The sequence below is a fragment of the Nycticebus coucang genome, chromosome 12 (genome assembly GCF_027406575.1).
Source record: "Nycticebus coucang isolate mNycCou1 chromosome 12, mNycCou1.pri, whole genome shotgun sequence".
Taxonomy (NCBI): Eukaryota; Metazoa; Chordata; class Mammalia; order Primates; family Lorisidae; genus Nycticebus; species Nycticebus coucang.
Genome location: NC_069791.1, coordinates 52,354,457 through 52,426,545, shown reverse-complemented (window position 1 = coordinate 52,426,545; position 72,089 = coordinate 52,354,457). Strand labels below are relative to the sequence as shown.

Here is a 72,089-nt window from a genome sequence, read left to right as displayed (position 1 = left end):
CACACATCCCCGACTTATTGGAAGTTGCACACACATACAGAAGAGACACAAATTAAAATCAAAGATAGACCTCAAACATGCCTAACTTAGAATTTGCTTTTCACCCCCCCTTTACTGACAGAGAACTGAAGCTTTACTGGTTCACTGAGTTTTAGCATAATATCTAAGCAATCATTGCCTGACCACTAACCTATGTACATAGAAGCATGGTCCCTATAAAATTACTTTTAAAAATAAAAACAAGAATAAAAATAAGCAGAGATATCAGTGGCTGCACAATATGAAAGAGTTAGATCTCACAGATGTAGTCCAGGCAAGTTAATAAACATATCAAAAAACAAACAGAAGAAACTGCAGCTTCTCTGGGGGAAAAATTGGAAACCAGAATTGGGACAGTATATTACCTAAAATGTACTATTTTATTTCATTTTTATTAAAATGCTGAGTTTATTTCACATGTACATTTTTGTCTCCCCATAATTTGCATGTCTGACCACAACTACTTCTATGTCCTATCATAACATTCCATACATACTTAAAATCAAATGAAGGATGGAGTTCCATCTATAAATATTAAACAGGCATTTTGGACAACACATTCTTTGCATTGGAACCTGGACAACACTTATCAAACACAGTACGGAATGTTCTCACTCTGCGCTATAAAGAGGACAGCCAGATATCAACAGTTACAGAAATACAATAAGACATAAAATTATACGTAAGACATAAACAGTTTAACAAACTGTTTAAACTGTTTTCTTAGACAGACTTCCTGCACTGTTAGACATCTTGAATAGCCTCCTGGTCAGTCATTTGGAAGTAATTCTTCACATAATTGATGAACTTAGCTTTCAAATGTACAATTTTAAATAAACAAAAAAGAAATACAAAGGAAATAGGAAAGTGATCTATACTAATGAAGAAAAACAAAAGCAATCAATGGAAACTAGCTCTGATGGGGCCTAGAAGGTAGATTGAATAAACAAAGTCTTTAAGGAAATTATATAAATAAGTTTGAAAATCTAAGAACATCACGTTTAAAGAATTAAAGGAAAATATAATGACAATTATTAACAAATAATAAGAGATAATAATCTTAAAAAATATATAACCAATAGAAATTCTGGAGGTGAAACAGAATAACCATAACGATAAATTTATAAAGAGGCTAAACAGAAGATTGTAATTACACAATTAAAAAATCAGTAAAACTACATTTTAATAGAAATTATCCATCTTAAGAACACAGGAAAAAATACAAAATTCAATAAACAGAGTAATTCAGAATGTTAGCACACATAGTAGAAGACAAAGAATAGAGAGAAAAAATAGAATAGAAAAATATTTGAAAAATGATCGTTGAAAACTTCCCAGATTTAATGGAAAATGCTAATTTTCCAAAAAGTTCAATGAACCCTAATGAAGACAAACAATGAAATTCTCACCCAGACATATCACAATCAAACTGTTGACAGACAAGGACAAAGAGAAAATCTTAAAAACAGTAAGAGAAAAATGACTTGTCACGAACAAGTAAATGACAATACAATTAATGCTGCACTTAATGAAAATTCAAAGAAAAATAATGTAGTAAGAATGAAGAATCTTTATTTTGGGCCAGGTTTAGTAGCTCACACCTGTGATCCTATCACTCTAAGAGGCTGAGGTGGGAGGATCCCTTGAACTCAGGAGTATGAGACCAGCTTGAGCAAAGTGAGACCCCCATCTCTACTAAAAATAGAAAAATTAGCTGGGTATCATGGTGGACAACTGTAGTCCCAGCTACTCAGGAAGCTGAAGCAGAAGGATCACTTGAATCCAGGAGTTTGAAGTCACTGTGGCCTAGGGCAATACAAATTAAAACCACAATATCATCTCACAGCTGTTAGAATGAATGCTAATATCAAAAAGATGACAGCAAGTATTGGTGAGGGTGTGGAGAGAAGGAATCTTTTATGCATTGTTTGTGAACATGTAAATTAATATAGCGTTCAGTGTAAGAAGCGTGGAGTTTCTTCAGAAAACTAAAAATAGAATTAGTTTCGAAGAAGAGAGATTGTGAATCATATTGCTGAGTATATGTCTAAAGAAGATAAAATCAGTATGGCAAAGATATCCACACCCTCATGTTCATTGCAATAGCTAAGATATATATATATATTTTTATTAAATCATAGCTGTGTACATTGATATAATCATGGGGCATCATTCACTAGCTTCACAGACCGTTTACCAAGTTTCATATATACCCTGCTAAGATATATTAATAGAAGCAACCTTAGTGTTTATCAATGTGACGAATGATTTAAGAAAATGGGTCATACACACACAATGTAATACTATTAAGCCTTAAAAGGGGAGAAATCCCATCACTTGTGATAAGATGCGTGAATTTAGAGCCCATAATGGTAAGTGAAAGGAATAAAAAGACAAATAGTACATTACCTGACTTATATATGGTATCTAAAAAATCAGACTCATAGAAGTAAAGAGTAAGGATCACGGGCTTCAAGATGGGAGACTAGAGATATCTCATCAGCTGCTCTTGGTAGGATGGAGAGAGGGGACTCTATCCACCTTTTACTGAACTGCCCCACCCAGAAACAGCATTGTATGGCTCAGCGAGATAGCAAGGGACTCCAGGAGCCAAAAAGGTTGGGAAGGGTGGAAAACCTGCATAGAAAGTGCAAGGGAGTGTGGCAACCCAGAAAAAGAGCCTATAGGTAAAATGCCGGAGAGATTAAATCTGCAGGAGATCCTCCCGGATACACATGGCATCCTGGTAAGTGGTGGATTGGGGACTGGACCCAATTCTGGGAGGATCTATCCCTCCAGGCATGAGGAGTGGTGCCTGGCAGGTCTCTGGTGATCTCAGAAGCCAACCCTTTGTGAAAGGGCTGTAGATAGCCTCATCTTCCTACTTTGAGAAGTTGCTGGGAAAGCTTTCAAGGGGTGTCCTGCAGGTGGGTTTGGAGTTGGAACCTGCTCAGCAGGTGCTCATTCAAGTAAGTCCAGGCCAGTTGATTCACACTTGAAGCCTTTTGGGCAGGAGGCTCAGCAGCAGAGGACCCACTTCTTGAGGGCCCCCAGGAGAGGAATGAAGAACAGCTGGACCCACGGGCATCCAATATGGCAGGGTGTCAGCCAGTCCTGGCTTTGACTCTGCCTGCTGGGCTTGGGCAGTCATCACTGGGCTGACTCCAACAGAGAGACAGGCAGAGTTGGGCAGACCCTGCCTCCCATGCAGACCCCTTTGTGAACTCAGGGAACTGTTTGGATAGTGTCCCTCATTGAATCTGCTGTAAGCTTCAAGACTTTGGCTCCAACTCCCCTACAGATTCAACGCTGACACAGCTACCACACCCAGATTAAAATCAAATAAAGCAGGGAAACAATACTTAGTCTCCAAGGGAACTACCTGGTAACTTCCTGTCCATACCATATGCAGAAGAGGAAGTAGTCTTTTCTTTCTTTCTTCTTTTTAAACCCAAGAGCACCACCTAGAGTCAGTGGAAAATTTTTTTTCTCTGATGCCTTTCTCTTTCTTTTTCTTTTTCTAACCCTGAAGCACTACCTGGTGTCCACTCAATATGTATATGTTTTTAATATTAAGGAACCAATAACAACAAAAATCTAGCAACATGAAAATCTGGCATTAAATCTGTACATGGCTTTGGGTAGTATAGCTATTTTAACAGTTGGGATGGTATGTTCGTCCATTTGTTATTGTCTTCTGTTATTTCTTTTCTCAGGGTTTCAACATTCTCTCTATAGATTGTTTGCATCCTTTGTTAGGTGTATTCCCAGAAATTTCACTTTCTTTGAAGCTATTATTAAGGGAATTTTGTCCTTGGTTTGATTCTAAGCTTGACTGCTATTGGTGTATATGAAGGCTACTGACTTGTGGACATTGACTTTATATCCTGAGATGTTACTGTATTTCTTGATCACTTCCAGGAGTCTCATGGCAATTCCCTGGGGTTTTCTTAGTATATGGTCATTATGTCAGGAAAGAGCGAGAGTTTGATCTCTTCTGTCCCAATTTGGATACCCTTAAAAACCTCTTATCTGATTGCGTTGCCTAGAATTTCCAGAACAATGTTGAATAGTGGAGGCAATAGTGGCATCCTTGTTTGATTACAGTTCTAATTGGAAAAGCTTTCAGCTCTACATAATTCATTATGATATTTGCTGTGGGTTTGTCACAAATAGCTTCAATCAATTTACAAAATATTACATGTATGCCTATATTCTTAAGCATTCTTTTTAGAAAAGGATGATGAATTTTGTCAAATGCTTTTTTTACATTTATTGAGAAAATTATATAGTCTTTGTTAGTACTTCTATTTATGTGGTGAATTGTATGTATGGATTTCCATATGTTAAACCAACCTAGCATCTCTAAGATCAAGCCTATTTGATCATGATGTATAAATTTTTTAATGTGTAGCTATAATCTATTTACTAGGATTTAATTGAATTGATATTTTATTGATATTTATTAGTGAAATTGGTCTGTAGTTCTCATTTTTAGTTGGGTCCTTTCCTGATTTAGGAATCGAGGTGATCTTTGCATCATATAACATGTTGGGAAAGGTTCCATCCTTCTCAATGTTCTGAGAGAAGTTCTGAAGTATAGGTATCAGTTCTACTTTGAAGGTGTGATAGAATTCTGATGTGAAGCCAATCTGGCCCAAGGCTTCTTTTGTTGTTGTTGTTGGGAGCGTTTTTACTGTTTCTTCAATTTTAGTGCTTGATATTGGGCTATTCAAGAGTTCTGTTTCTTCTTAAGTCTAGGGAGGTTGTGTGATTCTAGGTATTGGTCCATTTCTTCCACATAGTCAAATTTCTGGGTAGAGTTTCTTATAGTATTCAGAGATAATCTCATGTATCTCCTTTTCCATTACTGATTGTGGTTGTTAGAGATTTTACTTTTCTGTTTCTGGCTAATCTAGCCAATGTTTTATTGATTTTATTTATATTTTCTGAGAACCAACTTTTTATTTCCTTTAATTTTCTGAACACTTTCGTTTTCAATTTTATTAATTTCTGGCTTAATTTGGATGTTTCTTTACTACTGCTAGGCTTGAAGTTGAATTGCTCTTCCTTTTGAGTTCCTTGAGAGGATTCATTAGGTTTTTGATGTGCACTCTTTCTGGTTTTTGGATGTGGCATCTAATACAATAAATTTCCCTGTTAGGACAGCTTTGGGTGTATCCCACAGGTTTGGGTTGCCTGTGGCTTTATTATCATTATGTTTAAGGAATTTCATATTTTTATTCTTTATATCCTCCTTGACCCAATTGTCATTTAGCATGAAGTTGTTTAGTTTTCATGACTTTGTGTGGGTTAAAAATCTTTGCTGAAGTTTAGTTCCATCTTTACTCACTTGTAGTCAGAAAAGATACAAGGTACAATTTTAATGGTTTTAAATTTGTTGAGGTTTGATTTGTGCCCTAGGATATGATCAATTTTTGAGTATGATCCATGGGCTGGCAAGAATACATATTCATTAGCTTTGGGATGGTATGTTCTATATATGTCTATTAAACCAAATTGTTCTAGGGTCATATTTCAGTCCCTGTTTTTTTAAATTTAGTTTCTATTTAGAAGATCTGTCTAGTTCTATCACAGGGGCATTAAAGTCCCAAGCTAATGGTTTTGCGGGATATCATATTGTTCAGATTAATTAGGGTTTATTTTATAGATCTAGAAGCATTTAAATTGGGTGTACATATATTTAGACTTGAAATGTCCTCTCGTAGTGTTGTTCCCTTGACCAGTATATAGTGACCATCTTTGTCTTTCTTAAATTTTATTACTTTAAATCCACTTGTATCTGAAAATAAAATTGTAACCCCTCATTTCTTCTGATTTCCATTTGCCTAAAATATTGTTTTCCAACCCTTCACCTTGAATCTTATTTTGTTCCTTGAGGTTAGGTGTATTTCCTGCAGACAGCATATGGATAGCTTGTGCTTTTTTATCCAGTCAGCCAGCCTGTGCTTCTTCAGTGGATAATTTAAGCCATTCATATTTATTGAAAGAATTGATAAATACGGTGGAGTTCTATTCATCTTATTTTGTGAAGGTCAATTTGCTTAGTTTTATCATTGCACCATTGTGGAAGTTATGTTTTGTTCTTTAGTTTGTAGGTGTCTATTTTAGTGGAGGTCCATTGTGATGGGCAATGTGAATAACAGGTCTAAGAATTTCCTGTAGAACTGGTTTTGTAGTGGCAAATTTCCTCAATTTTTGCATGTTAGCAAAAGATTTGGTTTCTCCATCAAATCTGAAACTTAGATTAGCAGGATACAGAATTCTGGGCTGACATTTGTTTTGTTTAAGAAGGTTAAAGATAGATGAACACCCTCTTTTAGCTTGAAAAGTTTGGCTGAAAAATCTGCTGTCATCCTGATAGGTTTGCCCCTGTCAGTCAATTTATGCTTATTTCTGGATATTAGCAAAATTGTCTCTTTGATGTTTACCTTGGCCAGGTTCATTACAATGTGACTAGGAGATTCTCTGTTTGTGGTGAGATGAATCAGGGTTCAATATCCATGTAAAAGGAGTGTGGATCTTTATTAATGCTTGGAAAATTTTTATTTATGATATTCACCAGTAGTGCTTCCATTTATTTGCATCATCCTTCCTCTCCTTCAGCAATATCTATAATTTATATGTCTGAAAATTTCACGAAGTCCCATCATTCTCTCAGTGATTGCTCTTCTTCTACTCTCTTTTTTGCTGCCTCTTTAAATACCTGAGTTAAGTCAATATCCTTATCCTTTAACTTTGAGATTCTTCTCCATGGTCTAATCTGTTGATAGTTTATTCTGCATCTTTACATTCCCTGAGTGACTCCTTCAATTACTTAAGCTCCAAAATATCTTTTCTAATTTTATCTTGTCTTTCACTCATTTCTTGGGTCAATTTTTGAATTTCCTTTGGTGGTTTTCCACTTTCCTTTGTATTCCCTTCATTGTTTTGCCATGAATACTCTAAATTCCCTTTCTATCATTTCCATAATTTTTTATAGGTGAGCTCCTCTGTGGCATCAACCTCATGATTCCTCAGGGGGGTTGATCTGTTCTGGTTTTTCATTATGCCAGATTATTTTTTGTGTTTGTTCCTCCTCATGTGTGTTTTCTCCTTGTTCACATTTTTCTCTTGCTTCTGCCTTCTCCTTAAATTATCTTGTCTGTGAGCCTAAGTGCTGGAGTGGCCTTTGGTTTGGGGACCAAGGGAAGAGAAGAGTAAAGAATGAGAAGGGAAAGAAGAAAGAAATATAAAAAATGGGGAAAGGAATAAATGGGACAAAGGAGAGAAATCTGGAAAGAGAAAGATTAATAGTAATAGTGGTGTTCAGGAGGGCACATTGATCCTGACCTACAACTCCTTATCTCTGGTGGGCTGGGACTTGTGGGTCCCCTCAGGTCAGGAGCTCCTTACCAACCTGAGAAAAGATAAGACTCCACCTTTGCTAAATATAGAATCAAATCAGCCCTGTGTTATGGAGAGGACCTATCAATAAAGTCCTTTGAAAAGCCAAAGACAGAAGGATGTCCTAGACCAGGGACTCAAGGCCTTTTTGAGCCAGGCCCATGCTGTGGCTCCCCACTCCAGGCCTCAGAGAAAAGCTCTGTTCATAAATGAAATATAGAAGAAAACATACCAGAAAAAAGAAAATAATAATAATAATGAAGAAAATTAAAAAATAAAACGATAAAAAATGAAGAAAAAGAGGAATATCCTAGTTGTTCTTGAGAAATTTATGAGGGACAGATGAAAAATTAGAAAAGTAGAAAAAATATCTACAGAAAGAAAGAAAAGGGAGAAATGTAAAAGAAATAAAGGGGAAAGGGGCAGAAAAAATCATAACAAAATGTAATCCTTTCGTTTTGTTGTGTTTTTATTTTTTCATTTTTACTTTCTTCAATATCAAACATTCCATTTTGTGTATGTATATATAAAAAGATACATATATATGTATGTATCTTGCTATATAGAGATAGATAGATAGATACATATATATATATATATAGAGAGAGAGAGAGAGAGAGAGAAAGAGAGAGAGAGAGAGATAGTACACAATATATTGCCTGGACCCCAAGTGATACTCCAAGAACATCAGGGTGGAGGAAGATATATAATGTGTAATGTTGCCTGGAGACTTGGTGGCACTCTGAGATTATGAGACATAAAACAAGCACAGTGTTTTTACTGCGTAAGAAGGAGGCAGGAAGCCACTATCTAATTGCCAGAAAGATCTGTTACTATCTTCTTGATTTATTTGCTCTCTCAATCAGGGCATAGTTCCTTGCTAGTATTCAATCCCCACAGAGTTGTGAGCCTGCAGTTCTTGCCAGTCTTTTTAAGAGTCATGCCTTGACCTTCCAAATAGTACCCCTTGGCCACAAAGGCACTTTCCCATGGGCACAGGAGCTGCCCTACTCGCCCCAAAGGTAGCTTCTCAAGACCTAGCCACATGCTGGGACACTCCTCCATGGTGGCCCTCCCCAAATGGTGGCACCCTGTCTGCTGGCCACCAAGCTAATAGAAGTTCTACCCCTCACAGTAGTTCAATCCCAGCCACTGGGCACCATTCAAGTTTACTCACTTGCTTAAGTTCTCCCAAGGCAGCTCTAGCAAGCACCCAAGTCCAAAGAAACTTCAAGACAGGACTTCCCTATTTCCAGTCCTTCTCCAAAGCACTGGCCAGCCTCTGCACACACTCAGGCACCCACCTTCTGTGCCAGTCTTCCACTGATCTTGACCTCCTTCTTGGCTCCTACAGTTCCCCACTGTCTCACTGTGCCCCCAGAACAATGTTTCTAGGCAGGACGTTCCAGCCACCTCTCCCCACAATCTCACCAAGAGTGGCTGGTCCAGAGACGTCTCTAGACCACCATCTTTGACTCCAACAAGCTTTTCATTTTTAGAAGTGATTTTCACTGTGTGTGTGTGTATGCAGATGATATAATGATTCTATTAATTTTTTTGGTACATAATGATTTCAGTTACTAAAATATGAAATCTAAGGCTGATCTTAGAAAAAACACTAAAATGGACACCTTTGAACTCTGTCTTTCTTTTTATCTTCCACTTATTTTGTTTTCCTCTTTTATTTCTTTAAGCTCTGAATATTCTTTCTAATTTTATCATGTCTTTAATTCATATACTAGGTCAATTTTTGGATTCATTTGGTGGTTTTCCACCTTGCCTTCAATTTCCATCATTGTTTTAGTCATCCATACTCTATATTCCTTTTCTGTTAGCTCTGTAATTTCTTTGTAGGTAGGATCATTCCTGGTCACTGCCTTATGATCCTTTGGGAGTGTTGATCTGTTCCAGATTTTCATGTTCCCAGAATTTTTATGTTGGTTCCTCCTCATGTGTGTTTTATTCTACTTACAACTCTTGCTTCCTCCTTCCGCTTAGTCTCCAATGTCTGTGCTCTTCAATGTAAAAGTGGTCTTTTGGTATGGGGATGAAAGGTAAAGAGAACAAGATGGGAAATATTAAAAGAAAGGAATAAAAAAGAAGATAGATGGGAAGAGAAAAAATAATAATGATGGTAATAGGACAGGCAGGGTGACCTACACCAACAAGTCAGTACTCTGAAGGGTCGGGGCAGGAGAATCTGCCAAGATCAGCTAAGATTCCTGACCAGCTAAGGAAGAGCAAGACCCTGCCTCCACCAAATAGAGAAAAAATCAGCCATGTGTTGTGGTGGGGACCTACATTCACAATCCCTTGGGAAGCCAAAGCAGGAGGGATGCACAAATCCAGGGGTTCATGGCCACTGTGAGCCAGGCCAGTGGCACATTACCCCAGCCCAGTTCTCAGAGTGAGGTTATTTCCCAGAAACAAAAAACAGAACAAAGCAAAACAAAATAAATGAACAAAAACTGATATCTTGGTTTTTGTTTAATGAATTTGTGAGAGAAACATGAGAAAAGTAGGAAAATAGCCCCCAAAAAAGAAGAAATAAAAGAGAGAAAAAAGGACAAGAGAATTTTTTTAAAAGAAAAACTTTAATATTATATATATGTGTGTGTGTGTATATATATGTATATGGATGATAAAAATGATATAGATATAGATATAGATATAGATATAGATATAGATATAGATATAGATATATAGATCTCATACAAACACCAGGTGACACTCCAGGGTTAGGAAAAGAAAAGGAGGAAAAAAATAGTTGTTTTATGGACACTAGATGGCACTCCTGAGTTAAAAAAAACCTAAAAACTACTTTCTCTTTTGTGTTGTGGGGGCAGGAAGTTATTAGGTAGTTCCCACTAAGACCAAATTTTATATTCCTCATTTATTTGATTTTAATCTGGGCTGTTGTAGCTGAGCGAGAGTTAAATCCCTGTAAGGGTAGTAGAGCCAAAGTTCTAAAACTTACCCCAGAATTTATGGGGGCATGGCCACCAATATTCAGTTTCCTGAGACCACAAAGGGGTCGGTGCAGGAGGCAGGATCTGCCCAGTTCTGCCGCGTCTTCATGAGAATCAGCCCAGTGATGACTGCCCAAACCTAGCAAGTAGAGCTGGAGCCATTCCCACCCTGACATCTGTGAGGTTGCTCCAGACCTAGGCCCCTAGGTGCCAGTTGATGGAAGGATTTGGTGTTCTTCACTCTTCACTCGGGCTTTTACAAGATGTGGGTCACGCCCCTTTCCCGCTGATCCTTCTGCTGAGCAGGCTTCAAGTGCAAACCGGTCATTCTCCTCCAGCACTCTTCCAAAGAATGTACTCTTTCCAGCCCTTTGACATATGGTGGGCTTCTGTATCCCTGAGAGACCTTCAGGACCTCAATTTACACTACTCCTTTCATAGTACTCCTTGCACATGAAAGAACAGACCACCACTACAGGGTTCCATGGGGAAAAATCTCCTGTGGACGTAATCCCTCGGGAATTCCACATCTAAGCCCTGTTGCTGGGTCCTGCACACCTTTGCACTTGCTTTCTGTGCAGGATTTCCACGCTACCCAACCTCTTTGAATTTTGGAATCACTCATTGTCTCACTCATCGACCAATGAATGGATTAATAAACCGTAGTATATGTATACCACGGGATACTACTATTCAGCCACGAAAATAGATGGAAACTTCACATCTTTTGTATTAACCTGGATGGAGTTGAAGAACATTCTCCTTAGTAAAGAATTCACAGGAAACGAAAAGCAAGTATCCAATGTATTAAATATTAATATGAAAGCAATAGATGAACAATTACATGCGTATGTGAGAGAAAAATACAACTAGATTCAAGTGAAGGGTATGAGGAAGCAGGGCATCAGTGAGCTCTCACCTAACTGGCACAATGTAGGGGTATATGGCACATTTCCTGGGTAAGGGGCTGAGTTACAACTTGTACTTTACCTAACAGTGTAATCTAGTAGTTGAACCATCATATTAATCTGAAAAAAAAAAAAAAAAAAGTAGAGAGTAGAATGATAGTTACCTGATGTTGGGGTAGAGGAGAAAAGAATAATGGTTACCAGATGTTGGGGGGAGAGGAGTAAGTTGCAAAATGGAAAGTAGGGAGATATTGATCAAATGTTTCCAATTTGCAGCTATATAGGAGGAATAAGTTTTCCTGATCTATTGTACAGAATGGAGAACATAATAATAAAGCAGTGCATTTTTCAAAGTTACCAAAAGAGTAGATTTTAAATATTTCTCCCACAAAGTCTGATAAGCATTGGAGGTGATGAATTTTTTAATTAGCCTGATTTAATTATTCCACACTGTCAACATGTATCAAAAGCATCATATTGTACCCCATAAATATATACAATTATTACTTTTCTATTAAAAAAAAATCTAAAGAAATCCTCAGTAAATACCAGAAAATCAAATTCAACACTATATTAAAAGTATCTATTACCATGATCATCCAGGATTTATTCCTGCTATAGAAATATGCAAATCAATAAATGTGATTCAACACATTAAGAGAAAGAAGGATAAAACCTATATCATCTCAAGAGATGCATATAAGGCATTTGACAAAATTCAATATCCTTTTATGATAATAACTCTGAACAAATTAAATATATAAAGTACATATCTCAACAGAATAAAAGCCATATATGACAAGCACACAGCTAAAACCAGACTCAAAGTTAACAAAAAGTAAAAATTTTTCTTCAAAGATAAGAAAAAAGACAGGATGCCCACTTTTCACTTCTATTTGACACAGTACTACTAAAAGAAGTTCTAACCAGAGAATTTAGGCAAGAAAAAAAGTGAAAGACCTCTAAATTTGAAAGAAAAGTTAAATTGATCCTGTTTGCATATGGCATATGTATAATAGCATATATATAACATATATACACACATATACAATATGTATACATATATATATATACAGTAGAACTGCCAAAATTGACTATTTCCCTACATTGATCTTCTCTTTAGGTTGACTTAATTTCATAGACCAGACATACACCATATATATGTATCAATAGAGTAGACCTTGTTCCTTATGTTGACCACCTCCACATGTTGACTAGTTTGCTACAGTCCCTTGGGTGATCAACTTACAGAGGTTCTACTGTATATATATATGTGTGTATATATATATATATATATATATATATATATATATAAAACCCTAAAGATGCCACAAAATACTGCTGTAACTAATAAACAAATCCAGTAAAGTTGCATGATACAAAATCCACATACAGTAAATATTCCAAATAACAATGAATTTTCCAAAAAAAATAAATTAAAAAAAGTCCAAGTTACAATAACATCAAAAAAGACAATATACTAGCAATAAGTTTAACAAACTAGGTAAAATATCTATCTGTACACTGAAAGCTATAAAACATTAATGAAAGAAATTGAAGACATAAATAAATGGAAAAATACCCTGTTTTCATGGGTTCAAAGAATTAATATTGCTAAAATGCTCATGCTACTCAAAAAGATCTACAGATTCAATGTAATCCCCATCAAAATTCTAATAATGTTTTATTGCAATATAAAAATAATCATAAATTTATATGGAGCCAAAAAGATTCTCAATAGCCAAAGTAGTCTACAGCAAAAAGAAGAAAGTTGGAGGCGCTTTACCTTATTTCAAAATAGAGTAAGAACCTGTGTAAGTTAACCACCCTAGGGATTTTGACAAACTGGTGAATATATGAAGGTGGTCAACATAAGGAACTAGGCCTACTCCTCTGATGCCTACGTGTGGTGTATATCTGATCTATGAAAATTAGGTCAACTTAAGGAAGTGGTCAATGCAAGGAAGTGATCAACAATGCATGTTCTACTATATATTACAAAACTGTAGCAATCAAAACAGCATTGCCCTGGCATAACAATATATAGTGTGGAACAGAAAAGAAAGCACAGAAATAAGGACACACATTTATGGAAAATTGATTTCAAGGAAGGTGCCATTGTCATAGAATAGAGAAGGGGTATTCTCTTTAATTACTTTTTTTTTTTTTATTAAATCATAGCTGTGTACATTAATGCAATCATGGGATACAATGTGCTGGTTTTATATACAGTTTGAAATGTTTTCATCAAACTGGTTAACATAGCCTTCAGGGCATTTTCTTAGTTATTGTGTTAAGATATTTATATTCTACACCTAGTAAATTTCACATGTACCCTTGTAAGATGCACCGTAGGTGCGGTCCCACCAATTACTCTCCGTCCTCCCATCCTCCCCCCCTTTAATTATTAATTAAAGTTTAATAGATGGTGTTAAAGTTCTAGCTATTAAAGTTTAATAGATGGTGTTGAGAAAAACAGCATGTTGACATGCACAAAAATTAAAGTATACTCTTTTCTCACATCACATATGAAAATCAGCTCAAAAATAGATGAAAGACTTAAAAAAATAAAACTTAAAACCATAAAACTCCTATAAGAAAACATAGGGGAAAATTTCATGACAATAGTCTGGGCAATGTTTCTTTTTGAATATGAAACATAGGCAACAAAAATAAAAGTGAATAAATGTATTTACATCAAACTAAAGAGCTTTAACGAACAAAATAACACAGGGCAGATATAACTTACAGCACAGGAGAAAATGTTTGAAAACTATACATTTTATTGATAAGGTGTTAATATTCAGACTATATAAGTAACTCAAGAAACTCAATCTGATTAAAAAATGGGCAAAAGAACAGACATTTATCAAAAGAGACATACAAATGAATAACAATATATATTTTTAAACTCTCATCACTAATCATCTGAGGAAAACAAATTAAACAAATTAAAATGACAATGACATGTCTCCCCACCTGTTAGACTGGCTATAATCAAAAAGGCAAAAGATAAAAGAGTTGGTAAGGATTTGGGGGAAAGGGAACCCTCATAAAGTAGAGGTAAGAATATAAATTAGCATAACCATTGTGAAAAAAGGGACAAAGATTTCTTAAAAATTAAAAGTAGAACTACTATGTGATTGAACAATTCCACTTCTGGGTCTGTATCCCAAGGCCCAGATTGTATTCAAGAGAATTCAATCTCTTTGAATTCAGTATGTCAAAGAGATATCTGTACTTTTATGTATATTGTGATACTCCTCTCAATATTCAAGATATTGACCCACATAAGTACCCATAAATAGAAGAATGGGTAAAGAAAATGTGTTATGTGTACGTGGTGGAATACTGCTCAGCTTTCAAAAAGAAAGACATCTGTCATTTACAACAATAGAGAACATTATGTTAAGTGAAATGAGCCAGGCACAAAAAAACAAATGCCACATTATTTCACCTTATGTGTGGAACTCATAGAAGCAAAGAGAAGAATAGTGGTTACAAGTAGCTGGGGTGGGTGGGCGTTGGAATAATATGGGTCAAAAGATAAAAAACTTCAGTTGGATAGGAGAAGTTCAAGAGATTTCTCATGTAACATACTGACCATAGTTATAACAATGTATTATATTCTCTAAATCACTGAGAGAAGTTGATTTTTAAGTGTTCTCACCAAAAAAATATAATAAGCATGTGAGGCAAGGCCTGTTTTAGTTACCTTAATCTAGCCATTCCACGATGTAAATATGTATTTCAAAATATCATATTATACATAATAAATATATGCAAGTTTATTTGTCATTAAAAATAAATAAATTTAAAAAATTGATTGGCATAGAAGACATATTCAACAAGTTGGTAGTATTGAATTTTTAAAAATATTATCTTCTCTTTATGTTAATATGTATCATGGGGAAGTAATTTTTCATAATATATACACTTACTTTATACTACTATAGGTATGAAGTAATAACAATAAAAGTTATAATAGTTATATGTAAAAAATATATAATTGATGCATAGATTTTGGCTTTGGTTATACTGTCCTTAAGAATTAGCAACTAAACCACTGAGTCTCTGTGCATTTTATGTCACTGCAGTAACTAAAAAGCAGTTGAAGAACCAGTAAGAGTCATGCTTTGTATAGCTAAACATATGTAATTGACAGACCCCTCAACATCATATTTTCCTTCCTTAAAAAAAAGTAAAAATAAATTTATTTTGATTTGATAGGAAAATTATTATTTAAACCAAATTAGAAGAAATACATAGTACTTACATGCAAATTAAAACTCTGTCAAATAAAAGATACTGTGTTGTACTTATAGAAACCTGGAAAAAGTCAGAAATCACATTCAGAAATTTATAAAATCAAGAACGAGAAAACAAACTCAAATGAGCAATATTCTTTTTTATTTAATCTCCTTGAAAGTCCTATGTACACCATTAAGTAGTCACATTCACAAACTTAATTTTAAAAATGTATTTTATTTATTTATTTTGTGTGTGTGTGTGTGTGTGTGGTTTTTGGCCAGGGCTGGGTTTGAACCCGCCACCTCTGGCATATGGGACCGGCGCCCTACCCCTTGGAGCCACAGGCACCGCCCCCACAAACTTAATTTTTATAAATTCAGCAGCAGTCTTTCAAATATTGAGGAGTTTAGAATAAAAAACTTCACAGAAATGCAACTATAATCAGGAAGCAAGGTGGATTTCTGCTCCATTCAATCATCCAGGTCTTCATCAAGGTATCTTAAAGGCTGAAGTAAAGCAATTAATAAAAAAGTGTTATTTTCCTCTTCATGTGCAAATGCATAAAATAATGCATTATATTATATTATCCACAGACACAAACTTACTTGTATTATAAATCATACTACTTTTCTGAGCAGAAAACTTAAATGAAATATTTCTCAAACTTTGGCATGCATAAGAATTACCTTTATTATATGGAACTACAGTAGGATCAAGAAATAACTTTTTTTTTTTTTTTTTTTGAGACAGAGTCTCACTGTGTTGCTCTGGGTAGAGTGCCCTGGTGTGATAGCTGACAGCAACCTCAAACTCTTGGACTTAAGTGATTCTCTTCCCTCACCCTCCCAAGTAGTTGGGACTGCAGGCACCTGCCACAACACCCAGCTAAAATAACATTTTTTAAACATCACCCTCAAGTGATTCTTAAGTATTTATTCAGCAGTGATAATTCTTTTTTTTTTTTTATCGTGGGGATTCGTGGAGGGTACAAAGAACCAGGTTACATTGATTCCATTTGTTAGATAATATGCCTGTTATAATTGTGTCCCACCCCTAAAAGGTTTGTCGCACACCGTGACCCCCACCAACTCCTCCCTCCTTCCCTCTCTTTGCTTTCCCCTTCCCCCACTCCCACGATGTACTAGGTCATTAATTGTCCTCATATAAGAATTGAGTACATAGGATTCCTGCTTCTCCATTCTTGTGATGCTTTACTACGAATAATGTGTTCCAACTCCATCCAGGTTAATACAAAAAATGTAAAGTCTCTATCTTTTTTAATGGCTGAATAGCATTCCATGGTATACATATTCCACAGCTTGTTAATCCATTCCTGTGTTGGTGGTCACTTAGGCTGTTTCCACATTTTGGCGATTGTAAATTGAGCTGCAATAAATAGTCTAGTGCAAGTATCCTTATGATTAAAGGATTTTTTCCTTCTGGGTACATGCCCAATAATGGGATTGCAGGATCAAATGGGAGGTATAGGTTGAGTTCTTTGAGAATTCTCCATACTTCCTTCCAAAAAGGTTATATTAGTTTGCAGTCCCACCAGCAGTGTAAATTAAACAAGAACATACACTGGGAGGAAGAATCCCTATTCAATAAATGGTGCTGAGAGAACTGGATATCCACACGTAAAAGACTGAAACTGGACCCACATCTTTCTCCACTCACAAAAATTGATTCAAGATGGGTAAAAGACCTAAATTTAAGGTGTGAAATGATAAAAATTCTCAAAGAAAGCGTGGGAAAAACACTTGAAGATATTGGCCTGGGGAAAGACTTTATGAAGAAGACTTCTGTGGCAATTGCAACAACAAAAATAAACAAATGGGAGTTAATTAAACTGAAAAGTTTCTGTGCAGCTAAGAAGACAACAACCAAAGCAAAAAGACAGCCTACACAAAAGGAAAGGATATTTGAATATTTTAAATTGGACAAAAGCTTGATAACTAGGATCTACAGAGAACTCAATTTAATCAACAGGAAAAAAAACAAGAATCCCTTATGTCAATTGGCAAGGGAGGTAACTAGAATCTACTCTAAAGAAGACAGACGAATGGCTAACAAACGTGAAAAAATGCTCATAGTCTCTAATTATTAGAGAAATTCAAATCAAAACTACCCTGAGATATCATCTAACCCCAGTGAGAATGGCCCACATCACAAAATCTCAAAACTGCTGGTGTGGATATAGAGAGAAGTGATAACTCTTTAAAGAAAAAGTAGTTTAATCATTATTTATCACACCAGAAAATAATAATATGCTTGGTATTATAAAACAAAATTTATTCATGATCCTCCTCAGATTACTACAATGCTAGAATTTTTAATGTTTCTTTATATGCATGTATAATTTATAAGTATATGCGTTATTTTTCTTTTTTTTTTTTTTTTTTGTAGAGACAGAGTCTCACTTTATGGCCCTCGGTAGAGTGCCGTGGCCTCACACAGCTCACAGCAACCTCCAACTCATGGGCTTAAGCGATTCTCTTGCCTCAGCCTCCCGAGTAGCTGGGGCTACAGGCGCCCGCCACAACGCCCGGCTATTTTTTTGTTGCAATTTGGCCGGGGCTGGGTTTGAACCTTCCGCCCTCGGCGTATGGGGCCGGCGCCCTACTCACTGAGCCACAGGCGCTGCCCCGTTATTTTTAATTATAGTTAATAACATGATCACATAAGTGGAATCATATTATTATACTTTCATGAAGGATTTTCCCTTTGTGAGTTGGTCATACCATAATTTTTTTCAGCCACTAACCCATCAATTGGTATTCACTTTATTTCCAGTTTTTTGCCACTATTAACAACACTGCAAAAATAATCCTTGCATATTTGCTTTTATATACTAGTGACTATATTTTTATGGAAGAAATTCTTAGAGGTAGACTTGTTGGGTCAAAGGAACTGTGAAGTTTTTTATTATTATTATTGTAATAGAAATATCCAGATTATTTTCTCCAAAGGCTACCAAACATAAAAATTCCAAGAACATGGCTTGGCACCTATAGCACAGTGGTTATGGTGCCGGCCACATACACTGGGGCTGGTAGGTTTAAACTCAGTCTGGGTCAGCTAAACAACAATGACAACTGCAACAAAAACAGCAAAATGGCCTGGCATTGTGGTGGGCACCTGTAGTCCCAGCTACTTGGGAGACTGAAGCAAGAGAATCACTTAAGCCCAAGAGTTTGAGGTTTCTGTGAACTATGACACCACGACACTTCACCAAAGGTGACAAAGTGAGACTCTATCTCAAAAAAAAAAAAAAAAAATTCCAAGAACAATGTTTAAAATTTCCTTCCTTTTCCTCTGTATTCCCACCAGAAATAAATACTGATGTTCCTTTAGATTTTTGTTAGATTGATTTATATAAAGTGATACCTTGATGATAATTATAATTTCAGTTTTCTAGACCTACCGGTGAATTTTAGCATTTTAAAAATGGCAAGACTTTTTATGGAGAATCTGGAAGATGGTGGACAAGAAGCAGCCCATGAGCACTGCTCTCAAGGAGAGGATCAAAAGTTATAGGTGGATGCCTACCTATGAATAGCGCTTCTCAGAAAGAACATTGTAAATCACCAGAGATGTGATACTGGACATTTAGAGTGAAGGAGAAGGTGATGGGGTGATTCATTTGACAAGATTAAAGGGATCCATAGGTAGGCATCTACACATGTGGAAGACTAGCAGGAGGCCAGAACTCTGAGGTGCCATGCTTCCCCTTCAGACACTGAGTTGTGAGGGGGCTCCTTCCACTCCTGCAGACTTCTGGAGTGATCAGAGAGCTACTCAGAGTCTGTGCAGACACCGCACAAGAAAAAAGTGAACTAGACTAGCACTGCACTAGAAAGATCTAGTGTTGCTGATCCCAGATTTCTGCAGCTGATGCTATCCTGAGCTCTCAAGTTCATGACACCAGGTCTGTTTTGGACTTTGCTTTGCAGCAATAGCATTTGCATTGCCCCTGCCAGGCTAGGGAATGAATGGGCAGAGCAGACACTCACCTGTGCCATGCCCTGTGACTGGGAACTGAACCCTTCTCCCCCACAGTGTGGAATCTGAGCAAAGAAATTGCCTTAGCTGCTGCAGGTACCACCTAGGAAGCTTTGGACAACTGCTTCAGTGGGGCCTGATGGGGGAGGGGAAGAACTACTTAGTCCCTGGGCCACTGATACCAGCTCCTGCCTGCACAACTTAGGATCCATGTTCCCCACAGCTGCCTTCACAATGAGGACTCTGTGGTTCCCAGTTCTGGTTCTGAGGTCCTATGCCTGAGCCCAAGGCTCAGCCCTGTGGCTTCAGAGCTCCTGTCAGGCATGATGCACCATCTCCAATACTCCAGCATTGTTTTTGGACTTCCAGACCCCACCCTTAAGTCTCCACTGCTGCCACTGGGCTGGTGGAATTGTCCTGAGGTCTAACACTATGCCAGGGACCCCCTAGCTTCAAGCCACCATTACACTGGACCTAGTTCAAGCAAATGCACACAGCATAGTCACCCATGGCCACTACCAAGATAGCCTCATCCAGCTGCCACTGTCACCTCCGTGGGGAAACCATGAGCAAAGCAATCCCCCACAATACCCAGACTCTATGAGAGGGTCTCACCCAGCCACCAACTCAAATTTCCTACAATCATCTAAGGAACAACCTTCCATCCTGCACAAAGATCATCCACCATCAGCTTGAACTGTGGTAATCACAGGGCAAAAAAACTAAATAGAACAGCTGCACTACATACAATTAGTGTGCCCTCCTCTCCCCTACTGGACAATATACCAGAGTAGAAGAAAGAAGCACCATTTTGGTACCTCCCCTTTTTCTAACTAAGCAGGAGAAATCCTAGCAAAGGAGACCAGATGCCCTGGAAAGCTATTAGCCCTGAGCTGAGAGAAGAGGATTCAGATAGTTAACGAACTAGCAAAACAACCCTGACAACATGAAAGAACAAAACAGTTTAACACCCCTGAAGGATTACAATGAAGCTAAAGTGGTGGACTTCAACCACAAAGAAATTGCCAAAATGACAGAAATGGAATTCAGATTCTGGCCATTAAAATGAATGAAATTGAAATGAAAGTTGAAACCAACAAAAGGAAGCAAAAAAAAAAAAATTGGTAAATCAATGAAAAAATTAGTAAAGTGTTAGACAATATAAGAAAGAATATAATAGAACTTAAAGAAATTAAAGAGACATTGAAAGAATTTCAAAACAAAACAGAGAGATTTAAGAACAAACTAAATCAAGGAGATGAAAGAGTATTAAAGCTTGAAGACAAAGATGTAAAACTAACTCAGTCATTCAAAGAGGCAGAAAAAAGAATTAAAAAGACTGAGCAATTACTTAGATATATGATACTATGTGAACTAAACTAATGTACCAATTATAGGTATCCTTGAGAGAAAGAAGAAACAGCAAAGCATGGAAAATCTATTTGAGGGAATCATTGAGAACTTCCCTGGTATTGCCAGAGACTGAGACATCTAGATACAAGATGGTTTTTGAACACCAGGAGGATAACAAATAGGACATTTCCAAACACATAGTCATCAAATTGGCCAAAGTCAAAATGAAAAAGAAAATTATAACACAGCAAAATGAAAGTAACAACTAACTACAAAGTAAAACCTATCAAGCTAATTGCAGGCTTCTCAGCAGAGACTATAGAAGCAAGAAGGAATTAGGGCTTCATCATCAGTCTTCTTCAGCAGAACATATGCAAGTCTAGAATTTTATATCCTGAAAAACTAAGTTTCAGAACTGGCAGAGAACAGAAATATTTTCCAGACAAGCAAACACAGGGAATTTGTCATGACCAGACCTGTCCTACAGGAAACACTCAGAACTGTATTATACATGAATGATCACAATAGACACCCATCAGTAAATTCACCCAAAAAATTAAAGGTCACAGCTGATATGAAACAATAGCACAAGAAGGAAAACAAAGCAGTAAAATACTTCCCAATGCAATGAACATAACAACAATCCACACGTCAATTCTATCACTCAATGTTATCAAGCTCAATGTTCAACTCAAAAGACATAGGCTGGCTAAATGGGTAAAAAAACATAACCCAGATATCTTCTGTCCGCAGGAAACACACATAACACACATAGTATCACACACATAACCCACAAGAACACCCTCAAACTCATGGAAGAGAATAGTCCATGCAGACAGAAACCAAAAGAGAACAGATGTAGCCATTATCATATCAGATAAAATTGGCTTTAAGTCAACAATGATAAATAAAGGCAAAGAGAGTTATAACATAATAGTAAAGGGAGTAATTCAGAAAAAGACACAAAAAATCCTAAGTATCTAACATAGATGCTCCTTGATAGAAAAAGAAAATTCTACTAGACCTAAGCAAAGAGATAAGTAGTGGCATCAGAATTTGGGAGAATTTAATACCTCACTGTCAGATTGAGACAGGTTATCAAAGCAGAAAATGAATAAACACAAGAGCAAATTCATATTCTAAATCAAATGGAGCTAAAGATATTTACAGAATATTCTACCCCAAAACAGATGAATAAACATCCTTCTCATAATCACATTGGACATTCTTCAAGATTAATCAAATCCTAGGCCACACAACATATCTCAACAAATTCAAAATTATCAAATTTACAGCATGTATCATCTCAGACCATAGTGGTATAATACTAGAAGTAAATTCTAAGAGAAACACTCAAATTTACACAAGCATGGAAATTAAACATCCTGCTGCTGAACAATGCTTGGGTCAATAATGAAATAAAGATGGAAATCCAAAGATTCCTGTAAGTAAATGAATAAAGAGAGACAAACTATCAAAATCTATGGAACTCAGCAAAAGCATTCCTCAGGAGAAAATTCATAGCCTTAAATGACTATAAAAAAAGACAGAAAGATTAGAAATTAACAACCTAATGTCACATATTAATGAACTAGAAGAAGAAGAGCAAACCAAACCCAAGTCAGTAGAAGAAAGGAAATAATGAAGGTCAGAGCAGAACTAAATGAAATGGAAACAATCAAAAAAGAATACAAAGAATCAATGAAGGAAAACACTGGTTCTTTGAAAAGATAAAGTTGAGGCAAGATGGTGAAACAGAAGGATCATTCAGCTGAGCGCTCCTAGAATGAATGGGGAAAAGGAGAGAACCTAGCCATACCTGGTGTGGGGATCTTACCCGGAATCATAGCTCAAGGAGCATAGTGAGGAGGTGGTGAGGTACCCTGTTTCCCCAAAAATAAGACATCCTCAGAAAATAAGACCTACTTACAGGAAAGATAAGACATCCCCTGCATCTTTGGGAGCACACCTTAAAATAAGACACTGTCTTATTTTCAGGGAAACAGGGTAGATACAGCGTATGATCCAGAGCAGTGGAAATCTGATGAATTAAGCAAGTGATTGCTACCAGTGGGGATCAGCTGCCCTCCCCCATAGAGATCCAGGACAGGAGGAAGGCTTTCTGGAATTTTTAGTTGTTGTGGGAAGCTGAATCCTGAGTGGAAAACTTGGAAGAGAGGACGAACTCGAATAGTATATAGCAACCAGATTTGAATGCCGGTCGGAGGGGATTTGCCATAGGTTTGGTGGCTGTGAGGCAGCCATACTGAGAAGATATCTGCAGCTACTGGGAGGCCATTGAGGGAAGGTCATGAGAAGGTGTGACTTAGCAAGGGCCCAAAATACAGCTGTCTTAATTCTGCCTGCCAGGATCAGAACTCCACTCTTGGGACAGGTTGAGGTACTCCTGCCCCCCATGGAACCTGGCGTTCAGGGGAACTGTGAGACCTTCCCCTGAAGGATTCTTGCAAGCTTTAAGATCCCAACTCAAAAGGGTCTGAATGTTGAGGAAACAATCAGGCGATCACCAAAGGAGACCAAGTTTGGAATAAGGGCTGTAGAGGTTGCTGGCTGTGCTCTCCATCTCCAAAAAAAAAAAAAAAAAACAACCATAGCACCACCTGGTGTCCCAGCAACATATTGCAACATATTGTCATCAAGAGCAAGGACTTCTGTTGGAAGTAAAGGAGGTAGTGAGAAGGAAAAAGGAAGACAAAGAGGTGAACAAGAAGAAAGAACACATGAGAAGGAACCAACAGAAAAGTTCCGGGAACATGACAAACCAAAACAGAAGAAGTCCCCAAGGCACCACAAGGGAGCAATTGCATAGGACTCCAACTATAAAGAATTAATGGACTTGGAATAAAGGGAATTTAAAATGTAGATGATAAAGACAATAAAAGGAATAAATAAGAAAATGGAAAAGACAGAACCAAAAGTTGGACGAGAGAGGGTAGAATATAGAAAGAATATGGAGAAGTTTAAGGAAATGAAGGATACAATCAGGGAATGTAAAGATGCAGTAGAAAGTATCAAAAACAGGTTAGACCATGCAGAACAAAGAACCTCAGAGCTGGAGGATAAAGTTTTCAAGTTAACCCAAGTAGTTAAAGAGGCAGAAAAGAAGACAGAGAAAGCACAAGTGTCACTTAGAGAACTACAAGACTCCATGAAGCATTCAAACATATGAATAATAGGAAATCTTGAAAGGGAAGAAGATTGTCCCAAAGGAATGGAACCCTTAGGGGAGATTATCATAAATGAAAACTTTCCAAGTTTTACTAAAAATCCCAACACACTCCATTTAGATGAATATTGAACCCCAGATCATCTCAACTCAAATAGAACCTCTCCATGAAACATCATAATGAATCAGTCCAAAGTCAAGATGAAAGAAAAAATTCTGCAAGCAGCCAGAAGTAAGCACCTGCTGACATACAGAGGCAGAGCCATTAGGATGACAATAGACTTTTCAACAGAAACCTTCCAAGCCAGAAGAGACTGGTCATCCACTTTCAACATTCTTAAAACAATTTTCAGCCCAGAATTCTGTATCCCACTAAACTAAGCTTCAAAATTGATGGAGAAATCAAATCTTTGGCAGATATACAAGCGCTGAGGAAATTCACCACAAGACCAGCTCTACAAGAAATACTCAGACCTTTTCTTGACACTGACCACTACAAAGGACCAACAGCAAAGTAAACACTCAGAAGCTAAAGGTCAAAACTTAGCTTCCACAATGACACAAAGCATAAAACTACACAACAGACATTCACAAAATAAGAACACCACACTTATCAATTCTCTCAATAAATGTCAATGGACTGAATTCACCACTGAAGAAGCACAGGCTGGCTGATTGAATAAAAAAGCATAAGCCATCCATATGTTGTCTCTAGGAGACACAACTAGCCTGGAAGGACAAATCAAGACTCAGGGTTAAGGGATGGAAAACAGTATTTCAAGCAAATCTTCATTAAAATACCATCATCATAACTTCAAGATTTGGAAAAAATAATTCTCATTTTGTATGGAACCAAAAGAAATTCTGTATTACCAAGGCAATTCTTAGTAATAAAAATGAAGCTGGGAGTATTAGCCTACCAGACTTTCAGCTATACTACAAGGCCATATTGATCAAAACAGCATAGTATGGGCACAAAAATAGAGACACAGACATTTGGAATTGAATTGAAAACTATGAGATGAAACTAACATACTACAGCCACCTGATCTTTGATAATCCAAACAAGGACATACACTGGGGAAAAGAATCCCTATTCAATAAATGGTGTAGGGAGAAATGGATAACCGCATGTAAAAGACTAAAACTGAACTGCATCTCTCACCACTTAAAAAAATTGATTCATGATGGATAAAAGATTTAAATCTAAGACATGAAACAATAAAAATCTTCAAAGAAAGTCTGGGGAAAACACTTGAAGATAGCCTGGGGAAAGACTTTATGAAGAAGTCTTCCATGACAACCGCAAATGGGACTTAATTAAACTGAAAACCTGTATAGCTAAGGAAACAACAACCAAAGCAAACAGACAACCTTCAGAATGGGAAAAGATATTTGCATATTATGAATTGGACAAAAGCTTGATAACTAGGATCTCAAGAACTGAAATTAATCAACAAAAAGAGACCTAGCAATCCCATATATCACTCAGCTAGAGACATGAATAGAAACTTCTCTAAAGAAGACAGATGAACAGCTAACAAACATATGAAAAAATGTTCATTGCCCCTAATCATCAGAGAACTGCAAATCAAAATCACCCTGAGAGATAACCTAACCCTAGTGAGAATGGCCCACATCACAAAATCTCAAAACTGCAGATGCTGGCATGGATGTGGAGAGAAGGGAACACTTTTACACTGCTGGTGGGACTACAAACTGATACAAACTTTTTGGAAGGAAGGCTAGAGAATCCTCAAAAAACTCAAATTAGACCTCCCTTTTCATCCTGCAATCCCATTACTGGGCATGTCCCAGAAGAAAAAAAGAATCCTTTTATCATAGGATTTTTGAGATATGCTCCTTCTATACCTAGGTTGTTGAGGGTTTTTTTTTTCTTTACTTGTACTAGACTGTTTATCACAGCTGAATTTACAATTGACAAATTGTGGAAACAATATAAATGCCCACCAACACAGGAATAGATTAACAAGCTGTTGTATACATATACCATGGAATACCAATCAGCCACTAAAAAAGATGGAGACTTTACATATTTTATATTAACCTGGATGGAGGTGGAACACATTCTTCTTAGTAAAGCATCACAAGAATGGAGAACTCCGCTGGTGCACACGTGACCCTGTGCCCGTGCAAGTCAGCGACCCACACCCGCCACGACCAGGGGACTCTGCCAGCACCCACAAGAGCCAGCGATCCACTCCTGTCCTGGCCAGGGGACACTGCCAGCACCCATGCAAGCCAGTGACCCACGCCTGCCTGAGCCCAGGGATTCCACTGGCACCCATGGGAGCCAGTAACCTGTGCCCATGCCTGGCACCCACTGGGCCTCTGCCTGACCTGGCCAGGGACTCCGGGAGCCACGCAACCATGACCTCCCTCTGTTCCCATCCTGCCTCTGCACCGGCCTGCCCATCTAGCCATGGACTCTGGTAGCTGCGAAAGACTTGCCCTCCATCTGGAGCCCTCCCTGCCTATGCGCAGATCCCTCCTCCTGGCCAGAGACTGCTGGAATCTTGGGCTCTCAAAGTCACTGGCACCAGACACTCCCAGAACCATGTGCACCATCTTGTGCCCTGTTGCTGGATCTGGGTGTGCCACACTCCGGAGCTGCTCAGACAGCTGGAACTCTCTGGCTTGGGCAGTCCCAGAGACGCTACACATGGTCACTCCCTACAAAGATCCAGCAATAATACAGTGATCCCACTGGAGTCTAATCTCGGAGAGACACCACCCCAAATCTGAGGACAGCCAGAGGCAACAGTGAAAAACAATCATGAGGTGGAAACGATGGAAAACTCTGGCAATATGAATAATCAGAGTAGATAAACTCCCCCAAGGAGTTCCTCCCCCAAGGAACAACAAGGCAGACACAGTACAAGATCCAATGCATAAACAATTGGCTGAGATGTCAGAAACCGAATTCAGAATCTGGATAGCAAATAAGATTGAATTAGAATTCCAAGCAGTAACACAAAAGATATCTCAAGAATTCAACGAATTCAAAGACTAAATGACCAAAGATTTTCACACATTGAGACAAGAAGTTGCAACCCTCAAAGATCTGAGAAATATAGTAGATTCCCTCAGTAACAGAATGGAGCAAGTAGAAGAAAGGATTTCTGACATTGAAGACAAAGCTTTCAAATGTTCCCAAACTCTCGAAGAGGAAGAGAAGTGGCGGGCAAAAACAGATCATTCTCTCAGAGAGCTCTGGGATAAGTTGAAGAAAATCAATATACGCATTATAGGGATGCTCAAAAACGATGAAGTAGCTTCACAAGGCAGAGTCTCTTCTTCATGAGATTATGAAAGGGAACTTTCCAGACCTGCCAAAAGATTCTGAAATTCAGATAGTAGACAGTTTCAGAACTCCAGCATGACTCAACCCAAATAAGACATCCCCTGACACATCATAATCAATTTCACTAAAGTTAATATGAAGGAGAAAAATCTGAAAGCAGCCAGACATAAGAAAATCGTAACTTACAAGGGGAAGAATATTAGAATAACTGCAGATCTTTCTGCTGAAACTTTTCAAGCTAGAAGAGGATAGTCATCGACTTTTAACCTCCTAAAACAAAATAACTTTCAAGCCAGGATCCTGTATCCAGCTAAACTGAGTTTCATTTATGATGGAGAAATTAAATACTTTAATGAAATTCACATGTTGAAGAAATTTGACATAACTAAACCAGCTCTCTAGGATATTCTCAGACCTATCCTCCATAAAGACCAGCATAATCCTCCACCACAAAAGTAAACTCACCCACAAACTTTTGATCAAATTCCAACTTCCACACTCGCAAAATGATTAAAAATGTCCACCGGACTTTCAAAAGGCTTATCAATATTCTCAATTAATGTGAATTGTTTAAATTGTCCTCTAAAGAGGCACAGGTTGGCTGACTGGATACAAAACCTCAGGCCATCTATATGCTGCATACAAGTGTCTCATCTTACCTTAAAAGATAAATATAGACTCAAGGTGAAGGGATGGTCATCTATATTCCAGGCAAATGGAAAGCAGAAAAAAGCAGGCGTTGCAATCTTATTCACAGATAAAATAGGCTCTAAACCAACCAAAATAAGGAAGAATAAGGATGGATACTTCATATTTGTCAAAGGTAATACTCAATATGATGAGATTTCAATTATTAATATTTATGCACCCAACCAGAATGCGCCTCAATTTATAACTTATAACAGACATGAGCAATTTGATTTCCTCCAGTTCCATAGTAGTCGAAGATTTTAACACACCTTTAGCAGTATTGGATAGATACTCCAAAAAGAAGCTAAGCAAAGAAATTTTAGATTTAAACACAACCATTCAACAATTAGATTTAACAGACATCTACAGAACATTTCATCCCAAAAAAAATGAATACACATTCTTCTCATCAGCCCACGAAACATACTCCAAAATCGATCACATCCTAGGTCACAAGTCTAACCTCAGCAAATTTAAAAATATATAAATTATTCCTTGCATCTTCTCAGACCACCCTGGAATAAAAGTTGAACTCAATAACAACAGGAATCTGCATACTCATACAAAACATGGGAGCTAAATAACCTTGTGCTGAAGGATAGATCGGTGATAGATGAGATTAAAAAGGAAATTACCAAATTTCTGGAACAAAATGACAATGAAGACATGAATTATCAGAACCTCTGGGATACTGCAAAGGCAGTCCTAAGAGGGAAATTTATAGCACTGCAAGCCTTCCTCAAGAAAACGGGAAGAGAGGAAGTTTAACAACTTAATGGGACATCTCAAACAACTGGAGAAGGAAGAACATTCCAACCCCAAACCCAGCAGAAGAAAAGAAATAACCAAAATCAGAGCAGAATTAAATGAAATTGAAAACAAAAGAATTATACAACAGATAAATAAATCAAAAAGTTGGTTTTTTGAAAAGATCAATAAAATAGATAAATCTTTGGCTAACCTAACCAGGAAAAAAATAATAAAATCTCTAATTTCATCAATCAGAAATGGTAACGATGAAATAACAACAGACCTCTCAGAAATTCAAAAAATCCTTAACGAATACTACAAGAAACTCTACTCTCAGAAATATGAAAATCTGAAAGAAATCGACCAATACCTGGAAGTACACCACCTACCAAGACTTAGGCAGACTGAAGTGGAAATGTTGAACAGGCCTATGTCAAGTTCTGAAATAGCATCAACTATACAAAATCTCCCTAAAAAGAAAAGCCTGGGACCAGATGGTTTCACGCCAGAATTCTACCAAACCTTTAAAAAATAACTAGTACCTATATTACTAAACTTCTTCCAAAATATAGAAATAGAAGGAATACTGCCCAACACATTCTATGAAGCAAACATCACCTTGATCCCTAAACCAGGGAAAGACCCAACAAGAAAAGAAAATTATTGAAAAATATCACTATTTTTTAATGAATATTGATGCAAAAATACTCAATAAGATCCTAACAAACAGAATCCAACAACACATCAAAAAAAAATTATACACCATGACCAAGTGGGATTTATACCAGGGTCTCAAGGCTGGTTCAATATATGTAAATCTATAAATGTAATTCAGCACATAAACTAATTAAAAAATAAAGATCATACGATTCTCTCAATTGATGCAGAAAAAGCTTTTGATAATATCCAGCATCCCTTTATGATCAGAACACTTAAGAAAATTGGCATAGAAGGGACATTTCTTAAACTCATAGAGGCCATCTACAGCAAACCCATAGCCAATATCATATTGAGTGGAGTTAAAGTGAAATAATTTCCACTTATATCAGGAACCAGGCAAGGTTGCCCATTGCTCCATTGCTCTTTAACATTGAAATGGAAGTTTTAGCCATTGCAATTAGGGAAGAAAAGGCAATCAAGGGCATCCACATATGGTCAGAAGAGATCAAACTTTCACTCTTCACAGATGATATGATCATACATCTGGAAAACACTAGGGATTCTACTACAAAACTTTTAGAAGTGATCAAGGAATACAGCAATGTCTCAGGCTACAAAATCAACACCCATAAATCTGTAGATTTATATATACCAATAATAACCAAGCTGAAAAAATAGTCAAGGACTCTATTCCTTTCACAGTAGTGCCAAAGAAGATGAAATATTTGGGGGTATACCTAACAAAGGATGTGAAAGATCTCTACAAAGAAAACTATGAGACTTTAAGAAAATAAATAGCTGAAGCAGGGCGGCGCCTGTGGCTCAAGCAGTAGGGCGCCGGTCCCATATGCCGGAGGTGGCGGGTTCAAACCTAGCCCCGGCCAAAAAAAAAACAAAAAAGAAAGAAATAGCTGAAGCAGTTAACATACCATGCTCATGGCTGGGAAGAATCAACATTGTTAAAATGTCCATACTACCCAAAGCAATATATAATTTTAATGCAATTCCTACTAAGCTCCATTGTCATATTTTAAAGATCTTGAAAAAATAATACTTCGTTTTATATGGAATCAGAAAAATCCTTGAATAGCCAAAACATTACTCAGAAATAAAAACAAAGCAGGAGGGATCACGCTACCAGACCTGAGACTGTACTATAAATCCATAGTGATCAAAACAGCATGGTATTGGCACAAAAACAGAGAAGTAGTTGTCTGGAACAGTATAGAGAACCAAGAAATGAATCCAGCTACTTACCATTATTTGATCTTCGACAAGCCAATTAAAAACATTCAGTGGGGAAAAGATTCCCTATTTAACAAATGGTGCTGAGTGAACTGGCTGGCAACCTGTAAAAGATTGAAACTGGACCTGCACCGTTCACCATTAACTAAGATAGACTCTCACTGGATAAAAGATTGAAACTTAAGACATGAAACTATAAAAATACTTGAAGAAAGTGCAGGGAAAACTCTTGAAGGAATCGGCCTGGGTGAATATTTTATGAGGAGGACTCCCCAGGCAATTGAAGCAGTATCAAAAATACACTACTGGGACCTGATCAAACTAAAAAGCTTCTGCACAGCCAAGAACATAGTAAGTAATGCAAGCAGACAGCCCTCAGAATGGGAGAAAATATTTGCAGGTTATCTGATAAAGGTCTAATAACCAGAATCCACAGAGAACTCAAAAGTATTAGCCAGCAAAGAACACATGATCCCATCTCAGGGTGGGCAATGGACTCGAAGAGAAAATTCTCTAAAGAAGACAGACACACGATCTACAAACACATGAAAAAAAGCTCATCATCCTTAATCATCAGAGAAATGCAAATCAAAACTACTTTGAGGTATCACCTAACCCCAGTAAGAATAGCCCACATAACAAAATCCCTAAACTAGAGATGTTGGCATGGATGTGGAGAAAAGGGCACACTTCTACACTTCTGGTGGGAATGCACACTAATATGTTCCTTCTGGAAGGATGTTTGGAGAATACTTAGAGACCTAAAAATAGACCTGCCATTCAATCCTATAAATCCTTTAATACTATCTCAGGCTTGGCAAAGAACTTGAAGAGAAACTTCTCTAAAGAAGACAGGTGCACGGCCTACAGACACATGAAAAAATGCTCATTAGAGCGTGGCCATTTGGAATTCTTCTATGCGGAGAGACCTAATTTACTGGCAGTGAGCTTGTATCCAGTACATGGACATTTTGTCTATACTCTACCCACCCAACAGTCCCTGCACCTTAACACCCTGTGTCAGATCATCTTGTGAAGATCACCAGCACTCCCTCAGGGCGCAGAGGAGGAGATGCTTGGGCCAGGCTCTGGACGATGCCTGCAGCCCAGGTTCCTGCCTGGGTCTCCGCATGCCTGTAGTACAGCGTGCAGCTACACTTTGTGACTGAGGAGCAGCTCTTCGGGCTGGGGCAGTTCTGCTTTCCCAACCGGCAACCTCTGCGGCTGGAGGTGCACCAGGGCATGGCAGGGGAGGAAGTGGACTTCACAGTGACAAATGGAACAATAATTTCATGATTTCAATATACGTTCCCAATAGGATGTATGATGAAACTGAATCGAGACTTTCAGAGGACTATCGAGGGTGGAGACATGATGGCTGACTTTCCACAGAAAGCTTTCCACAGAGGCTCCTGTCCAGAAGGAGAGTTAAAGGACAGAAATTTAGAAAGTAACCTGGTGGGTTAGAGCTGCACAAAGAGAGAAGGTTGAAGAACGCACATCAACCCAGCTGAGGTGAGCTGCAAGCCTGAGGATATGAACAAAAGCTGAGACTTCAACCCAGAGTAACTGTTTCACTAGGGTTGGACAGGGACCAGCTAAAAACAAGACAGAACCACTTAGCCCCACCACACCAAACAAGGCCCCAGTTTCTCAGGCCATAGCACTGTACAGGTCCTTGACAAAGCTCCTGGGGAAAAATCAAACGATGTAAAACAATCACGGGGCAAAATCAGTGGAAAAACTCTGGTAACAAGAATAACCAGAATAGATCAACCTCCCCAAGGAAAGATATGGCAGATGTAAATGAAGATCCCATTCATAAATTGCTGACCGAGATGTCAGAAATCAAATTCAAAATTTGGATTGCAAACAAGATTAATAGAATGGAGGAAAATTTGGGAATTAGAAGTTCGAGGAGCAATTCAAAGTCGGAATTAGAAATACGAGGAGAAATTCAAAAGTTGTCTCAAGTGGTTAATGAATTTAAAGACAAAACCACCAAAAATTTTGACCCACTGAAGCAAGAATTTTCAGCCCTCAAAGATCTGAAAAATACAGTAGAATCCCTCAGTAACAGAGTGGAGCAAGCTGAAGAAAGGATTTCCGACAGTGAAGACAAAGCCTTTGAATGCTCCCAAACTTTCAAAGATGAAAAAAATGGAGAGCAAAAACGAATCATTCTCTCAGAGAGCTCTGGGATAATTCGTAGAACGGTAATATCCGCCTCATTAGAATTCCCGAAAGTGATGAAGTGGCCTTGCAAGGTACAGAGGCCCTTGTCCATGAAATTATGAAAGAGAATTTTCCAGACATGCCAAGAGATTCTGAAATTCAGATGGAAGACAGTTTCAGAATGCCAGCATGACTCAAACCAAATAAGACAGCCCCCAGGCATATCATAATTAACTTCACTAAAGTTAATATGAAGGAGAAAATTCTGAAAGCGGCCAGACGTAAGAAATCTATTATCTACAAACGGAGGAATATTAGAATGACTGCAGATCTCTCTGCTGAAAAATTTTAAGCTAGAAGAGGGTGGTCATCAACTTTTAATCTCCTAAAGCAAAATAACTTTCAACAATAGATCCTATATCCAGCTAAAATGAGTTTCACTTATGATGGATAAATTAAATACTTTAATGACATTCATATGTTGAAGAAATTTGTCATAACCAAACCAGCTCTTCAGGATATTCTCAGACCTATCCTCCATAATGACCAGCCCAATCCTCTACCACAAAAGTAAAATCACTCAGAAATGTTTGATCAAACTCCACCTTCCACAGTGGCGAAAGGATTTAAAATGTCCACTGGACTTTTGAAAAACTCGATACACAAAATTTTACCAAACTTATCAATATTCTCCATTAATGTGAACAGCTTAAACTGTCCTCTAAAGAGGCACAGGTTGGCTGACTGGATACAAAAATGCAGGCCAGATATTTGCTGCATACAAGAGTCACATCTTACCTTAAATGATAAATATAGACTCAGGGTGAAAGGATGGCCATCCATATTTCAGGCAAATGGTAATCAGAAAAAAACAGTTGTTGCAATTCTATTTGCAGACACAATAGGCTTGAAACTAACAAAAGTAAGGAAGGATAAGAATGGTCACTTCATATTTGTTAAGGGTAATACACAATCTGATGAGATTTCAATTATTAATATCTATTCACCCAACCAGAATGCGCCTCCATTTAAAAGAGAAACTCTAACAGACATGAGCAACTTGATTTCCTGCAGCCCCATAATAGTCAGAGATTTCAACACTCCTTTCACAGTGTTGGACAGATCCTCCAATAAGAAGCTGAGCAAAGAAATTTTAGATTTAATCTAACCATCCGACATTTGGATTTAGCAGACATCTACAGAACATTTCATCCCAACAAAAATGAATACACATACTTCTCATCAGCTCACGGAACATACTCCAAAATCGATCACATCTTAGGTCACAAGTCTAACCTCAGTAAATTTAAAGGAATAGAAATTATTCCTTGCATCTTCTCGGACCACCATGGATTAACGTTGAACTCTGTAACAACAGTAATCTGCATAATCATACAAAAACATGGAAGTTAAATAACCTTATGCTGAATGATAGCTGGGTCAGAGATGAGATTAAGAAGGAAATTGCCAAATTTTTGGAACCAAACAACAATGAAGACACGAATTATCAGAACCTCTGGGATACCGCAAAGGCAGTCCTAAGAGGGAAATTTATAGCATTGCAAGCCTTCCTCACGAGAATGGAAAGAGAGGAAGTTAACACCTTAATGGGACATCTCAAGCAACTGGAAAAGGAAGAACATTCCAACCCCAAACCCAGTAGATGAAAAGAAATAACCAGAATTAGACCACAATTAAATGAAATTGAAAACAAAAGAATTATACAACGGATCAATAAATCAAAGAGTTGGTTTTGTGAAAAGGTCAATGAAATAGATAAAACTTTGTCTAACCTAACCTGGAAAAAAAGAGTAAAATCTCTAATTTCATCAATTGGAAACGACAAAGAAGAAACAACAGACTCCTCAAGAAATTAAAATATCCTTAATCAATATTACAAGAAACTTTATTCTCAGAAATATGAACATCTCAAGGAAATTGACCAATACTCGGAAGCACATCACCTCCCAAGACTTAGCCAGAATCAAGTGGAAATTTTGAACAGGCCAATATCAAGTTCTGAAATAGCATCAACCATACAAAATCTCCCTAACAAGAAAAGCCTGGGACCAGATGGCTTCATGTCAGAATTATACCAAACCTTTAAAGAGGAACTAATACCTATATTTCTCAACCTGTTCCAAAATGTAGAAAAAGAAGGAAGACTATTCAATATGTTCTATGAAGCAAACATCACCCTTATCCCCAAACTAGGAAAAGACCCATCAAGAAAAGAAAATTATAGACCAATATCACTAATGAATATAGATGCAAAAATATTCAACAAGATCCTAACAAACAGAATCCAGCAACACATCAAATTATACATCATGACCAAGTCGGTTTCATCCCAGGGTCTCAAGGCTGGTTCAATATATGTAAATCTATAAGTATAATTCAGCACATAAGCAAATTAAAAAACAAAAACCATAGGGTTCTCTCAATTGATGCAGAAAAAGCTTTTGATAATATCCAGCACCCCTTCATGATTAGAACATTTCAGAAAATTGGTACAGAAGGGACATTTCTTACCAATGGAGGCCATCTACAGAAAACCCACAGCCAATATCATACTGAATGGAGTTAAATTGAAATCATTTCCACTCAGATCAGGAGCCAGACAAGGCTGCCATTGTCTCTACTGCTCTTTACCATTGTAATGGAAGTTTTAGCCATCACAATTAGGGAAGAAATGGTGATCAAGGGTATCCATATAGGGTCAGAAGAGATCAAACTTTTGCTCTTCGCAGATAATATGATTGTATACCTGGAAGACACCAGGGATTCTACTACAAAACTCTTAGAAGGGATCAAGGAATAGAGCAGCATTTAAGGTTACAAAATCAACATTCATAAATTGGTAGCCTTTATATATACCAACAATACTCAAGCTGAAAACACAGTCAAGCACTCTATTCCATTCACAATAGTGCCAAAGAAGATGAAATATTTGGGAGTTTATCCAACAAAGACGTGAAAGATCTCTATAAAGAGAACTATGAAACTCTAAGAAAAGAAATAGCTGAAAATGTTAACAAATGGAAAAACATACCATGCTCATGGCTGGGAAGAATCAACATTCTTAAAATGTCCATACTACCCAAAGCAATATACAATTTTAATGCAATCTCTATTAAAGTTCCACTGTCATACTTTAAAGATCTTGAAAAAATAATACTTCTTTTTATATGGAATCAGAAAAAAACTCGAATAGCCAAGACATTACTCAGAAATAAAAACAAAGCAAGAGAAATCACGCTACCAGACTTCAGACTATAGTATAAATTGATAGTGATCAAAACAGCATGGTACTGGCACAAAAACAGAGAAGTAGATGTCTGGAATAGAATAGAGAACCAAGAGATGAATCCAGCTAATTACCGTTATTTGATCTCTGATGAGCCAATAAAAACATTCAGTGGGGAAAAGATTCGCTATTTAACAAATGGTACTGGGTACTGGCTGGCAACCTGTAGAAGACTGAAACTGGACCCACACCTTTCACCATTAACTATGATAAACTCTCACTGGATTAAAGATTTAAAGTTAAGACATGAAACTATAAAAATACTAGAAGAGAGTGGAGGGAAAACCCTTGAAGCAATCAGTCTGGGTGAGTATTTTATGAAGAGGACCCCCCCCGGCAATTGAAGCAGCTTCAAAAATACACTAATGGGATCTGATCAAACTAAAAAGCTTCTGCACAGCCAAGAACACAGTAAGTAAAGCAAGGACACAGCCCTCAGAATGGGAGAAGATATTTGAAGGTTATGTCTCCGACAAAGGTTTAATAACCAGAATCCACAGAGAACGCAAACGTATTAGCAAGAATAGAACAAGTGATCCCATCGCAGGCTGGGCAAGGGACTTGAAGAGAAACTTCTCTGAAGAAGACAGGCACACAGCCTACAGACATATGAAAAAATGCTCATCATCTTTAATCATCAGAGAAATGCAAATCAAAACTACTTTGAGATATCATCTAACTCCAATAAGATTAGCCCATATCACAAAATCCCAAGACCAGACATGTTGGCGTAGATGTGGAGAAAAGGGAACACTTCTACACTGCTGGTGGGAATGCAAATTAATACATTCCTTTTGGAAAGATGTTGGGAGAACACTTAGAGATCTAAAAATAGATCTGCCATTCAATCCTATAATTCCTCTACTAGGCATATACCCAGAAGACCAAAAATCTCGTCATAACAAAGATATTTGTACCAGAATGTTTATTGCAACACAATTCATAATTGCTAAATCTTGGAAAAAGCCCAAGTGCACATAGATCCATAAATGGATTAATAAATTGTGGTATATGTACACCATGGAATATTATGCAGCCTTAAATAAAGATGGAGACTTTACCTCTTTCATGTTTACATGGATGGAGCTGGAACATATTCTTCTTAGTAAAGTATCCCAAGAATGGAAGAAAAAGTATCCAATGTACTTAGCCCTATTATGAAACTAATTTATGGCTTTCACATGAAAGCTATAACCCAGTTATAACCTAAGAATAGGGCGAAGGGGGAGAGGGATGGGAGGGAGGGGGGACAATGGGCAGAAGGAGGGTGATTGGTGGGATTACACCTGCGGTGAATCTTACAAGGGTACATGTGAAACTTAGTAATTGTACAATATAAATGTCGTAACAGAATAAGACATTTAATAAGAAAATGCCAGGAATGCTATGTTAACCAGCGTGATGAAAATGTGTCAAACGGTGTATAAAACCAGTATATGGTGCCCCAAGATCACATTAATGTACACAGCTATGTTTTAATGACAAAAATAAATAAAAGTGGGGAGAAAAAATGCTCATTATCCTTAATCATCAGAGAAATGAAAATCAAAACTACTTTGAGATATCACCTAACGCCAGTAAGATTAGCCCACATAACAATATCCCCAAACCAGAGATGTTGGTGTGGATGTGGAGAAAAGGGAACACTTCTACACTGCTGGTGGGAATGCACACTAATGCATTCCTTTTGGAAGGATGTTTGGAGAACATTTAATGATCTAAAATAGACCTGCCATTCGATCCTATAATTCCTTTACTAGGTATATACCCAAAGACCAAAAATCACAATATAACAAAGACATCTGTACCAGAATGTTTATTGCAGCCCAATTCATAATTGCTAAGTCATGGAAGAAGCCCAAGTGCCCTTTGACCCACGAATGGATTAATAAATTGTGGTACATGTATACCATGGAATATTATTCAGCCTTAAAGAAAGATGGAGACTTTACCTCTTTCGTGTTTACATGGATGGAGCTGGAACATATTCTTCTTAGTAAAGTATCTCAAGAATGGCAAAAAAAGTATCCAATGTACTCAGCCCTACTATTAAGCTAATTTATAGCTTTCATATGAAGGCTATAACCCAACTATAGCACAAGAATATGGGGAAAGAGCCAAGGGAGGGGAGGGAATGGGGGAGTGGGGTTGGAGAGAGGGTAATTGGTGGGGCCACACCTACAGTGCATCTTAGAATGGGTACAGGTGAAACTTACTAAATGCAGAATAACAATGTCTTCAGAAGAATGTATATTCTTTATCTTTGGGATGGAGTGTTCTATATGCGTCTATCAAGCACAGTTGTTCTAGGGTCTCATTTAAGTCTCTTATATCCTTGTTTAATTTCTGTTTAGAGGATCTGTCCAGCTCTGTAAGAGGAGTGTTAAGGTCCCCTGTTATTATGGTATTATCAGATATCATATTGCTCAGACTGAGTAAGGTCTGTTTCAAGAATCTGGGAGCATTTAAATTGGGTGCATAGATATTTAGAATTGAAATGTCTTCTTGTTGTATTTTTCCCTTGACCAATATAAAGTGACCATCTTTGTCTTTTTTGACTTTAGTTGCTTTAAATCCACATGTATCTGAAAATAAGATTGCAACTCCTCTTTTCTTCTGAATTCCATTTGCCTGAAAAATTGTCTTCCAACCCTTGACTCAGAGCTTTAATTTGTCTTTTGAAGCCAGGTGTGTTTCTTGCAGACAGCAGATGGATGGCTTGTGTTTTTTTAATCCAGTCAACCAATCTATGTCTCTTCAGTGGGGAATTCAAGCCATTAACATTTATTGAGATAATTGATAAGTGTGGTAGTATTCTATTCGTCTTATTTGGTGAGAGTCCATTGCTTAGTTTCATCTTTTGCATCAGTGTGGAGGTTTGGTTCTGTCCTTTAATTTCTGAGTTCTTACTTTGCTGCTCATCCATTGTGGTGGTCAGTGTGCAGAACAGGTTGAAGTATTTCTTGTAGAGCTGGTCTTGTTGTGGCAAATTTCCTCAATGTTTGTATATCCGTAAATGATTTGATTTCTCCATCAATTTTGAAGCTTAGCTTAGCAGGGTACATAATTCTGGGCTGGAAATTGTTCTGTTTAAGTAGATTAAAGGTAGACGACCATTGTCTTCTTGCTTGGAAAGTTTCATTAGAGAAGTCTGTGGTCAATCTGATGGATTTGCCCCTGTAGGTCAACTGGCGCTTACTCCTGGCAGCTTGCAGAATCTTTTCTTTTGTCTTGACTTTGGACAGGTTCATCACAATGTGTCTTGGAGAAGCTCGGTTAGAGTTGAGGCGACCTGGGGTCCGATAGCCCTCTGAAAGCAGTGTGTCAGAATCTTCGGTGATATTTGGGAAATTTTCTTTTATACTATTCTCTAGTATGGCTTCCATTCCTCTGGGGCATTCTTCTTCCCCTTCTGGAATTCCTATAACTCGTATGTTGGAACGCTTCATAAAGTCCCATAATTCTGAAAGTGAACGTTCTGCTTTCTCTCTCTTCTTTTCTGCCTCTTTTACTTTCTGAGTTATCTCAAAAACTTTGTCTTCTACCTCTGAAATTCTTTCTTCTGCATGGTCTAACCTGTTGCTGATACTTTCCATTGCATCTTTAAGTTCCCTGATTGACTGTTTCATTTCCTTCAGCTCTGCTATATCCTTTTTATATTCTTCATATCGTTCATCTCTTATTTGATTCTGTTTTTGGATTTCCTTTTAGTTATTTTCCACTTTATTAGCAGTTTCCTTCATTGTTTCCATCATTTCTTTCATTGTTTTCAACATGTGTATTCTAAATTCCCTTTCTGTCATTCCTAACATTTCTGTACAGGTGGAATCCTCTGCAGTAGCTACCTCATGGTCCCTTGGCGGGGTTGTTCTGGACTGGTTCTTCATGTTGCCTGGAGTTTTCTGCTGATTCTTCCTCATGGGTGATTTCTTTTATCTGTTTCCTTGCCCTAATTTTCCTTTCACTTCCTCTTGCTCTTTAAGTTCTCCTGCCTGTGGACTAAGGGTTATAGGACCAGAAGGGTGAGAAGGTTTAAGAGCAAAAAAGGGATGAAAGAGAGGAGGACCGAGTGATAAGAAAAAAAAAAAGAAAAATAGAGAAAGGAGAGGGGGTGGGTAAAAGGAATATTGACAAAAAGAAGAGAGGCACAGAAAGAGGGAGGCAGAGCAATATAGGTGTATAGTAGGGTACTTTGATACAACCTTAAACAAAAAAACCACCTTCTGGGGGTGCCCAGTTGGGTGGTTCCCTTGAGGTCAGCAGCTCTTTGCTAACCTGATCAGACACAGTACCCCACCTCCACCAAGTAGAGAGGAAAGACAAAAATGCTATAAATCAAACCAAAACAAAGAAACAGAAAACTTTATGGGATAAAATTGGCTGGAAAAACCAAATAATAGCAGTAGAAACACTAACAAAAATGAAGTTCTAATTATTGAAATAGGCAGCAATGGGAAATTATAATTAAACTAGAAAAATTGAGAAAGAAAAAGGATCTGTATGGAAAAGGTTGAACTTAAAAAACAAAACAACAATCAACAGCATCAAAATAAACAAAAAAAAACAACCAAACCAAAAAAAAGAAAAAAAAAAAAAAACACAACCAAAAACAAAGCAGTATGTATATGTTATTGAATATTGTCTGGGCCACACATGGTCTTCTGGGGTATGAGATGTTAATCACAGTTCTGATACAACTGGAGGCTGCTACTTTCTCAAACCCCAGCAGGTAGACACCCTAAATCTCTCTTCAGCCCACTTAAAAGGCACTTTGAACTTGTTCACTTACTGAGCAGAAGCTTTCTCAGGGAAGTGCTTGTCGCTGGAATCACTGCTGAAGTGGCTATCCACTTACCCTGTGTTTTAAAACTGGTCTCCCTCTGCCCCCGAGGATTAGGGCTGCCAGGCGGCTCAGACCCTGCCCTTAGGCTACTTGGTCGCTGGGTTACCAGCTCCCACCCAATTCCAGCTCTGCGACCCTGAGGGCGGAGCTTGCTGGGGCAGATCGCTCACAATGTCTGCCTGTGACCCAGAGCCAAACACTATTAGCTCCGTCTGGCTCAGCGGCTCAGACTGGGGCCCTAGACAAAGGCCAAAGTTCTCCGCACTCCCGCTCAGGCTCTCCCCAAGGCAGTTCAGCTGAGTGCCAAGTCCAAAGACACCAAAACAGTTCACAGGTAAGGCCTTTCTGGTTTGCAGTCTCGCTGCTACGAACTTACAGTTGCGGGCGGGTTTAGACGGATTGAACACACGCGACCACTTGCCGGTTTTCCACTGTTTTAGTTCTCCTCTTGGGGTCCAGAAGTCTCTCGCTGACTTCCTGTATCTTCTCAGGGGTGATGATAGGCAGATCCCACCAGCCAGAGATGCCTGGAGTCCTATATCCCCAGACTCACGGTGCCCAGATGCAGGGAAGCTGTTACTCGGCTGCCATCTTGCTCCGCCTCCCCAATGTCTTCATACAACAACCTTTATTGTTATTGTATATTTTGTTATCTCTAACAATAATCCAAGAGAATGCCATGAAGGCTATATTAAACAGTTTGATGAAAACATTTCAGATTGTATATGAAACTAGCACATTGTACCCCTTGATTGCACTAATGTACACAGCTATGATTTAATAAAAAAATACATAAAAATAAAAAAATCTTACAAAAAAAAGATATTTGGGCTGCAATAAACATTCTGGTACAAATATCTTTGTTATGATGTGATTTTTGGTCTTCTGGGTATATGCCCAGTAGAGGGATTACAGGATTGAATGGCAGATCTATTTTTAGATCTCTAAGTGTTCTCCATATCTCTTTCCAAAAGGAATGTATTAATTTGCATTCCCACCAGCAGTGCAAAAGTGTTCCCTTTTCTCCACATGCACACCAACATCTTTGGTCTTGGGATTTTGTGATATAGGCTAGTCTCACTGGAGTTAGATGGTATCTCAAAGTAGTTTTGATTTGCATTTCTCTGATGATTAAAGATGATGAGCATTTTTTCATATGTCTGAAGGCTGCGCGCCTGTCTTCTTCAGAGAAGTTTCTCTTCAAATCCCAGTCATGGAAGAAGCCCAAGTGCCCATCAATCCATGAATGGATTAATAAATTGTGGTATATGTACACCATGGAATATTATGCAGCCTTAAAGAAAGATGGAGACTTTACCTCTTTCATGTTTACATGGATGGAGCTGGAACATATTCTTCTTAGTAAAGTATCTCAAGAACGGAAAAAAAAGTACCCAATGTACTCAGTCCGACTATGAAACTAATTTAGGATTTTCACATGAAAGCTATAACCCAGTTACAACCTGAGAATAGGGGGAAGGAGGATAGGGAGGGAAGGGAGGGGGTAGGTGGGGAGAGGGAAGGGGATTGGTGGGATTACAACAGCGGTGCATCTTACAAGGGTATATGTGAAACTTGGTAAACGGTCTGTGAAGCTAGTGGATGATGCCCCATGATTATATTGATGTACACAGCTATGATTTAATAAAAAATAAAAAAATAAAATGTTAAATTTTGCCCAAAAAAGGATATTTTTCTATATTTTTATATTTTTATATTTTTCTATGAGTAGAGGAATATACATAATGGAGTTCCTAGAGGATCATATCTAGCCTTGTTAGGGTCAAATGTTTACTAGATTATCTGAAAAAATATGTTAAAAAAAAGTGATTACAAACAGAAAAAAAAATGAAGAAGCAAGAATCCAATGTACTCAATTCTAATATGAAGGCGGTAGATGAGCTAATATAAGGGGCGGGGGAATAAGCAAGTGGAAGGAAGGGAAGGAGGGAGGGGGCTGGGGGAATACAGTGTATGGCACACCTCTTAGGGGTGGGACACAATTATAAGAAGGACTTTAACAAATGCAATCAGTGTAAACTAATTCTTTATACCTTCAATGAACCCCAAATAATAAAAAAATAATAATAATAAATTTAAAAACAGGGAAAAAAGAAAAGATAAATAAAATTGATAAACCTCTTGCCAGATTAACAAGGATTAAAAGCATAAAAGACCCAAATGATCTCAATCAGAAATTAAAAAGGGGATATTACAAGTGATATCATAGAAATACAGAATATCATCAATGAATACTACAAAAATCTCTTTTCACACAAACCAGAAAACATAGATGAAATAGGCAAATTACTAGAAACATGCAACCTTTCAAGCCTCAGCTGGAAAGAAATAGAATTCCTAAACAGACCAGTAATAAGCAGTGAGATCAAAACTGCTTTTTAGTAGATTTTAGTAAAAAAAAAATAAAAAATCTCCTAACTAAAGAAAGCTTTGGACCATATGGATTTACAACTGAATTCTGTGAGATCTGCAAAGAGCTTGTACCCATACTACACAAATTGTTCCATAACATCAAGGAGAGAATCCTCCTCAACTTATTCTGTAAAGCCAGTCTTACCTTGATACCAAAGCCAGGAAAGGACACAACAAGAAAAGAAAACTACAGGCAATTTGCCTTATGAATATAAATACAAAATCCTCAATAAAATGTTAATATCAAAAAGATAATCCACTATGACCAGTGAGCTTCATTCCAGGGATACAAGGATGGTTCAACATACATAAATCAATAAATGAGATTTATCTCATAAACAGAAGTAAAAACAAAGTCCATACAATCATCTCAATAGATGCAGAGAAAGCATCTATTTTTAAATTCAACACCCTTTTACAATGAAAAGAAAAAAACCCTTAACAACCTAGGTATGGAAGGAACATATCTCAAAATTATAAAAGCCATATATGACAAACCTATGGCTAGCATCACAGTTCATGGGAAAACGTTGAAAGCATTTTTCAACCAAGATCTGAAACAAGACAAGGGTACCACTGTTACCACTTCTATTCAACATAGATGACAAAGCAATCTGGCAATAGAAAGAAGTTAAGGGCATACAAACAGGAAAGAGGAGGTCAAACTACAATTTTTCACTGATGATAAATATGTATAATCTTTTATCTAGAAAATGTCAAAGACTTCACTAGAAGACTCTTGGAATTGATAAATCAGCAACATCTCATTGTGTATGTAAAATATACAATGGAGTAGTACTCAGTCTTAAAAGGAATGGATTAATGTATTTTGTAGCAATTTGGATGGAACTGGATACCATCATCCTAAGTGAAGTTTCTCAGGAATGGACAAACACACACCACATGTCTTCACTGACAATTTGAAACTAATCAATGGGCATATTTGGGTACAGAGAGAAGTGAAAGTCATTGGAAACCAAGAAGGAGGAAGAGGGCAGGATGGAAGAGGTAAAAACCTACCTACTTGGTATAATAAACACTATTTGGGGGATGGGCATACTAATAGCCTGGCTTAAGCATTATAAAGCTATTTTCATACCAAAAACATTTGTAGCACCTTAAAATTTTGAAATATGAAATAAATAAAATGTCTATTTGTCATTTGAAATTCATTTTGTGAATATTATCTTTTAGTAGCTTTTTCCAATTATCCACTGGATGATATTTATACACATATAAAATTTACATTTACATATTTTTGTGCTATATACAATTTATAAGAACTCCATGTGTGTATGTATATGTATAGTATATAATATTAACCCTTTGTATTTTAGAGATATTAACATTTTACATTTTATATAATTTTAAGAGTTCCAACTTTTAGCCTTTGTCAGAGTGTGTTGTTATCATTCGTTACACATAATATTTCTACCAAAAAAATACGTTTTCTACATACAATTTTTGAATGTATAATCATTCTCAAGTTGTTAAGAACAAAAAAAAAGGAAAATGTATTAAGTAACTCATTTTACTATTTTTTCTTCTGATGTATAGCTTAACAAATTTTCCAATTCACTCTCAATTTTTTCTTTTTTTTATACTTTCCACATGAAAGCAAATTAGGAAGTGCCAGTTTGATTATGTCTTTCCTCATCTGAATCTCCCAAAGCCCACCACCTTTGGAATAGTGCCTAAAATAAAATATGAACATATAGTATAGTACATAAAACCATTTATTTTTTTCAGCTTAAATTCTTACTACTCCTCTTCTCTCCATATAGCCTCTCCATACTTCCACATATACACTATGAGATCTTTCATTAAACAATCATGTGTTTGCCAATAGATCTTTTAACTTTGTATCTTCAGTACTCAAGACACTATTGTCACCATAAGTATATTCCATATGTATTTTTAAATAAAAACTTCTTACTGTTACCTAAAGGTATGTTCTCTTCTATGCCTCTAGTTTAAACACATTATGTTTTATCTTTGAAATGGTCTTTCAGTCAACCTGAATGTCACATCTTCTTACAATCTTTCCTTACTTTCTTATGCAAACTTTCTGTTTTTCTGTACCAACTTATCTAATCGTTACCATACTATGTTATACAACTGTAGAAGTATAACATGTCTTCTCTTTTTTTTGATATTATAGTTGAAATATCTTCAAAAGATTTATTTATATTTACCCAGTTTCTCCTTAGCTCCATAGATATATTAATACCATTATTATTGCTTACTATGTATACACAATTAAGAGGACAAGAACCATATTTATAATAAGCTGTTATACATTCCAAATACATATATATGTATCTACAAAAATATGTAAATAAACATATTAAAAATATGTGTAGATACATTCTTTCTTTCTAATGCCAGAGGAGCTCTCAGTCTTCAAAAGGATGTACTTATTCTGAACAATGATGAATAAATTTTCTCACTCACCTCACCAGGTTATAAACTCCAATTTTCTTTCTCAGTATGCCTCAGAATGGCCCCCTTTTTCATTCCAAAAAGGAAGAGATTTAGACACAGAAATTAGTCCATTAGCATTAAAATCATCTCACTCATTGTAATTTTCTCAAAGGAAGAAAATAATCACTGGGAAATAAATCAGACCATCCCTCAAGTACCTAAGAAACTCTTCAAGCATCTTGAAGCCCTGTCTATACAATTGCAATTAGGAAGACAAGCATGTGTGATTTAAAAAGCACAGAAATTCTTTCCTGTCCCTTATGTTTCCTGACATAGTAGCAGTATATGTTGCCTATACCTTAAATATGTTTCCTGACACAGCAGCAAATATCAAATCCTTTTGAAGGAAGAAGTGAGATAGGCTCTTTTCTACAATTAAAGGAGACATTAGGGAGTAAGGACAATGGGTGTTAGGATATTTCTTCCAACCCAGTAGAGTTGTTATCACCTAGAAACAGGATTGGTGCATTGCCTTAAATGGAAATTCAAGGACAAAGAGAAAGGTTAGTACTACAGATAGTGATGGCTTTTCATGAGATAAAGATATGAAAATTTTAAGGTTTCAGAAGTTTAGGAAAAATATAATAAATACTAAACTCAAGAGAGGAAAGTGGGAATGGAGAAAACTGTGAAAGAGATGTTGGTCAGAAGACACAAATTAGCAAATATGTAGGATGAGCAAATCTAGAAATTTAATGTACAACATGAGGATGAGAAATTATAAAATTGTATTGTACATGTATTGTATTTTACATGTATTGTACATGTAAAATCAAGTGAGTTGATTTTAGCTGCTCTTGCCACAAAAAGAAAAAACAATGGGTAACCATGTGAGATGACTGATATGTTAATTTGCTTCACTTTAGTTGTGTTCTATAACATCATGTTGTGTACTTTTAATATACACAAAAATGTATTTAAAGAAAAAAGAAAAGTTAAACTATTACTTATGGTAATCTTTTAAAAGATTAACTTCTGTTTTAATAAAATGGCATCCAAATCATAATATTCTGCTTCATTATTCTCTGTGTACCTCTGTCAGAAATAATCTTAGGCCTCTCAACCTAGATGTTTCCTTGTGACTGTAATTTTTATGTTCTTAATAATTTTTAGTTATTTCTTCCACTTTCCCTTTGATATGCATCATAAACTTCCCATTACATGTTTTTATATAATTTTTATATATTTTTTCACTATTAACCAAAGTAGAATGTCTAAACCTTAATTGTAGCTACTGGTCTGAATCCCCAGTCTATAGACCTTCGAAGAATTCACAGACCTGAGGAATTCAGCATGTCCAGATCATCTGCATTCTGGCAAGAATTCATCTCCCGGTATTGAACTTGGTGGACACAATTATCTCCTCTTGAGGAAACTGGCAACAAGGGTCTTAGATTAGAGACCAGTAGACCATGGTAAAACTTCCCCTTCTTTATGTATGCTTTTTTCCCAGGAGTGCAAACATCAAATACACCCAGTCTTTATCCATTCTATTGTTTCCATCGCATTTGACTACCAAGCTTTTCCCTTAAATTGCCACATACTCATAGGGGATAGATACAATGCTAAACCTTCCCTATTGCCCTGTATAACAATTCAACTTTCTCTCTCCAAGGAAGCTAGCAGTCTTCTACAAATCCCCAGAAGATTTTCTAAAATTCTCTAAAGATCGCTTCTCTCCCCTCCATTCTCACTAAAGTTATAGTCCTTTTTTATCTTTCATCTCAACTATTTAAAAATATTATTTCTATCAGTAACATCCTCCTTCAATCCTCCTACATCCTGTTACCAAAAGATACACATATTTCTAATGGACAGCTTGACCATTTCACTCCCCTACAAAATACTCTTTGATGACTATGAATGTTCTTACCATGGAATATAAGAACTTCATAATTCATTCCTTCTCTTTTCTTTGGGCTTATTAGCAGCTTCTCTACTGGTATTTAACTTTTACTCTTCCCTCAAAACACCGAATGTGCTATTCTTTTAAGCTTCTCTATACCTGCATACATTCCTCACCCAGTTCTTTGAGCCCCATCTTCAAAATATGTCTCAAAAGCCTCCAAAAAGCTCAAATACTCCCCTTCTCCTTTCACTCTCTTCTATAAGCCACTTTCATTCCTTATTCTTATGAATGTATAATGCTTCGTTGCAGTTTGTTTACATATATATGTACATATACATGGTGTGCATGTGTGTACACATATGTCTTTCACTAGACTTGAAGTTCCTCCAAGATAAAACCTTTATTGTCCATGTCTGTATCTTCAAAGCCTAGTACACTGTTTGATAATATGGGAAAAATTTGAAACAAAAATATCATAGTAAGAAGAAATAAATGTTTTGGCAAAAACAGATTTATCCTAAATAATACATAGCATATTCATAATTATTCATTCTATAATGCCCCAATTAAAGCCTGTGGGTGGAGCATAGGAATCATCATGTAACCAAAGCCACTTTTCTCTGAAATCTTGGCCCCTCTATTGTGAGAAACTGTTCAAATCTCTTCTAGATTTCTTCTTCCTAGCCATTAGATATTTGAGTCTAATACCTTTAATCTCAAGAACTTCTTATCCTGTGGACACATTAGAGAGACCATAATTTAGCTCAGACCTGTAAGCCGCAGTCTCTGTTTTCGCTTCTGAATCCACAAGGAGAATGCGATGAGAAGGACCAACAGTATGACCCCAAGGATCCCGAATACAATAAGAGATCCTCTTCTACCTAAGGAAAAGTAAATATGAAGAGAGATGATAATATGTTAGCTGGGACCCTAGATACTAACTCTCTTAGGTCAGATACGGAGTCCCTGAAGTCAATGTCATAAACAGAACTTCTTTTGACACAAATCCTCTGAACAAGAAGGATTCGAAGTAATGCAAATAACTGGTTTCATGTTTATTAGCCCCATGATATACCTTTGGACTCAGATGATTTGCCAGACACTGAAATTTCTGTAGGAGAAAAGAGGGAGAGGATTAATTTTTGGAGCAATACATAAAACAAATATTTCTATTTCCTTGTCTGAGCCCTTAGTGCCTCTCAACCAAATAAACTACTTTTTGCCACCTAAAACTACATTCTGCTAGTCTTTCTCCCCCCACTGTGTAAGGATACATATAGATTATATGTTTTTTCTTTGCTCAAGGCCAATGTCTAATAACAAATGTCTTCATTGGTCCTTGGTCCTTCAGTAGAAATACCATGATTCTCTCCCCTCCAGACCTTTTTGTGAATAAGTCTAGTTTCTATACATAGGTCACTGCAAACATTTTGAAATACACTATGGTATGGTCCATTATTTCACTTCCAACAAACACAGCCAACAGCATCCTTTCTGATCTACTCATGTAAGTTTCAACTTTCTCAGCTTCTTAGTGTTGCTAAGGGGGCTTCATTTGTGTCCATCCACACAGGATTTTATGTTTCTTGATTTTTGGGTACTTCAAAACTTTCTAACCACCCATGTACAATGCATTTTACTGTCCACCCTCTCTTTGTTGCCAGAGACTTCAAGGTCAATTTCAATCCAGCCTTATGGCACTCACCTGAGCAGTTCACAGCAGCATCTTCCTTGTGCCCACATTCACTGTGCCCCCAGCGTTTGGCAGGACAATTCCACAGGGCAGATTCATTCCCTTTGCAATTTACTTCATTGAGCCATATGGGTCCAGTCCCCTGACCAAACTCTGCTTCTTTTAGTGCTTTCAAAGCTGAGCCACAGCCCAGCTGTTGACACACCACCTGAGCATCGGCCAAGTCCCAGGAGTCATCACACACTGTCCCCCAGGAACCTCCGTGCCAGATTTCCACACGTCCAGAACAACCAGTATTTCCATCTTGAAGTCTTATCTTGTCTGAAAAATCAGAGATGAGAGGGTTATTTCTAAGGAATACAAAAGTTTCTACAAGGTCACAGGGAAAAATAAAGATTTGTAACTATTTTTTAAAGAACTGTTTTAAAATTTCAATGTCCATTTTTAAATTCATATCTTTACAAAATTTATCTTTGATCTGAGTATATGTTATTTCAGAAGATTAGGTATATTTCATCCTGGACCTAAGAGTCATAGCATGACTCAGGAGATATCAAAGAAATAAAGTTAACATTGTAAATGTGTAAAGTTCTTTCAAATAGGAAAGAGATTAGAAGACTGCCAAGAAGATGCAGAATGAGGCAATACTTCAAGATTGATCTTTCTGACTGCTTTCCTCCTTATATTAGTGTAGCAAGATAATATTTGAAAGAAAAGTAGGAAAGATAAGGTACATCATTCATTCAATAGTCAAATACTGAATCACATATTCTCTATTTCTCATTTGTTCACAGTGAAAACAAATGAATACGTCTTTCAAGCAGACCACGGAGAGTATGATATTCTTTGGAATAATGATCACTGATCCTGAATATGTACCGACAGAATTAAATAAAACCAATACACCATCCAGTTAGAGCAAGTATTTCCAAAGACTACCTATTCTTGCTTTATGAAAACTAACAATTTAAGCTGGTGCAAGAATAGGAAAATAAAACCTTATTTTGTTTTCTCAGAAGACAGTAGTAAAGCTACAGAACGGAATTTTCATATGAACTAATGAATACTCACTGTCACATGTGATCCAAGTCTCCTCAGAGGCGCTGGCCAGTCTCTGCTTCCATGGAGATGAGGGGCACTGCCATAATGTATCAGGTCCTTTTGGACATTGAATGTTGTCCACCCACATAGACGTGGACATTGCCTTGTCTAAAGGTGCAGGATTAATCTTCCCTTTGTCTGCACAGCCCAGCTGCCTGCATACCACCCCCACAGTGGTTGCAGTCATGTTATTCCTGCCCACGCTGCCCCAAGCTCCATTGTAAAAAACTTCCAGACGCCCTGAACAAGTCTCTTCGCTGGTTTTGCTGGTAAGTCTTAGAGACATGAACTCTGCAGTAAAATAAGAATTAGTAATTTCACATGTTTTCTGAAGGTTTAGAAGATTCCCTCCCTAAAGTCTGATATGAGCATGGCTTTAAAAATAGGTATAATATTTAAATTGCTAGCAATTCTTTAGTAACTTCTGGATGGTTTAGTAGATTTTAGTAAAATACAGATTTTATTCTATAAAAATATTAAGGTTTTCTACTCTCAAGTTTTACAGTCAGGAACCCTTTTACATTACCATCAATGATTCTAAGATACTTTCCAGATCTTAATCAAAAGCTCAGAGTGTTTTTGTATAGTTTGGATTTTCTTCAAAAAATTTTCTGCTTTTTTTCTTCTTCTTCTTCTTATTTTCTGGTGGAAATTTTCCCTGATAGTTGAAATTTAGTGAGACACTCAGCCACTAAAACCAATGTTTTGAGTACATTTTCTTAAAATGATACAGCTCTTTTGCTGACATTTCATGGTTTTGCTGTATATGTCTTCTTATTTATGTCACTAAATAAGAATAAATTACTTCTATCACAAATAATTCTAAACTTTCCTAAGTTACTGAGTTATAGTACTATTTGTCTCCAATATATTACAACAGAGTATATTTTTCTATTTCACGATATTTTCTAAAGCTCTCCATGTACACAAAGCAAGAGCAGTAACCTCTTACGTTAATTTTTGCTCTTGTGACAAGTAAGAGTCATTTATCTGTCATAAAAAAATTACTTGGGGGGCAATGCCTGTGGCTCAAAGGAATAGGGCACTGGCCCCATATGCCAGAGGTGGTGGGTTCAAACCCAATCCCGGCCAAAAACTGCAAAAAAAAAAAAATTACTTGGGAATCATAATTACCTTTTTATATATAGAATTATGCATACTATGTATTTCTTGTTGGCTCTTCTAATCTACTTCTTTATTAATCATGTAGTTACTAAGCATGAATCCTCACCCAATGTTCAGCTCCAAATAATATTTATTAAAAATGTCATTTTTTTTTTTGTCATTCTAATGATATACAAGCCCATTCCTGGACTTTTCTCTTTATCAAGTTACACTACTATGCTCATGAAGTAGCATTAACTCATCAGACTCACGCTTTTGGAATCCTGACTCTTACAATAGTTCGTCTGAACTTATTTTTCAAAGAAATCCTTCAGATTAATATCCCTCACCCTAATCTTTGCCTCATCTTGGTCCTTTTTTTAATGGAATTGTACACAGAGCTTACCTGAGCAGATAACTCCTGCATCCTCCTTGTGCCTGCAATTGTGCTGTCCCCAGCCATGTGAATGGCACTGCCAAACATGGGATTCTTTTCCAGTGCACTTCAACTCATCTAGCCAGATGGACCCTTTTCCTTCCCCGAAATAAGCAGAACCAGTGGCATTAATGGCCACTCCACAGCCCAGCTGTTTGCACACAACATGGGCATCACTCAGGTCCCAGCTGTCATCACAGACAGTGCCCCAGGAGCCCTCATGATAGACCTCCACTCTCCCAGCACAGCGACCTCCTCCATTTACCAGGCGAAGTTGACCACTCCCTGGAAAGAGAAATGAAGATATTAATAACTTATATTCCTAAGGATTGAGATCTTTTTCATAGATTGGTCACAGATTCTCACCTATGCAGGCAGGAGCACTTTCTTCTGCAATGGTTGAGCTTGTTGGGTCTGCAGATGATGAATTGCATGGGGATAGTGTCTGGGACTGGTTTCCTGCAATCAATAAACTGCTCAGTCATACCATATACAAGAGGTTACGATGAAGATGTGTGGTCAGAAGGAGTGATGTATGGATGAGTTGAGGACAAACTCATCCTATTTAACAAAGAGAAGAAGGTACATAAGTCAACCAGGCTGGTAATATATCAGGTGCTTTGAGAAGGGCTTGGCTGATAGGAAGTATTAGATAACTTTGTGGTCCCTGAAATCTAAGTTCATTCACCCTCTAGAAAGACAAATGAGGTTAATATTCTGACATGCTTCTCCTGGCTCTTCAAAATGGATCATTCCCTTTTACTTTTGTTCTTCATCCCTATAGGTATGCCTGCTCTTCATAAGGCACATGCATGGGAGATTCTCTCCTGCATGGGACAGAAGCACCACTGGCTGCCCTTCATCCTCTTACCTGAGCATATCACAGAGGCCACTTGCCCTGCAGAACACAGTGATGCACCCAGAGCAGTTACAGGACAATCTCCCATGTGCTGCTCAGTCCCAGTGCAGTGAAACATGTGCCTCCAGACCTGGCCATTTCCTTTTCCAAAATGTGATCCTCCTGAGGTAGAAATGGCAACTCCACATTTAAGTTGCTGGCAAAGAACGTGGGCATCTTCCATGTCCCAGTGAGAGCTGCAGAGGGATCCCCAGGCTCCAAGTGTCTTGAGCTCCACTCTTCCCTCACATGGGGTCTTGCCATTAACCAAGCGAATTTCTGTGTATCCTGGAAGGAGACAAGGCTTTATAAAAGACAGCTATGACTACCAAACCCTACCCCTTTCACTGTATGGGAATGAATCGAAGATGTTTTCCAGGTCTTACTTGAGCAGACTACTCCCACATCTCTGCTGTGCCTACAGGCTCCTTCTGGGCGGGGTGCTACTGGACAGAGTGAAAGATGGGACTCGTGCCCCTCGCAGTGGAATTCTTCAGCCCAGATCTGTCCACTTCCTTTTCCAAAATGAGCTCCTCCCAGGATAGAGACAACTGTGCCACACTGTAACTCCCTGCATAGAACGCTGGCAGCTTCCAGAGAGAAGTCAGAATCACAGACGGAGCCCCATGTGTCACCATGTTTCACTTCAACACGTCCAGAGCAGGGAATGTCCCCTCCAACCAACCTGGGTTCTCTGTGGGCTGAAAAATAAATAACATTTCAGTGAGACATAACATTATTCCCAGATTTTTCTTCATTATAAGGGTGAGAAAAAGGATGAGGAGAGAGGAAGGTGTTTAAAATTGCATGAAATTTGAGGTTGAACAGGATAAAAAGTCTGTCACAGAGTTTAGTCTATCAGGGAAGATAGGTAACAGTAATCCTTATAATCATATTAGCTTACTTTTATTTATCACTTGATGTGTAATTCCTGTGATGGAGATGCTATAATTACCCCTCTTTTCTTTTGAGGAAAAGCACAAAGAGCTTTAGTAGATTCACCAATATCACCCAGCCATGAAAATTAGGAGAGATGATAAAACACTGATTCCTTTGAACACTTTAAAATACTCTCTGCTAAATTAAAAGCTTTTATACCAGGGCGGCGCCTGTGGCTCAGTGAGTGGGGCGCCAGCCCCATATGCCGAGGGTGGCGGGTTCAAACCCAGCCCCGGCCAAACTGCAACCAAAAAATAGCCGGGCGTTGTGGCGGGCGCCTGTAGTCCCAGCTGCAGCTGCTCGGGAGGCTGAGGCAAGAGAATCGCGTAAGCCCAAGAGTTAAGAGGTTGCTGTGAGCCGTGTGACGCCACGGCACTCTACCTGAGGGCGGTACAGTGAGACTCGGTCTCTACAAAAAAAAAAAAAAAAAAAAAAAGCTTTTATACCAATTTCTCTATTGATTATACCTGATGCCCCAACCTGAAGATGCTTGAGCATCCCATACTTTTTCTTTCTTTTTTTTTTTTTTTATTAAATCATAGCTGTGTACATTAATGCGATCATGGGGCACCATACACTGGTTTTATAGACCGTTTGACACATTTTCATCACACTGGTTAACATAGCCTTCCTGACATTTTCTTAGTTATTGTGTTAAGACGTTTACATTCTACATTTACTAAGTTTCACATATACCCTTGTAAGATGCAGGTGTAATCCCACCAATCACCCTCCCTCTGCCCTTCCTCCACCCTCCCTCCTCTCCCTCTCTCCTTTCCCCCTATTCTTAGGTTATAACTGGGTTATAGCCTTCATGTGAAAGCCATAAATTAGTTTCATAGTAGGCCTGAGTACACTGGATACTAAAAAGCTTCTGCACAGCCAAGAACACAAGGAAAGGAAAACAAGCAAACAGCCCTCAGAATGGGAGAAGATATTTGCAGGTTATGTTTCCAACAAAGGTTTAATAACCAGAATTCATAGAGAACTCAAGCATATAAGCAAGAAAAGAACAAGTGATCCTATCACAGGCTGGGCAAGGGACTTGAAGAGAAACTTCTCTGAAGAGGACAGGCACACGGCCTACAGACATATGAAAAAATGCTCATCATCTTTAATCATCAGAGAAATGCAAATCAAAACTACTTTGAGATATCATCTAACTCCAGTAAGATTAGCCCATATCACAAAATCCTAAGACCAGAGATGTTGGTGTGGATGTGGAGAAAAGGGAACACTTCTACACTGCTGGTGGGAATGCAAATTAATACATTCCTTTTGGAAAGATGTTTGGAGAACACTTAGAGATCTAAAAATAGATCTGCCATTCAATCCTATAATTCCTCCACTAGGCATATACCCAGAAGACCAAAAATCATATCATGACAAAGATGTGCACCAGAATGTTTATTGCAGCCCAATTCATAATTACTAAGTCATGGGAAAAGCCCAAGTGCCCATCGATCCATGAATGGATTAATAAATTGTGGTATATGTACAGCATGGAATATTATGTAGCCTTAAAGAAAGATGGAGACTTTATCTCTTTAATGTTTACATGGAAGAAGAAAAAGTATCCCATGCTTTTTCATGTTTCTGTGTCTCTGCAGAAACTTTTCTTTCTACTTACAACGTGTATCCATACCCGTGTGCCTGGGAAAAGGCTACTTCTTTTCAAGGATGCTCAATTTCTTATTAATTGCCTTTTCCAAGCACACACAGTTAAGTGCAGGTTGTATGTATTCAAATAATGGTGAGTCCCCAAACATAAATATGTGTTAGCTACAAATTAACAAATAAAGGCCCACTCTGTCTGGGCCTATGTAGGAGAAAGCATCATAAACCAAGTTTGTAAAAAGGTGGGAAAATTTCCAAAAACAAAAAAATATCAATGTGTCAATAGCATTTAATAAATACAGTTATGAAATAGCATGGTGTAGTTGAAGAATTATAAGTAACTTAGTATAACTAGACTTCCAAATGTAAAGGAAGAGACACACCAGGAATAAGATATGAAACTTATACTATGAAGTCAGTCTTTGTCAAGTTAAAAAAAAGCAAACAAAAAACAACAATCATCAAGGTCCCTAAGAAAGTTTTGAGACAGACAGTATTATGGTCCAATATTTCACTTCCAAGACACACAGTCATCAGCGTCCTTTCTGATTCACTCATGTAAGTTTCCATTTGCTTGGCTTATCAGTGTTGCTGGAAGAGTTTCATTTGTTACCCTGAACAGATTTTCCATTTCTTGATTTTTGTGTATTTCAAAATTTTCGTAATGACCCACAGTATGAGTTTCTTTTAACATATTCAGAGACAATTGAAATTATTTGGGAAGATACAGACTGTTTTAACTCATTTTTTTAAAGAAAAAAATGCATTTGAAAGTGGACCTTCTAAAAGACATAAGTTCTGCTATCAAATGTCAATAATTTTTATGATCTCTTGGTGTTACTATGCTGTCACCATGATATAGATAAACCATCATGCCTTGCAATTTGCATACCCTGGTTTCTGTTCAGATCTTACCTTTCACCTTATACTAAAATGTCTTAGAAAATGTTCTGGCTATGACCATATTCTGTATTATAGCAATGCAAAAAAGCCTTAACCTCTCAAAATTTTACCAATTATCCATAAATCTGTACAAAGAAGATTGCTATCCAAATTTTAGATGAAGATTATTTCACTTTCTAAATGCAGCTCAGAATTTTAAAGCAATTAAAGCCTCTACACCACAAATAATTAATGACTCTTGAGTGGGATGGTCCTCAATTTCTTCTTGTTGAATCATAATTAAAGCATGAAATTCCTTTAAGATAGCACTTACTGGTAGTCATATGATTCCATTCAACTTGTGGGCAGCCCTAAATCTTTAAATAAAGGCAATTTCTTATATCAAGCTAAATTCAGCTTTCTTGTAACTTCTCCTGCTTTCATCTTAATATATCTTGAACAAAATAAAGCAAAACACAAGCAATGAAAAATGAAAAATGAAAAATAACAACAAAACCCCAAATATTTTCTCTTCTATGGTAAAAACTTGTTAAACACATGAAAATAAGTCCCTCCTATAAATATTCTCCTATTTCTTTTGTCCTAAAATATTTGATTAAGGTCAAAGCAGAAATTTTTCTGTGCAGAAAGTGACCTGGAGATTCCACTCTCAGCCTTTATTTCATGGAGAATCTGTTGGTAACATATTAATCATGGACTAGTTTCCTTATAGCATATGTTCATTATACATTGTGAAAGCCTTAGAAATTTAGCTTTTTAAGAGATTTATATTCCTGCTAAATTTCTGATGCATGTTTATATAAAAGCTATTAAGTTAATTCTTGCAGATTTAGCTTTATTAATAAATTAAGCTTCCTCCTAGCCTAAGTAACTGAATCTTTCTTTCTCTAGAAAAATGAATAATAAGAAATACTTTATTAGAATTACTTCCTTTCTTTTAGTAATAGATAAAATATGCAACACTATTTGAAGAAGTACTCATACATTTTCATCATTTAGTGTTTTCTAGACTATGAAGTACAGACCATTATAATCCCAGAATTATTTCTCAAACTTAAGTAAAAACACAGTGCAACTCAAATGAATACTTGTTAAGGTCAGATATCCTCCATGGTATACACATAAACATCACAACAAAATGTCTTGGATTTAAGGTAATTTTGTGACCAAAACTTCCAAGACCTCTTTTGGCTTGTGTATGTAAACCAGACATTAGAGATAAATTGTTGCTTTATCTTTCCAATTTTCCCACTTCATTAAATTTTTCTGGTCTTTTTCAGCTATATAGCTTTATGCTAAGAATTCAAACAGATTATGGAATTTGTAGTTTGAACTGGCAGTCACAGAAACAGCATGTCCATCATTTATTCTTTTGGAAATACTGTGAAAGTATCAGAAAAATCAAGAAACAAAACTGCAAACTTATTACCAGACAAACAAATGAAAAGTTAAAACCTAGGCCCCCATATAAGTAGAAATTCCAAAAGCTATAGAAATATAACAAAAGAGTTTACAAAAGAAAGCAAAGGGTACACATAGCAAATAGCAAACAAAAATATAGTTTCATCTTAAGCTGCAAACTTATGTTAATTTAAGATCTCTATTATATGTAGCTATTCTATTATTGATAGAATTCTGAATAATTCAGAATAAGTTATTATAATTGAGGTATTCTAGTAATGGAACCTGAAATATGGGTGTAGTTGAGTGAACTTGGTGGGCAGAATATACTAATGACAGATTTGTAGGCTAAAAACTAATAATGAGTCTTATTACTCATGGTAAAATATTTGGACAAAAGTCACTTTGAAAAGAAAACCTAGTGCTCACTAAAGCTAAAGAATTGGAAAATATATTGGGCAAAGTACACAAGAAACTTAAAAAAAAAAAAAAAAACAATGTTAGCAGGATCTGGTTTCTCCCTGCCATTTTCGAATGTACAAGAGGGAGATGAACACAGACTATAAGTCGTCAAGACTGCAAGCAGAAATGGGAGAAGTACTAATATCGTAAGGGAGATATGCTCTGCCTTGTAGTTGCTATACATGGTTAATTGAGTATAGTTCCTATACATGGTTAATTGAGAGTCCCATAATTTGGAATTTGTAGGATAAGAAAAAATAAAAATTCTAAGTATCTTATTCCCCAAATTAAGGGGATGATAAAACTGTAGTGTTATCAAAAGATATGATTGCTGCTCCATGACAATGAGCCCGAAGACAAGATATATGTCTTGTCTTGCCACCCAAAGTCATAGTTTCAAATGGCCTTAAGGTGGTAGCCAATAAATAGTTAAGAGAAAGGGCTGGTCACAGTATAGACCTATGTATGTCTATAGGCTCTTGACTATGGTTACTTTCACAAGGGCATTGAATTAAAGCAAATAGACTAGAAGCTTACTAAGTTTGAAGAGAACTGCTTTGCTGACTGAAGGCAGCTGACATTAGCCATTGGTTATTCAATCTTTAAAGTTATCCAAGGGTCCCTATACCAATGTTAGCAGAAAGTGGATTGTGAAGAGTATGCGCCCTAGACAGGTGTACTACCCAAACAAAATGTAGATGTTACTATGAAGAATAATGCACCTGGAAAAATTGTTCTGAGAACAGCACCAGGGCCCAGGAAAAGTAATGAACAGAGGACACCTTCTCAGAGGACAGCATCTGAATCTATTAGTTTGGCTTATGAAGAACTCACTGAGTTGCAGGGGAACTCTTTCTTTCTGTCCAGTAGCATTTGATAATTATTGTAGAAAATCTATTCTGATGTTTCTTGGTGACCACCAAGCCAGTAATATAGCTTTAAACTGCTTACCTATTCAACCTATTTTAAATGAGAAAAAAGTAAATATTTGGATTTCTTCCAGATGCAGCTGAACTTAATGCTAATTAGTATAAAATATGGTCACTAAAAAAATACAAAACTCTCTAAATTTATAAGGAAATTAACAGACATACAAATACGCTTACATATGTCCACAGATATGCAAAGCCACCAAAAATAGCATATAATTACTTTTCTTAGCATAGCACATATATGACTATACATATTACAACATAACAATACATAAAGGTGAAGTGCATCTCTCATCTCAGAAAAGTAACACAAATTCCTTTCAAAAATATATCCCAATTCTCTGCTGAATACAAGTCATACATCTAAAGCTGATGTACAAAGGGTAAAAAGAAGAGAACAGAAAGTAAATAAAGCAGTAGTTGTGATATTAATATCAGACAAGTTTGATTCAGAACAAAATCCATTCAACCATAGAAAGATGGAAACTCCATAATACTAAAAAAGATCAGTTCACTGTAACTACACAGCACAGGAAGAACTATGTCTCTATAGTAACAAAACACCAATTAATTAACGATGTGATACAGCCACTGGTGTACCCAGGGGAAAACCTATAAATTGACTATGGTTACTAATAATGGATCAGAAAGAATAAAAATTAATTAAGATTCAAGTCAAGAAGTTGGGAGCAAAAAATGCCCCCCAACTTTAGGAAGTCAGAGATGAATGAATAGAAAGAAAAATAAATTTTAATGAATAAAAGAGTAAATAAAAGCAATATTAGTTTTTAAAATCCCAAATGTCGACTTTAAAAAAAAAATATATGCTTAACTAGTAGCTAATCTTGTTAAGTAAAATAAATTAAAATGATAAATGAATGCACTCAGAAAAAAGTGGTAAGAAAAGTTATAGCTAATGATATAACTAATTTCAGAAAGTTCTTTAAATTATGATCAAGAAATTTTACTGAGTACTCATGGTATAGAACAATTTATATAGCATGCTCCATTTGAATAACAAAAGGGGGTGAAACCTACATACAGAGTTGTTTGTATTTTCTTGTATTTACATAACATAGCTCATAAATGTTATATAAATACCCCAATCACATAAAGGAGTAGTGAAAAGCTAGGGAAGAATTTATACTTCCATATTTTGAAATTTAAGCTATGTGAATATATTGTCTGGGCAAGAAATCTTTCTTAAAAGGTAATATTGCAATTCAAATGTATATCTTAAATGATTGTCTTTTTTTAATCAGAGGGTAATTTCCACCTAACAGATATAAACACAATTTGCAATGTCAGAGTAGACAGTTAGGCACACACCTAGGTTGGGAAGCATCTGAGGCAATATTGTTTGTTAGTGGGCATGGAGCACATAAAAATTTTCACCTGTGACTAGGTCTACACCTGTTTAATGGCTTTCTCCTGCTCTGTTTTCTCTAATCTTTTCACCAGGTGAGTAACAGTTATCTCAATTTATTGCCTTGGATTTGTTGAAAAGACATCACTTTCCAACAATGTCAACTTTTGTATAAATAGAAATAGCTTAAAATACTAATAAAGGTTATCCAACGAGCCTAACTAACTCACAGCTCACTTTTGAACTTCTGATGAGGTTTCACTGAAATATTTACAAATGTTCAGAAAGAAGAAAATTCTTTCACAATATAATGGAGGGAGCCAAAGCTTAAGTCATGTCAGGATATCCAACATAGTTATTTTTTAATTCCTTTTGAATTAAAGATGATATTCCCATGAAAGACATATTTAATTATACCTTAAAAATTGTAAACTCTCTTAAACTCTTACACCTCCATTTATTTAAAACTTACTCAAAAGCCAAAGTGAGCAAAAGCTAAATACTTCCATCAAGGTACAATATGAAATGTAAACCTATCTAATACTCTCATGATGGAATTTATATTAATATTTTCTAGTTTCTCGAGAGCAATCTAGTCATAGGGACAAATGTTTCTTTTCAGTTTTGGGGGTATTCTAGGAAATTTACATTCTTGGAATTAAACTTCTTTTTAACAAGTTGACTGAAAGTCATACCTGAGCAGGTAATTTTGGCTTCGTCATAGTGATCACAGGAAAGTCCACCCCATTGCCAGTTTTTGCAGCCCCAAAGAGAGGTTTCATTTCCATCACAGCTGTTTACAAACAGCCAAGTGTTTGTTGCCTTCATTTTGGAATACATTTGATAGGATGTTCTGAGTGCAGATCCACATCCCAGCTGCCTGCAAACCACATCAGCTTCCTTCAGTCCCCAGCCTCTCTCACACACCTTCCCTAACAGTTTCTGAATTTCCACCTCAACTGTCCCAGCGCAGCGGCTGCCTCCACCTTTAAGTCTTAGCTCCATATCTGATCCATCTGCAAAAAAAAACATAAACATGTGGCATTGATACATATGAAGATTGGCTTCCACAGGATATTTTTTTATCTTCCTTCTTCTCTGATACTGAGACATTGGAAATTATAGCTTATCTATTTTCTGACTTTTTAAGAAACAATGTAGACCATGAATTTGGTTAGAAATGGGATTTGAAAAATAAAGAGCAATGCAGCCCTAAAAGAAATTCTTGTAAAAATTGTGTATCTTGCTGAGCTCCAGGGAGATTTAGAGATTGAAGTGCGGCCCCTAACAAGCCACCTGAGTAATTATTACAGAGAATAGAGTCAGACAATCCTTCAAACTAGCCAAATATCCAGCCTGAAATCCTAGCACTTTGGGAGGCTGAGATGGGTGGATTGCTTGAGCTCAGGAGTTGTAGACCAGCCTGAGCAAGATCTCATCTCTACTAAAAATAGAAAAATTAGCCAGGTGTCATGGAGGGTACCTGTAGTTCTAGTTAATGGGGAGACTGAGGCAATAGGAGCTCTTGAACCAAAGAGTTTGAGGTGAGCTATGATGACACCACAGCACTCTACTCAGGGAGAACAAGTGAGGAGACTGTTTCAATGAAAAAAAAAAAAAAAACTAGCTGAATGAAGAATGAGCCAAAGATTCCTCACAACAAAGGAATTCCCAGCAATTTATTCAGTATTTACACCTCTCACATCACACATCTATTCCTACTCCTGACAGGCACAAGAATACCTCTCTCTCTGCTTCTTTTTTTGTTTAGTTTTGTTCTAACTTACCAGAACACGTGACACCAGCATCTTCATTATGATTGCAATAATGCTTTCCCCATTCGCGATGTTTACACTGCCAGACAGCAGGCTCATGTCCTTGGCAAGAAACACTGTCGAGCCAAATGGGTCCAGATCCTTCACTGGCGTTAACTCGACCAATGGCAGTGACGGCAGTTGGACACCCCAGTTGCTTACATGCCACAGCAGCGTCATAATTGTCCCAGCTGTCATCACACACTGTCCCCCATTCTCCTTGGAATTTCACTTCTAATCTTCCTGAACATTTGTTGACTCCATCCACCAGTCTCAGGCTCAGATCTGCTCCCTCTGTAAAAGCAACACACAAGTCAGCCCTAAGGGAACAAGAACAGGGACTATAAATAGCCATAGCTAAGCATTATGGGGGAAAGGAGCGATATAAATGAAGACAGAGAAAACCATGGTATGCTGTGCTACCACTGAAATCACTGCAGGTGGAAGAGACCAGGCCAGAAGACATACACAGCAGCTGCATTTGGCCTGGAGACCTGCTTTTGACTACCACAGAGTTTTGTTAGATTGTTTGCTTTTTCGTATTAGAATATATTTGCGCGTGTTTAAGTGGGACCACCTACTTCAAGTTGTCCCTATACAAAATGCACCTCTCTCCTTTTTGCCTCTGATTGCATTCTCTGTCCATTCTGCCTGCGTTTGTATGATATACCTGGTCTCTTTGTGGCTACTCGCTTAATTTAGAAGTAGAGGAAAGAGAAAAGAGTCTTCATCATTACTACTTTCACCTTCTCAAAATCAATAACCCTCAAAGAACAGATCTTGATTATGAAAAATATGATTTTCTCATAATAATAATAAAATAACTCCTTTTTGTCCTTTGGCAGGTGTAGTTTTTGTTTCCACACTCTATTTATGCCTCTGCATGTGCTGAGTGGGGGCCTAGAGAGATTTTGATGGATGAAAAAAGAACGGAAGATACATTCTGTGTTTCTTCTACACAAAATCCCTTTCACTTTCTTCAGCTAACAAAATCTTTCTTTCCTGTAGTTATTGCATTCTTTGTGGTTCAGGCTGTAGATGATCACATCATTCAAGAAGAAAAAGGCCAATTCAAAGTATGGAGAAAAAGACAGAACCCAGGTGACATTTAAGCACTTGAATTAAGCCATGCATGAAGCCAACTATACTCCCAGGATTTTCCTGTTATATGAGCTAGTATGCCCTTCTTTTTAAATTAGCTTAAATTGAATTTCCTTCATTTATATAGATAAATTGAGACAGAGCGTCTTGGTGAAGACAGGAACATTTTTAAAAGCCACTTTTTTAATTAAGCCACTGTATTTTTACATTAAGCCATTGTATTTTTCTAAGTGTTCTCTGGGACTCAGGATGTACTAAGTCTCCTTCAAGCTAAGAACTCATGTGAAAAAAGAATGGTAACGCTGCACACACAAACCTGTTGCCCCATCCACTGACCTAAGCATAGAATATGAAAGTCTCTACAGGCGTCCTCAAACTTTTTAAACAGGGGGCCAGTTCACTGTCCCTCAGACTGTTGGAGGGCTGGACTATAGTTAAAAAAAAAAAAAGCTATGAACAAATTCCTATGCACACTGCACATATCTTATTTTGAAGTAAAAAAACAAAATGGGAACAAATACAATCACACTGCCTCATGTGGCCCGCAGGCCGTAGTTTGAGGACCCCTGCGAGTCTAGACAGACACATCATGCATGCACAACAGCTCTAGCATGAATAAGGTTTTAATAGGAAACCAAAATGTTGATTTTTTTAAATAATGATTTTGGAAGGGGTGAGATAATATGGCTTAAGGGGAAACTTCCGATGGTTAGACCATGACAAGGGGTGGTTTGCTTTTAAAACACTTCCTGCCAGGCATGCTGGCTCATGCCTATAATCCTAGCACTCTGGGAGGCTGAGGTGGGTGGATTACCTGAGCTCACAAGTTCAAGACCAGCCTGAGCCAGAACGAGACTTCGTCTCTAAAAAAAAAGTAGCTAGGCGTTATGGGCTCCTGTAGTCCCAGCTACTCAGGAGACCAAGGCAAGAGAATCACTTGAGAAAGCACAAGTGTTGCTGTGAGCTGTAATGCCATGGCATTCTATGAAGGGCGAAACAGTAAGACTCTGTCTTAATAAATAAGTAAATAAATAAAACACTTCCTGTAGCCAGGCCTCTTGAGGTTTTAGTTCCTAGCATCTTTAATGAGTGACATGAAGTAAATTCTGACTGGGCCCTTGTTGTGTGCATGTAATAACTGCTTGCTCCCTGCCCAACACCCCTTTCCCACAATAATCATTAACTGCTGGTGTGCTGGTTTTTGTTAAGCAGGAGGAGACAGCTCCAGGGTCACAAAACAACTTCATGAGTTTGTTTTGCAAAAGGAATCAAGGCCTCTGGCTGCTAAAGGTGCTGAGACTGAGGTAACACAGACCTCACTCTCTGTCCTCCCTTACTCGCTAGTGTCATCAAATCTTCCCCACTTCATGTCTTTGATAAGTCATATCTGAGAGATTTTGCTCTGTCTTCTTGTTTTTGCCAAATTGAAGAAATATTTTCTGTTTCCAAGCACCGGTATCACAGTGTTTGGCTTTATCTGGACATCAGGTTCACAAGCCTTAATTTGAACATCTACAACACCCAGAGAGCAAAATTTCTAGTTAAGCCTGCTGGTCTATCTTTCTCACTCTCTTTTCCTTCTTCCCTTATCTTTCTTTCTTTCTGGACTTTTCCTAAACACTTCCTTGTATCCTCATGACCTTCTCAGTTTCACTGTTCATCTTTCTTTCTGAACCTATATGTCTGACTTTCAGTCAAGGTAAAAGCTCCATAGGTATCAGATCCAGAATGTGAAAAAGAAGTTAAAAAATGAGATCTTAAAGGAAGCAGACTTAATGATGTTCTCAAGAGTCCAGGCTCTTAAGTCTATTACCCCTTTTTTTGTCCACTCATAGAGAACAGAGTGATCCAAGATCAGTCCTTACCTAAGCAAATCACACCAACATCCTCAGCATGATCACAGTTATGCTTTCCCCATCCTTGATGTTTGCAGTTCCAGAGAGCTGACTCATTTCCATCGCATACAAGATCATCAAACCAGATTGGTCCAGAGCCTTCTCCAAAAGTAGCTGAACCAGAGAAACTAACAGCACTTCCACATTCAAGTTGTTTACAAACCACAGAAGCATGATCTATGTTGAAGTTGTCATCACACACTGTTCCCCATTTTCCTTGGAATTTGACTTCTATTCTTCCTGAACATCGATTTCCTCCATTCATCAGCTTCATCTCCAGAGTAGATCCATCTGGAACAGACAAAAGAACAGAGTTCAGAAGTGATATTCAGAAGTGATTTTAGAAAATAAGATTCCCTAGACATTTGAGATTTGATGCTGTCCTTAAAATGGTGCTGATTTGGGATGTTGCACAGCTCCACATAATAATAAAATCCAGTTAATAGTCAGGACTTTCATCTACATCTACCTATCAAAGAAAATGTTTTATAGACTAAAGTTTTTAAACTTTTTGTTTTGTTTTTTTTTCTTCCATTACTTGGTCAGAAGTAAATACTTTTTTTAAAATATAGAAATAGATAAGTTTGACTCAAATTACTTATTTAAAAAAACACAAAAAGAAATTGACCCATACGACAAGGAAGTAAAAAGAGCAAACTGGTCATTTGTTGACCTTTTAAGATCTTTCTTTCAACCTTTCTTTATTATAAATAGTTCAGAGCATGAATAATTGACAAGTTGAACTTGAAGTAATTATGGCAAGCAAGTAGAAAAAAAAAACAAAGATTAAATATGTATAAGCCAGCATAAAAGTTTTTAAAAACACCCTGCTGTGATATACCAAACTCTTAAAAATTGAGGGAAAAAAAATCATACAAAACAATTCATTTATTAACAATTTCCTGTTTGAAACAAAGCTTTTTTTTTCCATCCCCAAGGCATCTGATACCATTTTTAGCAGCAAATAGCTTTTTCTTAAAAGGAATTTCTAATTAGACACTATTCCTTTAGACTTTCTATGAATACTAAAATAGTTGAGAAAAAGAGAATTTGGATGAAATTTTGGGAGATCTGAAAAACAAAAGCCGTTAGTGGTTGAACAAAACGTTTGGAAGCTCTTTTTTGAAAAAGGTATTCAATTTTAAAAACTCTAAACTCCAGGCAAAGTTCTTTCCTTAACAAGATTTCTTCCTTACAGGCAATTAATAATAAAAAGAAAAAGAACTCACATCTAAAATATGCATAAGCTGTTCTAAATACATGACATATACTATCTTTTTCGTCTTCACAATATCTTTAAGCATCATGTACTATTTATTATCAATATCACACCACAGAAATGTCATAAGCAATGGAGGTTAAATAACTGGCACAGTGTCAAACACCTACAGAATGGTAAAGCCAGGATGTGGGGATGGGGGAGAAAATGGTCCACCCCCAGAGTCTCTACTCTTGTTAAGCCATATTGCCTCAATGCATGGGATAATAAAATCTATAAAAAGGTAGAAGCTTTGAAGATTGAGGGTGGAGAATCTCAGAAATGCAGACTCTGCATCCCCAGGAATTTAGTGAATCCTTGTATGGCTGTGGGGTTTTTTCTTTTTTTTTTCTATTACTTATGCTCCAGCTAGAGCCCTACGTGTATAAAATTCAAAAGGCAATTTGATTAAATCCATCCTTAAATATAAACAACAGAAAATAAAAGCTAAAAGTACTACATTGATGCCTTAGCTAAACAACCAGCTCTATAGACAGCAATAATTTGTGGTAAGGAACTGGTAAAATTTATTTATGGTTTGGAGGGGAAAGGGAGGAGGAGGAACAATAAAGAGAACTGAGAAAGAAGATGAGGAACTGAGTCTTCAAGGTAATAAAAGTCAAGAAGCAATGAGAAAACTAACATTTCAATACTGTTTCATGCCAGACAGTGTGCCAGTAGCTTTACATGCATTATAGCTCAAAATTCTCAGAAACAGATATTTGTAGAATTTGACAACTTGTACAAAATCATAGCATTATTGAGTTCAATCCAGCCCTTTTCTAGACCCTTGCCTGTGCTTCTCCCACCACATCATGAAGTCCAGTCCTCTCTTTAGGGGAAATGGTCACTAAAAGAGAGGTCAGGAGCTGAGAGGGTCGTACCAATGAAGTGAACAAACAGAAATGGGGAACCTAGGAATCTTAACTGGGTCAGAAACATGTCCTGGGATTTGTCAGCAGAAAGGCCTGAGATAAAAATTGTGAAAATGTTTCATAACTAAAATATAGTGTAAATGAAATGAATAGCAGTGCACAAGAATCCTTTCTCTAATAAGAAAAGATATATTAATGGTAGGAATATTTGTTTCTTGGTTCACTGAGTTGATTATCATTTAATGAGCAAAAGGGAAATGATTTATGGGTCAATGAATTAAAGTAACACGTTGTAGGAAAGGGAACTGGGAAGTAACTTAGAGATCATGATGTTTCTATGTAGGAATAGGAGGATAACTGAATATAAAGTTGAAGTCAATTACTTCCTCATTGATTATAGTGTCTAGAATCTCTGTTGATCTTTCTTTTTTTTTTTTTTTAATGTGGGCTTAGTCATGTGCTTTTCAGTCTGCCAACAATGGATTGGGCAATTTTCCTCATGGACTAGATTATATACAAGAAGGTGGCTCATTTTAGTTTTTAACATATCTATATATTTTTTCCCACAAAGCATTTCGGGTTGAGGCTTTGACTAATGCAGTCTTACCTGAGCAGGTCACTCCAGCGTCTTGTTCATGAGTACAATTATTCTTTCCCCATCCATCATGTTTGCAATCCCAAAGAGCTGATTCATTCCCACGACAAGAGACATGATCCATCCAAATGCGTCCAGAACCTGCACTGGAATTAGCCCATCCAGTGGCTCTGATAGCTGTTGGACATCCCAGCTGCCTACAGATCACAGAGACCTCTTCCGTGCTCCAGCCATTATTACATACTGTTCCCCACTCCTCCTGGAATTTTACTTCCACTCTACCACTGCACTTGTTTCCACCAGCCAACCTCAGCTCCTTATCTGTTCCTCCTGCAATAATGGGTTAAGATAGCAATTGGTTAAGGTCACAAAGAACAAGTGGAGGATTATTGCTTTAGACTATTTATTTATCCAAAGTCAGATTTGAGAACCACTGTGGTCCCATCTGTGCTACAATAGATTTCAATTACATGGTCATTCAACTGTAAATGTCAGTACCACAGGCTTCAAAATAAGCAATGATACATAACCCATAATGCTAAGTAACACAATACTATATGACATCTTTATTTTATGGCTGGATAGTCTTAGTAGTAGTAATTTACATAATCTCCCTGGAGGGTTTGCCAGTTAAATAAGATGCTACAAAATTTTATAAGGCTACATAAATTTCTCCAGAATCTTAAGATCAATAGAAAGTAGGCTGGTAGTAGATTTATGAGGATGAAAAGACCACTTGTAAAAAATTTAACACCATTTTCACACATATATGTAAATAGCATGAATTTTAAAAACAAAATTGAAATTTGAAACATCTACTTAAATGAAAATTGAGATTAAGATATTTTCCCATTATTTTATATCATAAAATAAACCTCTCTTCACTCTTCCTCCTCCTCCCAAATTATCTCAGCTACCTCCTTGTCATTATTTTAGTTGTTTTTGTTTTTTTTTTTGAGTCTCACTTTATCACCCTCAGTAGAGCTATGGCATCACAGCTCACAGCAACCTCCAACTCCTGGGCTTAGGCAATTCTCTTGCCTCAGCCTCCCAAATAGCTGGGACTACAGGCACCTGCCACAACCCCCAGCTATTTTTTTTTTGTTGTTGCAATTTGGCTGGGGCTGTGCTCGAACCCAACACCCTTGGTATATGGGGCCAGCACCCTAACCACTAAGCCACCGGTGCCACCCAATTTTTAGCTTAATTTAGGAAGTTGGTAGTCCCACCAGCCTTACTTCCCTCAATATATTATTTTTCCATTTTTTAAATTAAGTCATATGTTGACATTTGAATTTTGTTAATGTATTTCTAAAATTCCATCTTTTCCCAGTAATTCTGAAGTTTCTTCCCTTCCCTGTTTTTTTTCTTTCAGCTAGATATTATTACTAACCTTTAAATGAAATGAATTTTTTTCTTGTAAATTTATTTTATTTGGGGGGAAATCATACTAATATTTCTGTGTCCTATGGTTAGGTTTTTATTGCATACTTTTAATATCTAATCCATTGAATCTATGGAGCATGTTACCTAGTTTTTAGATGCTACTCAGCTTTCAGGAGAATTATTTGCTTTTTAATGATTCTTATCACAGTAGGCTAAGGCTGTAAGTAAATTTGCCAAAGTACTTACCAAGAGAACTAGTGATGAAACCAGCACTGAGAAATGAGACCACAGCAATAGTGAAGGGACTCAGGCAAATAAAACATCTTCTACAGTCTGTGAAAAATGAAAGAGGTCAAAAATAGAGTCTCTCCAAAAGGAGGCTTTGGAAAAAACCAGTGGTTTCAGAGGCTCAGGATTAACAAAGAAGGTCAACAGAGAACATTTCTTTCTAAAAGGCAAGACAGGCAGGAAAAATTCATACTGAGGATCACACAGTCTCAGTGGAATAGCTTTGAAAATGTTCATATTTAAAGGCAACCTAGGATCAAGCTTTAAAACATGAAAAGTTGAAAATTTATCTCTGAAACATAGTAGTGGGAAATTCTCTGTGCCTGAGATTTCTGCATTCCCAGACCTACTAGGTGTTCAAATGTTATGCCCCCATCTCCCATATTCACCAGATACACACCGCTCAAAGTCAAGTCCTATAAGGAAATAGACTGCATCTATCATGCTTACCATAGTTTACAGTACCTGCCAAATAGTAGCTGAACAATACATTGATAGAATAAATAATGTTTATGCCTGAAAACCAAAATATTGGACCTTATCACTTCTAGATATAGCATAAAATACTCCTTAATATTGTTACCACTACCATTTACCATTTCTCAGTGTTACTCTAATCCAACACTAATTTAAAAGTAAATATACTAAATGATTTTAACATGCCCGTGTAATTCATGAAATAGATTTTACATCTCTGAATTTCCTCTAGGTAATCAAGTTTCAGTCAATATTAATTTCTACAATTATTCATTTCATATTCAATAAAGTCGTTAACTTCATTTTCCAATTTAATTTCACCTTAGCAGTTTTATAAGATCAATGCCAACTTGGGTTCCTCTCTCATATCTTTAATTTTGAATCTATGGCAGGTTAAAGGTACTGTCATATAAGCTTAATGTCCTTTTTACAACCCTTACTCTCCTGATCCCAATCAATTTAAAATTATATCCATTAATGATCAGAAAAATTCTATATTCCTTTAAAGGGTAAATGTACAATAAATGAGAAGCTTTTACCAGCAGATCCAGAGTCATCAAGTAGCAACATTCTGAATTTTTCCATTCCAAAGTTTTATGATTTTAATAACTCCTAAATCTTCTTGTATTGTTCCATAGGAATTCTCTGCTGAAGAAGAGGACTGCCAAGAATTCTAACAATCACTTTGCTCTCACAAAAGTGGAAAAGCTATATATGGAGGTGGAGTCAACTCAAAAAGGGAAGTCGTTGAAAGAGCTGAGATTTCCTTTCATACTTGTTTGATCTTCAACATGGGATATGAAACAACCGAAAATGAAAAACATTTCCAACAGATTTACTAAACATAATAGGAAATACTCTCATACCGTTCTTGTTGAATTAAATATTTTTAATTTTTAATTTTTTGGACTAATATGTGAGACACAATAAAGTAGTAGTTGTTAAGTAGTTAAATTGTGTATTAAAACCTAAACCAGGCAAAATAAAGTTAAGTAATTAATGTTTTATTATTATATGTACTTTTAGTATTATTTCCATCATCGAATATCCCTAATGAGTAATTTTGTGTAGGTTGTCTGAAGAAAGCATTAGCATTTTGTTTTTAGTGGGGTATAGCACATTAATAGAATTAGTCATGATTATTACTAATCCCACGAATGGTGAAATAAAAATCAGCAAAACATGGTTTGAGCTCTGAATAACTTACATTCAAGTAAGAGAAACACATGCATATAATAGCAATAATAAACATAAGTTTAAAACATAGGTTTTAAACATAGGTTTTTCACAGGCTGAAAAATAAAAGTCAAAGTGGTCATATCTACTGGAAAAAACAGTAAAACTCCTTTTTGTGTGGAAAGACTTAAATTCTGTCTTGAAAGTTAAGAAGAATTTTGCCAGAAGGACAAAAGACAAAGGGGCTTAAATTGTAAGAAAGAGCACATACGAACAAATATATGAATATGAAAATATGGAAACTCAGAAGAACTAACAGTTCCTCATACCATTTATATTGTTAGGCATTAGTGATGGGCAATACATGAAAGAAATATTTCCAAGCTTCCAAGGAGACATTCACTATAATCCAATCAACAAGGACACCTGGTTTCCTTCCATTTCTTAGGCATGACAAATATCTCCCTGCCTAGTGTTCTTTCTCTTTGTGCTTCC

General features: G+C 37.0%; 1 protein-coding gene across 1 annotated transcript; it reads right to left on the bottom strand.

Annotated features, from left to right (window-relative positions):
* Positions 1-15,827: 15,827 nt before the first annotated feature.
* Positions 15,828-71,094, bottom strand: CD163 (CD163 molecule). Its single transcript, XM_053555767.1, has 17 exons — positions 70,958-71,094; positions 69,900-69,986; positions 68,280-68,597; positions 65,510-65,830; positions 62,517-62,837; positions 61,425-61,745; positions 53,496-53,810; positions 53,083-53,397; positions 52,578-52,670; positions 52,182-52,496; positions 50,642-50,962; positions 49,583-49,891; positions 48,953-48,988; positions 48,648-48,758; positions 47,308-47,403; positions 45,999-46,052; positions 15,828-16,080 (listed from the first exon to the last, which is right to left on the bottom strand). Exons 1-16 carry the CDS (start codon positions 71,001-71,003, stop codon positions 46,030-46,032), a joined length of 3,348 nt encoding a protein of 1,115 aa, XP_053411742.1. The 5' UTR covers positions 71,004-71,094; the 3' UTR covers positions 15,828-16,080; positions 45,999-46,029.
* Between the last annotated feature and the right edge of the window lie 995 nt (positions 71,095-72,089).

Bases quoted from the DNA above. Each gene is read 5' to 3' on its own strand.
- CD163 (XM_053555767.1), bottom strand. From the start codon at position 71,003: ATGGAAAAATTCAGAATGTTGCTACTTGATGACTCTGGATCTGCTG. The intron at 48,759-48,952 runs GTATATCATGGG...ACTTTTCCTTAG, and splicing joins CAAATCATCTGAGTCCAAAG to GTAGAAGAGGATCTCTTATT. The intron at 46,053-47,307 runs GTCTGTGAATTC...GGAATGAAAAAG, and splicing joins GGACATGCTGAATTCCTCAG to GGGGCCATTCTGAGGCATAC.